This window comes from Coenobita brevimanus, chromosome 14 (genome assembly GCF_032717465.1).
Source record: "Coenobita brevimanus isolate Jiangsu-jjx chromosome 14, ASM3271746v2, whole genome shotgun sequence".
Classification (NCBI taxonomy): Eukaryota; Metazoa; Arthropoda; class Malacostraca; order Decapoda; family Coenobitidae; genus Coenobita; species Coenobita brevimanus.
The window spans coordinates 26,733,162-26,805,250 of NC_136967.1; positions in this window are offsets into that span (position 1 = coordinate 26,733,162).

Here is a 72,089-nt window from a genome sequence, read left to right on the forward strand (position 1 = left end):
TAGAATTTAACCACTGCTCTAACAAATCTTCTTTGATTTTTGCATACTCAACATGGGATTGCTTATCTTGCTTGTAAGTTGTCCTAAATTTGACTCTATAAGCTTCAGGAACAAGCTCATAGGCCTTAAGAATCAAGCTCTTAACTACATCATAATTATCAGATTGATCCTGAGGCAAAGATGCATAAGTTACTTGAGCTTTACCGGTGAGAACAGTTTGAAGGAGTACTGGCCAATACTCCTTAGGCCAATTAAAACCTGTAGCTACCCTCTCAAACAACTGAAAATACTTTGTTAAATCAGATTCATTAAAAGGAGGGACAAGTTTAACATTTTTAGCCACATCAAAATCATCAGAGCTAGATGATCCAGTTCCACCTTGTTTCATGCGATACTCATGGTCTGCCTGAATCCTAGCAATTTCAACTTGTGCCTCAGCCTCCTTAGCTTTTGCCTGAAATTCAGCCTCCTTAGCCTTAGCCTCCTGCAGGGCTAGCTGTAAATTAGCTAATTCAATCTGCGTTTGCTCATTTGGAGGAGTTACATTAAACAAGCTTTTATTAATCATGCCAACAATCTGATCTTTAGAATGATGAGAGTGAACTGCAATTCCCAATTGTTGAGCAACAAGCTTAAGTTCATTCTTTGTTCTGTTTTCTATATCACACACTGTTTGCACATTTGACAAAAAATCCCTGGCTTCATCAAGTGTAGAAATTGTAGCCATCATGAATATATCACAGTCACAAAATATCAAACAATATCCTTATGATAATATCCTGAATATCCTGATATGAGGTCGCCAAATTTATGTTACGGAACAGAGAAAGATAACGTAGGCTACACTTTAAGTGAGAATGCTAAAAATCACCACTGTCCCGTAAAGTTCCAGGTTCAAAACAAAAGAGTTAGGTAAAATTACAAGTTAAAGTTTAATGCTTAAATTAACAACAAAACATTCAGGACTCATAAGGATAATGTAATGGCAAAAACAGGTTAAATATATGGTTAACTGCAATAGCCTCTATTAACACGAAATTAGCAAGAGTAAATTTATCTAAGTCAGCCCTGATAAAATGAGATACCAGATAATACTCAGTGAATGCCAGATAAATAATTACAGATACAAACTATTATCAAAAATAACTGACACAACCCAACATTAATCAAAAACCTTACTAGGCCTAAGAATTAACCTTATGCTACACAGTACAAGAAAAAATGCAACAACAGTTATACTCAAATTACAAACAGCTGCTAGATGTTTGGAGATTTCTTGAGCACTCACAATAATAATAATTGTACAGGGGAGGACAGAGATGTGAACAAAATGAGGAGCAGATCTAAGTGGCCATGATGCAGAGACTGAGCTCATTATATAGGAGCCAGGAGAGCTTGATACAACTTGTAATAAGGACGCGCAAATGAAGCCATGGGGACATAGAGTTGACAATCCCGCTCTGGACAACAGAGAGAACGACTTACTCTACTATAACGGTAGAAGGGGGGGACTGAGGCAGAACACGCTCGTGATCAAACATGCAGCATACTGTGCGTTAAAATTACACAAAGGATGATGAAATCATAGGCTATGTAACAATATATATATAAGGTAGAGTCCCGGAGGATTTGAAGTCAGTTATAATTATTCCCCTGTACAAAGTAAAAGAGGAAAAAGAAGTGTGTGGTAATCACTGGGGCATTTGCCTTCTTAGCGTAATAGGAAAAGTATATGGTAGGATACTTATTGACGGAGTTAGGGAAATAACAGAGGAATTAGTTGGAGAAGAACAGGGAGGTTTTAGGAAAGGAAGAGTTTGTGTAGATCAGATCTTCATTCTTAGATCTTTAGTGAAGAAATTTCTGGAGAAGGGAAAGTTGTATGTGGCTTTCATGGATTTGGAGAAAGCATATTACAGGGTGGATAGACAAGGACTGTTGAAAGTGTGAAGAATGTATGGAGTAGATGGGAAGTTGTTGAAGGCCCTGAAGAGTGTGCATGAGGGTGCTAAGGCTGCAGTGCTTGTGGGTAATGAACTGAGTGAATTTTTCTATTTGAAGGTTGGACTGAAACAAGGATGTGTCATGTCTCCATGGTTGTTCAATCTGTATATGGATGGGGCTATAAAAGAGATACAAGGTAGGGCAGTGGATATTGGAGCAGCCCTAGTGAGTGAGGGCAGTGTTTGGAAACTTCCTGTACTGTTGTTTGCAGATGATACTGTGTTGTTAAGTGAAGACGAAGGGCAGCTGCAAGGCTTGGTGGATGAGTTTGGGAGAGTGTGTAAGAGATGGAATCTAAAGTTGAATGTAGAGAAAAGTAAGGTTATGGTCTTCGAGAGAAGTGAAGCCAGTGAATGTACAGTGAGGCTGGATGAGGAGGAAATGAATAATGTGGGTGCGTGTAAGTACTTGGGTAGCGTGATGAGTAAGGATGGAAGTTTAGAGGGTGAAGTGCTTGAAAGGGTACAACAGGGAAGAAAGGTTGCTGGTTCCTTGAAAGCAGTGATAAGAAACAGGGAAGTGAGCATGGAAGCGAAAAAACTACTACATGACAGTACGGCGATACCAACTCTAACGTATGGAAGTGAAGCTTGGACCTTGTTGGAAGGATACAAGTCAAGAGTGAGAGCAGTGGAAATGAGTTATTTGAGAGGAGCATGTGGAGTCACATGGAGAGACAGACAAATAAGGAAGTGAAGGAGCGTTGTGTTGTGGATATGGTAGTGATAGGAAGTGTTAGGAGAAACACACTGAGGTGGTTTGGACATGTGGAGAGGATGGAGAGTGAGAGACTGACGAGGAGAGTGTTTGTGAGTGAGGTGGAGGGGGGGAGAGGGAGGGGGAGGCCAAGGATGAAATGGAGGAATGGAGTGGAGAGGTATATGAGTGAGGGGGGTGTGAGCTGGGAGCAGGGCAATAAAATGGACGAGGACAGGCCGACGTGGAGGCGATTTGTTTGTGGCAACCTCTTACGGGATTGAGGTGTCTGGGAAAATATAGATCTATATATATATCTATATATATATATATCTATATATATATATATATATATATATGTCACGGGGTTTTTTAAATATCACTGGGTTTTTGAAATAAATGCTTAAATATTATTTAATTGATAATAACATTCAATAATATTAAAGAGCAGGGACAATGATTGTCTTGCTAAATCAAGCAACGATTCTCTAAGAACGAGAATTTATAAACTTTCTCGACAGTACACAGCAGAGACTAATCACTCAATTGCTATTTATTAGTACTGTAGCCTCTGGAGAAAGTTACTTCACCCCTGACAATAAATAACTAATACTAACAATAGTATCAGGTTCTTGCTGATGCTTAACTCCTAGGAGGCACAACGGATTTTAAGTTTAATACACAAGACTGGCCTAAGTACCAGTTATGAAAGGCAAACGTTTATGCAAGCTAGGAGCTATAAGAGAAAATAAGCTTAACTGCGAAGAAATTAAACAAGAGTTTACATTACATTAAGCTCAAGCAAAAGAACTGTTAAATTTATTGATTACAAAATAGATTTAACGTTACAATTCAAAATCAAATTAATGAGATCGCACTCACTCACTACTCGAGCTAAATTCTTACGCCTAGGAAAAACACCTTAATTAAACTCTTAAACCTAGGAAAATACAAAAAGGAAATACTGGTCGATGAATGCTGTGTATCACCAAGGGGTGGGAGTTTGGAGAAACTGTACTCAGTGGAGTCTGGGTGCTAGCGACCTCTTCTCTCGCACTTCTGGAGCACAGGACCTCTCTCCATCAGAGCAAACATTGGACTGACTAAGTCGTGGGAAACAAAAGCGGAGCACTAGGCCGCATTTTTCTAACGGTCGAGGCAAGCAGGGGCGAACAATAAAGAAACAATAGTATCGCTCAGTAGAGCACCTAGTGACGTGCATTAAATCAGTCACTTTTGAAACAGTGACGAATGTTTTGAAAAGTATACCACCGAAGTGGAGAGAGAAACGGTTAACTGATCGATACACAGTGAGTTTTCCACTAATAGTTCGTGTTTTTCACAAGAGGGAAATGTCGCGAATTTGATTCGTGACATTACGCCCCTACAAAATTAAATTTTTTCCTTATGGGAAAAAATTTGTGGAGCATATATATATATGTCAACATCCTAACTAAGTCACACAAGATTCACACTGTGGTGTGTGTGCTATCCTGCTACAGGAGAAAGTTGCAGTCGCCAGTGAGCGAAAAAAAACCTCGTATTTACGTTAATAGAAGCAAGCTTGAGGGAAAAACTCCGTGACGACGGTGAAAATCCTGTACTCAGGTCAAACTGAGCGAAAATTCGCTACATTTACACTGACAACTAACTGTTGTGTAGCGTGGTGTATGTAATACATGGTGTAGGTGTGACAGTTGTAGTGTAACTGTACCTACGTGTAAAATGACACAGTAAATAATAATATGGCGACGACGAAGGCAGAGAAGAAGAGGCGGCAGTGTGCAGCAGACGATCAGCTGGCCCGCACAGCAAAACTGCTACGCCCATTGCTGTACCTGCAAAATCAATTGAGGTGGAGCATCAAACGTGTCAATGAGACAAAATTCTTATTACGTTACAATTACTCTCTCTGCCTAGCAATCAGTACATGCTACGAAAAGTACGCTCTGGCTGAAAAATACAAGTGACAGCCTAAGCTTCGTACATTCGAGGTCGCCATTAATTATAGCACACAATTACGGTCGGCAAGTTGAGAATCCTTGTGCAAACTCGGGTCTTCCATAGCCTCGAACTGCACACGGGTCCTCAACCTGGGCCTTAACCTACAGTACTTATATTAATATTGGGGAGCTGAGAATCTTTGTGCAAACTCGGGTCTTCCATAGCCTCGAGTCGCCTCTGCGGAGTTCTCTCTCGAACTTCCCCCTTAACCTACAGTACTTATATTAGTATCGGGGAGCTGAGAATCCTTGTGCAAACTCGAGTCTTCCATAGCCTCAAGTCGCCTCTGCGGAGTTCTCTCTCGAACTTCCCCCTTAACCTACAGTACTTATATTAGTATCGAGAAGCTGAGAATCCTTGTGCAAACTCGGGTCTTCCATAGCCTCGAGTCGCCTCTGCGGAATTCCCTCTCAAACTTCCCCCTTAACCTACGGTACATAATATGTATGTACAGGCCCTGGACATAATGTGTCCTGCGGGGCCAATGGGCGAGACGTCAGGTCTGCACCCACTTCACCACTACCCTGTCTCTCAACTGACTCAGAGATTACAGGTGTGGTTATGAACGGCACAGGAAGGGCATGTCCCTGATTAGTGGTGTTACTATGACACACACTGCAGGAACGGACAAAACTATCTATGTCTCGTCCCATCCCTGGCCAGAAAAAGTCAGCTCGGATACGGCCCTGGGTCTTCCTTTTGCCCATGTGACCTCCTGAGGCTGAACAATGACCCCATTGTAACACTGCTAGGCGGTACTTGGCGGGAACAACAAACTGCAGTCGAACCTCGCCCTCGGGTGTTCGTGACTCACGGTAGAGCCGTCCTTGTTTGCGAAGGAACTTGGCTCGACAACCCCGTGAATACTTAATCACTCAACCCTTTTGTTTGTTCCGCACGGCAGCAAGTGTCGGGTCAGAATGATGTTCTTGTACAACAAATTGACTACACATCAGATCTTGCGGCGAATGATCACTGGGGTGACACAGTCTGGAGCCTCAACCATGGCTCGTGTTACCGCAGCAGCCGAAGTCTGAGTAGCGTCATCATCGGAGCAACTATCCTTGACTCCGTGAATGTTTCCTACTATGAGGTCAAATTAGGGTTCTGGCATGACAACTGCAAGTGTCGTACCAGTATAAAATGGAGATGCCACCTGGATACATGCCTCAGGGAACAATCTCACTGATCCATCAATAAGGTTTGCATGGATCTGTCGACCTGTGTACTCCTCAGGCCAAACTAGACTCTGCTTGACAGAGCAACCTGAGGAACCATTATCTCTCAGGACCTTCACAGGAATGTCTCCCACAAACCCTGGCTGAACAAGGAAGGTACTCTCACCTGTGGGAGGGCCTGTGGAGGAAGCAGCTAGCCACTCATGAGGCTGCTGAATTGATGCGGCAAACATTGTGCCTTGTGAATTAGACACTTGAGGAGTCATACTCAGTGCCTGAGGAGATGGAACACTGGCCATCTGTGGAGGGGGGTTCACTGTCACTGTGGGACTAGTGAAGTGTGGGGGAGTACCCATACTGGTAGGGACGTGACCACCATGCTGCTGCTGAGGAATGAAGGCTGCATTCGCTTCCTGCCTCTTTTGAGCTGGTGGTGAAAAAGTTTGTCCCGACGGTCGGTTGCGTGGCTGATACTGCTGCTGGTTAGGGTACTTGTTGTACCTCTTCCACTCAGGTTTCTGAGTGTTTTGCCCCTGGTCCTTCCACTGCGGTTTTGGACCTTGGCCATTATTCTGTGAATGGCCTTGTTGCTGGGGTTCAGTCTGAGACGATTTCCCAGATTTATCAGGTTTCCTGTTCCAGGTGTTTTGCTTACGAGTTTGATACCCGTATGCAGTAAAGAATGCGTCAGCCTTTTCTGCCATTTGGCTGGCATCTTTCACCTGGCAGATCTTAAGCTGTGCTATGAGCTCAGCAGGCCACGACCTCTCTAGCTGTGTACGCAGCATAAGATCAATTATCCCCTCACACGTGGAAGGAGTTTCATCTTTCTCCATCCACTCATTTAAGTAAGCTGTGAGACGATCAAGGAACTGAACAGCTGTCTCCTTGTCTTGGAGACGAGCTTGCATGAACTGAACTTTGGCGTCATCTACTGTGAGACTATATGCCTTAATGAGTGCAGCTTTCATCATCTCATATGTGAGATTGTCTCCACGAATTCTGTGGAGAATATTGAGGGCAGGGCCCTCAAATAGGCTAAGAAACTGAAGCCGCTTAGCTGCCTCATCCAGTTGATACATGTCTGCCATGTCCTCAAAACGAGCTATGTACGGCTCGATTCGCTCGCTTTCCTTGTATGAAGGAAGCTTGATGCGTGGGGTCGCCAGGACATGTGCAGGGGGAACGCTCGTGGAGCTTGGACCAACTGCACCAGACGTGTCTGAAGCCAAGGAATCTCGCTTGAGCTTCAGCACTTCAAGTTCATGTTTTTCGCGCCCTTCTCGCTTGGCACGTTCGTGTTCTCGTTCTCTGTCTCGTTGTTCACGCTCGTATTCGCGCTGTTCTCGCTCTTGTACTAGCTCGTGTTCGCGCTGTTGTCGCTCTTTTTCTAACTCGAGCTCGCGTTGTTTTTGCTCGTGTTCACGCTGTTCTCGCTCATATTCGCACTCCTTTTCGCGTTCCTCACGCTGTTCTCGCTCGTATTCGCGTTGTTCTCGCTCACGTTCACGAGCATCTTTCTCACGTTCTTGCTCATAATTAAGCCGTGAGAGAACGTAACTCTGTATTTTCTCTGGGTCTGTGAGACCCATATCTTTGGCTTCCTGTACATAAGCACTGGCTGCCATGATGCTAGCTCAATTTACTAAGCAAACCGAAACTGAGTACTGACTGCTTCGCAAACGAATGCTAATAACACAAATAAAGAATACAGACACAAGCTAGTGGTGACCAGTCTTATCTAGTTAACTGGCAAAGATTAAAGCAAAAATGCAAACAACTGAGAACTCAATAATTAACACAATGGGTACGGCGGCTACCCAGGAGCGAATAAAATCGTCTGGCGTTACCAAAAATAAAGTACTAAATAGAGTTAAGTACTCTATGGATTAATAAAGCAAAAATTCACTTGCTAAATTAACGGTAAACACCAGTAAACTTGTGCCTTTAAACTTTAATTATAAATACCTAAATATGAACGAGTGAGCTCTATCTCGTGAATAGCTTTAGAGCTAGGAGTTAGTATCCTGGCGAGGTCGCCAATTGTCACGGGGTTTTATAAATATCACTGGGTTTTTTAAATAAATGCTTAAATATTATTTAATTGATAATAACATTCAATAATATTAAAGAGCAGGGACAATGATTGTCTTGCTAAATCAAGCAACGATTCTCTAAGAACGAGAATTTATAAACTTTCTCGACAGTACACAGCAGAGACTAATCACTCAATTGCTATTTATTAGTACTGTAGCCTCTGGAGAAAGTTACTTCACCGCTGACAATAAATAACTAATACTAACAATAGTATCAGGTTCTTGCTGATCCTTAACTCCTAGGAGGCACAACGGATTTTAAGTTTAATACACAAGACTGGCCTAAGTACCAGTTATGAAAGGCAAACGTTTATGCAAGCTAGGAGCTATAAGAGAAAATAAGCTTAACTGCGAAGAAATGAAACAAGAGTTTACATTACATTAAGCTCAAGCAAAAGAACTGTTAAATTTATTGATTACAAAATAAATTTAACGTTACAATTCAAATTCAAATTAATGAGATCACACTCACTCACTCACTCGAGCTAAATTCTTACGCCTAGGAAAAACACCTTAATTAAACTCTTAAACCTAGGAAAATACAAAAAGGAAATACTGGTCGATGAATGCTGTGTATCACCAAGGGGTGGGAGTTTGGAGAAACTGTACTCAGTGGAGTCTGGGTGCTAGCGACCTCTTCTCTCGCACTTCTGGAGCACAGGACCTCTCTCCGTCAGAGCAAACACTGGACTGACTAAGTCGTGGGAAACAAAAGCAGAGCACTAGGCCGCATTTTTCTAACGGTCGAGGCAAGCAGGGGCGAACAATAAAGAAACAATAGTATCGCTCAGTAGAGCACCTAGTGACGTGCATTAAATCGGTCACTTTTGAAACAGTGACGAATGTTTTGAAAAGTATACCACCGAAGTGGAGAGAGAAACGGTTAACTGAGCGATACACAGTGAGTTTTCCACTAATAGTTCGTGTTTTTCACAAGAGGGAAATGTCGCGAATTTGATTCGTGCCATTATATATATATATATATATATATATATATATATATATATATATATATATATATATATATATATATATATTTATGTGTGTGTGTGTGTGTGTGTGTGTGTGTGCACGCGCCCGTAATTCCAAAAAGAGAGTCGATCAGAGAATGAGTGTGGACGAGTTTGCCCTCATGGGTGCGCGTCCATGTATGTCTGTACGTGTGTCAGTGTCTGGTCCCTATATGCCCATACCAATTAATTTTAACAATACTTTTTTAATAACTCTCCTTTAACCACTTTTTAACTCTATATATGTGTGTGTACTGCCAGGGCTGGTTTCAAATAGGCAATATATGGACGGGATTGCCTGTGTCCCAATGTTTGTCCAAGCCATATCAAGGCTTCAAAAAAGCTGCCGTCCAGGGGGTTTGGAAAAGTAAATATGAATGTGGAAAATAAATGGCGACAGGGAGAGAGAGAGAGAGAGAGAGAGAGAGAGAGAGTCGTGTGTGTGTGTGTGTGTGTGTGTGTGTGTGTGTGTGTGTGTGTGTGTGTGTGTGTGTGTGTGTGCTTTAGATAGTGACCTGAAACAAGTCAAATGCGATGTGATTAAACTAGGGTACAACTGAAAAAAAATGGAAAGCTCTCCCTTGCACACCACTCCCTCCAGCATATTATCCGACTGGAAAAAACAAAAATAAAACGCCATGACTGAGCTCCATTCAATAGATTCTGAATGAAAAACATTTATGGAATACAACTGCAGTTAATCTATATCTCTCAGTCGTTTGTATACGCATCAGTCAAACATAGTGCCGTTGATTTTTATAGTTCCAAAAGAGTTATCCTGTTATATAATATGCATGTATTGTCTCAGCACTACTATCTGTAAATAATAGCTTCTCCCACTGCTGTAGTAAGCAAAATTGTTATGATAATTTTCCCTAAGTATTGGGTAGATATTTTGCCTAAGTTTCATTTTTATATCTAGGAGTATATTTTCCTATGCCTGATCGGTTTAGAAATTTTATATAAGTAGATCTCTCTGTTTACATTTTATTAAGGGAAGGCTCGTTCAGTGTGCTTTACTCGTTCTTAGAAAGGTAAATGTCGGAGTGATAATACCAGTTCAGCCATTTGTCTTGTACTCGTTCATTATCATCATCGTCCATTGTTACCTTCAGGGACCAGAACTTGGCAATATGTTTTCGTTAATGCCTAAACCAGTGCCTCATAAAGACTGGAAATTGTATAGGGTGCTCTGTGACAAGATCATCGCACATACAACTAGCATCCAATTTGCATCATTACTCGCCGCTCTGCACAGTCTAGAATTCAGACACCTAAGTATAAAATTTGCTCTCTCTCTCTCTCTCTCTCTCTCTCTTTATGCCTCTCCAAAAAATGAATTCTCTGTTTTAAATGTGCAGCCCCTCACAACAAAATTTAACGATTTACAACACAATCTCCCCTTACCGCACTTTAGTTTCAACTTATACCTTTCTCTATCGTTCCATCACTTTTCCATACCACCCTGTCCATGAAATAAGAAATAACTACGGAGGCCTCTCACGTCCCTGATCCAACTTAATTTACACCTCATTCTCCTCGCCCTCCTCCCTTCCCACCCACGTACAGTACATATACTGTTCTCTGCACTTACGGTCCTTTCATCCCAGTGCCTCTGCAAACCCTGCCTTCAAAGTACTTCGTGTCTGTCACATCTATTATGCAGGCATTTAAAAGTCATGGATATGGCTGTTCTTTTATCTTTGTGAATATTAAATGGTGACAGGACAAATGGAAACAGACAGACAGAGACTCAGTGTGTGTGTGTGTGTGTGTGTGTGTGTGTGTGTGTGTGTGTGTGTGTGTGTGTGTGTGCGAGAGAGAGAGAGAGCCAACAGTTGAACGGGAAAATATATGGTGACAAGAGCAGCGAGCGTGAGAGAGAGAGAGAGAGAGAGAGAGAGAGAGAGAGAGAGAGAGAGAGAGAGAGAGAGAGACAGACAGACAGACAGACAGACAGACAGACAGACAGAGACAGACAGACAGACAGACAGACAGAGACAGACAGACAGACAGACAGACAGGCAGATACACGGACAGACAGACAGAACACGTAAAAGTACATAGGAAGTAGATAACAGAAGGCCTATTGCCCACAACGAGATTATCTGTCGGGGAAACAACTGCTGCTTCTAGAGTTCTTATGTGCGCGATGATATTTAGTGATATTTGGTGATATGTAGTGATGAACAGTACATCAGTTCTTTAATACTGTAATCATTGGTTATTATACCAGTTGTCTATATAATTATGATAATAATTATATAGACAACTGGTATAATACTGCAGAACAGTTACTAGAGTGCATAAAGCGACGAGTGGTCCGTTAGCATTCATCACTTATTATTAGAAGTCTGGGTGCATGTTTAATTTGAAACGCTGATCATTTAGTTATCAAAGAGATTGTTTCATCTGGCAAGTATTAAAGAGAGTGTACCGACTATACGATATATATAAAAAAAAAAAGGCGCAATTTTTGGAGCCGAATCCATAAGAAGACGAAGCTACCGACCGAAATCGCAATTATCGATGTTTCCAACAAAACTTGTCGCGGGCGTGTGCATACAATCTTCTCATTCCTGTAAATATTTAGCAGCGAGACGAATTCATGTCAGTATGATATATAGACATATATGCCTAAAAGTGTTATTTGATTAAAACTACAACAAATGACGACTGGGAATGTAAGTACTGTAATCGGTTTTAAGCTACGAAGAATACTTGTCCAGAAGTTTAAATAGTTAATTTTGTTAGTTTCGTGATATCCTTCAACTTTATCATAATGAACCTTCTTTTCCTCATTTTATTGAGTAGATATGTTAACCCCTTTGCTCCCCGTGTCCCCAGTATGGGACGGAACTGGGCATTTTCAAAATTTAATAAAGAAGGGAATCCCGGGGTAGGGACCTACGAGCTTCACGACTATGAGCCGACATCCGGAGGGCGGTACTCCTAGCATCCTTCCAGCAAAATCCCTCGCGCAGGGACTGTGGGAGCTAAGGGGTTAGTAAACACTGACAAATCTACCTGTTTCTTTAACCGCTTTGCTCCCCGTGTCCCCAGTATGGGACGGAACTGGGCATTTTAATAAAGAAAGGAATCCCAGGGTAGGAACCAATGAGCTTCGCGACTATGAGCCGCCAGGCGAAGAGCGGTACGCCTAGCACCCTTCCAGCAAAATCCCTCTCACAGAAACTCTGAGAGCTAAGGGATTAATACAAATTATACTTATGAACGAAGTGAAAAAGGAAACACTTACAAAACAGTAGTCTAGTCAATCGTATTTCTGTTGTTCAGATTTAGATATTAGGTGAAGACTGGCAACTTTTGGGAGTTTGTAAACGCTCCTGACAGGCGAGTTGGTGTTGGCTGGGGAAGACACAGAGCTGAGAGAGCACTGGGGAAGACATACGGCTGAGAGAGCAGCATAACTGGCAGTATGAAGGCAATGAAGGTGTACATCTACTGTATATTTCTTTAACGTAAAACAATACCACCAGCATTAACACCAATACAAGAATAGTTTCTTTTTTTTTTTTCTGCCACCAGACGATTTCCTACTGAGTCAGGAAATATAATAGAGGAAAAATTAATTAAGGCTGTATCTAACTCCTCCAGTTCAAAAAATATCAGTCATCACAATAATAATAATCATAATTTCATTCTTACATTCACCATCCAATCCAGTGTTGCCGCATGAGGAGCGTAGGAGCCCGCGGCTAGGCAAGTTGGTCCTGACATTTAAGATGAGAGTGACCAGCCTCACTCATCCCTGACTGGCATTACGTGACTAATAAACCTCAACCTTAGACGATTCCGGTGTTGTTCCTCCATCACTTCTCCTTGAATTCCTCATGGTGGACATAAAAATTTCTTCAGCTGATGTATTTTCTGTCATCACTGGCCTCAATACTAACAATATACATGAGCCTAATGGAGTCCCTCCTGTTGCCCTCAAGAGCTGTTCTTCTGTGCTTACACCCTGCCTAGGTAAACTCTTTCGCCTTTGTCTGTCAACTTGTACCTTTCCTTCTTGCTGGAAGTTTGCTCTCATTCAGCCAGTTCCAGAGAAGGGTGACCATTCTCAACCCTCTAACTATTGTTGAATTGCTTTAACATCCTTTGTCTCAAAAGTTTTCGAGTCAGTTCTTGACAGAAAAATTTTAAAGCATCTTTCCTATCACAACCTTCTTTTTGATCGTCAGTATGGGTTCCGTCAGGGACGCTCCACTGGCGATCTTTTCACCTACCTTTCAGACTCCTGGTCATCCTCCTTTCGAAACTTTGGCGAAAGCTTTGTCATTGCAATTGACATCTCAGAGGCTTTCGATCGAGCCTGGCATAAATCTTTAATTTCCAAACTGCTCTCTTACGGTTTCTGTCCTTCTATCAGTGCCTTCATCTATAGCGTCCTTTCTGGTCGTTTTATAGCCGCTGTTGTAGACAGCTATCGTTCTTCTCCTAGATCTGTCAACAGTGGTGTTCCCTAGGGCTCTGTCCTATCACCAACGCTCTTCCTTTTATTCACCAATGACCTTCAAGACTGTACATCTAACCTCATCCACTCGCACGCTGATGATTCAACCCTTCACCCTTCCATTCGGTTCCCGCAACGTCCATCTCAGCAGTTACTTCAACAAACAAGAGATGAGGCTATGGCACACCTAATGTCTGACTTGACTCTTAATTCTGACTGGGGTAAAAATAATCTATTTACTGCATCAAAGACTCAGTTTTTACACCTGTCAACCTGACAGTATCTTCCACAGGAGTACCCACTAGTGTTTAATAATATCCAGCTCAGTCCTTCATCATCCTTGAACATACCTGGGGTTTCATTCTCTCAGGACGTATCTTGGAAAGATCATATTACATAAAGCGTAAAATCTGCTTCCAAGAGATTAGGTGTACTAAGCTGACTCCGTAACTTCTTTACCCCTGAACTATTGTTGACTTTATACACGGGTTTTACTCGCCCCTGTGTAGAGTACAACTCTTATGTGTGGGGTGGCTCCCCGCATACAGCTCTTCTCAATAGGGTGGAATCAAAGGCTTTTCGTCTCATTAACTCTCCTTCTCTTACTGGGTCCCTTCAACCTCTGTCTCTTTGCCACACTGTTGCATCTTTATCTCTTTTCTATCAGCACTTCAATGGTCAGTGCTCCTTTAAACTGTCTGCTTGCATCCCTTCACCTCTACGACGGGCGCGTAGCACCCGTCTGGCAGCAAACTCTCATCCCTTTTCTGTTCAACTCTCTAATGCAAGAGTTAACCGTTACTCCCAGTCCTCCATTTACGCAACAGGTCAACTCTGGAACTGTCTCCCTCTGTCTGTATTTCCTACTTCTTATGATCTCCAGTCTTTCAAACGCAGTATGTCGAGGCATCTCGAAATGAGCAGATCTTGAATATGGCTCTCTTTTGTATTGATTTTGCTTGGAAGGAACGGTTTGCGAGCTCCTGGCCTTTGGTTCCTTCTTCTTTGCATAAAAAAAAGCACCCCTTGGATATAAACCTTCACCGACCCAATCCGATTCGAGCGCCGTAATTACCCACTAAACCAACAGGCGCCGTAATTTGGTTAAATGGTTACAACCCAGCGTATTAAATGATTTCCTGTTGTACAGGAAACCATTTGGCTTGTCAGTCAGTGTAGAGTTACCCATAGTCAGAAGAAAGAGGAAAGAAGGAAGGAAAGAAAGACAGAAGAGGAAGGAAGGAAAGAAGGAAGGACGAGAGGAAAGGGCAGGCATCCGGGAGCAGCACTACATCGACTGAGTAGATGGTAAGCACCCCTCCATTACCACTAATATAATAATGATAGGAGTAACCTTGGTGGAAAAAATGTAATATATACGAGTACTACATCTGACTGAAACATAAGGTCAGTTTTCGCCACTCTCATTTCCCTGTGGGTCTTGCAGGACTGATAAAACGGAGAGATAAAAAGAATAAGGATAGTAAGATGACCAGCAGACTGATAGGGGTGAGATAACGAGAAAGAAGAGGAGGCAGTGTTTGGGAAAGTAGTGCTCAAGAAAAAGAAGAGAATGGTTTTCGGCTTGGGCGTGCTGGAGAGAGAGAGAGAGAGAATGTGTGTGTGTGTGTGTGTGTGTGTGTGTGTGTGTGTGTGTGTGTGTGTGTGTGTGTGTGTGTGTGTGTGTATGTGTGTGTTTGTGTATGTGTGAAGGTGCGTGTATATATGGGTTAAACTGTTGAAATATCGCTTCGTTATTCGGAAACCTATGTAATGTAAAGGCATATGGATCACATCCTTATTCGTGAATATTATTTTAGGTGCCAGGGGATTCATCGTAGCAAATCCTCCTGGGCGATTAATTTTGCACAACACACCTAAACGGTCTCTTGTATACTACTTTTGTTTTAAAAGTCGAAATAATTTGCATCTGTAGTATACGAAGGGGATTTGCATCTGTAGTGAAGACAAAGAGGAGCTGCAAGGCTTGGTGGATGAGTCTGAGAGAGTGTGTAAGAAACGGAATCTAAAGGTGAATGTAGGGAAGAGTAAAGTGATGGTCTTTGAGAGAGAAGAAGTTAGTGAATGTACAGCGAGGTTGGATGGTGAGGAATTGGAAAATGTGAGTACGTTTAAGTACTTGGGTAGTGTGATGAGTAAGGATGGAGGTTTGGAGGGTGAAGTGCTTGAAAGGGTACAGCAGGGAAGAAAGGTTGCTGGTTCTTTGAAAGCAGTGATAAGAAACAGGGAAGTGAGCATGGAAGTGAAAAAGTTACTACATGACAGTATTGTGATACCAACTCTAACGTACGGAAGTGAAGCTTGGACATTGTTGGAAGGACACAAGTCAAGAGTGAGAGCAGTGGAAATGAGTTATTTAAGAGGAGCCTGTGGAGTCACGTGGAGAGACAGGCTGACGAATGAGGATATAAAGGAGCGTTGTGGTGTGGATGTGGATGTGATAGGAAATGTTATGAGGAACACACTGAGGTGGTTTGGCCATGTGGAGAGGATGGAGGGTGAAAGACTGACGAAGAGAGTGTATGTGAGTGAGGTGGAGGGGGGATGAGGGAGGGGGAGGCCGAGGATGAGATGGAGGGATGGGGTGGAGAGGTATATGAGAGAGGGGGGTGTGAGTTGGGAGCAGGGCAGTGAAATGGCGGGGGACAGGGCAACTTGGAGGCGATTTGTTTGTGGCCACCCCAAACGGGATTGAGGCGTCTGGCAATAGATAGATAGATAGATAGATAGTATACAAGAGGATGTTGAGCTGTAATCTGCAGAATAAATCGGTGAGGAAGAGGTGTTCAGGAGTCTCCATTGCAGCAGGCACTAGGAAGCTCAGTGTTATGTGGATCGTTTGGCCAGCGATGTGCAGCCCAGACATAGGAAGGCCTGAGTAATGAGCAAATAGATGGGTGGTCGTGTTAGTGGCCACTCGGATGGTTCTCCAGGCTTTTGGTTATCATGTCCCTGTTATCGATCCCTTCCATTCCATTGCTTAACAGGGCAAAGAATTATACTGATGATGATGACGATGATGATGATGATGATGATGATGATGATGATGATGATGATCGTGGTGGTGATGGTGGTGATGATGGTGATGATGATGATGATGATGATAATGATGATTTCCAGAGACAGAGCACGTATGACGAAAATCAAAAAGGAATTAAGAATGCAGAGAAAAGGGGGAATTTTTAAACAATATGAAGGGTCTTGCCTGGAATTGGAATATAAAAGACCCGAGAGAATATATGCAAGGTTGAATGGGAGAAATAGGGAGGCAGAGGAAAAACACGAGAGGACTGATAAGGCGAAAGGACAGATAAGAGAGGAGAGAAAATAGAGGACGAAAGATAAAAGGAAGACTGACGAGAGGTAGGAGTTAGGGACGCGCACACACACACATACACACACACGGAGGGAGAGAGAGAGAGAGAGAGAGACAGACAGACAGACAGACAGACACAGACAGAGACAAATGGACAGAAAGATAGATTTAAGAGGACGCAAAAAGTACAGTGAAGAGACGGAAAAAAAAAAAAGTCGACAAACGTAGGAAAACTGATAATGAAACCGAAAAACCTGGAGGAAACAAGGAGGAAAGAGAGAGAGAGAGAGGAGGAGGAGAGGGAAAGAAAGAGAGAAGGAGGAGAAGGAAAGAAAGAGAGAAGGAGGAGAGGGAAAGAGAGAAAGAGGAGAGAGAAAACAGAAGAGGGGAGAGGCAGACACACGCAAATCAGGGAGATGGGGGAGTAAGGAATCCGATTGAGGCGAGATATCTGGGAGGGAGGCAATCTGCTGCAGGGAGAGAGAGAGAGAGAGAGAGAGAGAGAGAGAGAGAGAGAGAGAGAGAGAGAGAGAGAGACGGACAGACAGACAGACAGACACAGACGAAAAAGACGGACAGACAAAAATCAGACAGACAGACAGACAAACAGACAGAGAACCGCAAAACCTCCGAGAGAAAGAGACAATAAGAGGAAATTCAGAATATATATTGTTAAAAAACAGAGGCAAGAAACTAGTATAGAAACAGACACACAAGGAAAACTGTGATAACAGAGAGACAGACAGAAAGGCAGGCAGACAGATTGATAAAAAACAGAAACAAACAGAAAGACAGACAGACAGACAGAGAACCGAGAAACCTCTGAGAGAAAGGGTGAGAATAAGAGAAATTTATCAGACTATATATATATTGTTAAAAGACAACCAAAGGCAAGAAACTGGTATGAAAATAGAAAAGTAAAATTAAGGGAAACGGAGAGAGAGAGAGGGGGGGGGAAGGGGGAGTTACTACATGAGAAGGAAAAAGAGTAAAGAGAAAAGTGGAAACAAGATTGAAGGAGGACAAGAAGGTAAAGAGGATGGGAGGGAGGGAAGGAAAGAGAATGGAATAAGATTTTGATCAAGTTAGGATGGTAAGTGGAGAGAGAGAGAGAGAGAGAGAGAGAGAGAGAGAGGTGAAAATAAAAGTTGAGAGAGGGCAAAATTTGCCACATTACAGCAAAAACCCGTGTAAGGACACACACACACACACACACACACACACACACACACACACACACACACACACACACACACACACACACACGTCGATAGACAGGTAGATAGATAGACAGACGGATCAATGAACAGAAAGACAGAATAAGGAGGAATGAGAAGAGATATCGATGACCCTTGACCAACCCTAACCCTCCTCTCTTTCACTCGACCCAAGACACTTCCTCTAATTGTCATCATCATCATCATCATCATCATCTTCATAGCTATACCACGTCTTCAGTATCATCATCATCATCTTCATAGCTATAGCACATCAGTATCATCACCACCTCTATCATCATCATCGTTTTATGTTATCATCATTATCATCATCACAACCTTCTTACATCCACCAAAAATCTAGTAGGACGGATAAAAGAAATACAAAATTGTTATCATGATGTCCAACAAAAATGGGCAGCACCTCAAATCATATCATTCAAGCCTTGTTGTATGGATGACTTTTTTTTTTTTTTTTTTGGGGGGGGGAATGGCTGCTGTGGGATGATTTTTTTCTGCTTAGTAAGGTTCTTTGGCACATAGTGAGATGAGAATAAACCCCTCCTAGTCCAGTCACTACAAAAGATGCCTTCCCTAAGCTGAGTAAAATCGCATGGTTGTAAAATTAAAATACTAAAAATAGAGACGTTATTGATGTGAAGGAGTTGAGGGGATGTGGCTCTCTCTCTCTCTCTCTCTCTCTCTCTCTCTCATAATGTTTCTTTCCTATCGCCACATGCCTTACTTAGACGATACAAAGAGAAGAAGAGAAACAAGTAAATTCTAACCACGTATAAGCTGGCATCAGAGGTGGACAGAGACGAGATGCATCCAATCAGCTCTCGGCATGCCCGTGGGAATCACAGGACTAGGTAGGCGCTTACCATCCAATCCACCCAGATGACGTTGTTTGTATATCATTCTTGCTACCTCCAGATTATTTCATTCATCTCACGACAGATATTTGGAACTGGAGGAGTTAGATAAAGCCCTCATTAACCCCTTCACTGTTATACGTCCTTCTTAACTTGAAGAAGATCATCCGGAAGTAGGCTACTGTATATAAAGTAAAAAAATACGTCCGAGGAATGATGACGTTAAAATCAGTATGTTCAGTACTGCATTTCTCCTGGGAAAGACGCTCATCGGTTACTTATTTATTTTATTTATTTATTTTTTTTTGTCTGTAACCGATTTTAGGTATATATTAGTCAGTCCGATTCCTAAGGTCCAATAGTCATGGCACACCAGTTGATGAAGTTATTGCGCACATCGTAAGATCGGAGAGTCTCATACAGTCATATATACTGACCACATCAAGGGTGTTTTAATGGCATGTCTGTAAACCTATGGAGGTGCACTGAAACAAGCAACAATAAACGGACTCCCAGTGTAATAATAACTTACCCTTGGACACTTGGATCTGAACTTGCCATATCAGAACTACGAGCTCGATAATAATTAAGATCACTTTGCCACACCTCCCACACTAATGAAAAGTGCCAGTGACCCTGCAGATCCCATGAGTATTTGGTTTAAGGGTTTGTTTTCCAAATACTTCATGTGTGTTTCTCCTAGTCAGCTGTATCAGAATAAAGCTAAGTACATCAATCCTAAGTTGATCATTAACCAAGGCAGCGTAAAATTGTTATCATCATCATCAGTCATGAGAGAGGATGAAGGTGTTATAGTGCACATTTGGCTTCAGATTTTTCGGTTCAGTATGTGCCTTTGTGTGTGTGTGTGTGTGTGTGTGTGTGTGTGTGTGTGTGTGTGTGTGTGTGTGTGTGTGTGTGTGTGTGTGTGTGTGTGTGTGTGTGTGTGTGAGAGAGAGAGAGAGAGAGAGAGGAGGGATTCAATAATTCATAGGCCTCTCACACTTGCATAGTCTCTTCATCCAGCTTTCACTCCACGTGCAGATATCACAGCAGTCAGGGGCGATATAGCCTTGCATGGTATTTTGTGTTGTTTCCGGTGAATTCTGATACTCTAAACATGGTAATAATAAGGCGGCCAGAATAATTAACAACAATATTAAATTTACGATAGCCAGAGCAAGAAAATTGCCGTAACCGTAACAACAACACAACAATAATGATTCTATTGATTGCTTCCATTATCGCTCTTTCCTAACTTTCTAATTCCTTTCCCAACTCCCCAGCTTCACTCTCAACTTGAGAACCCATCTTCCATTTTTCCCCTGTCTCCCTCTGCCAGCATGCCGGGCCTTCCTCGTATATCTTTCTCTTTATCCCTATCCACAAAGGATTCTTTGCTTTTCTCACATCTGTTCAGTGCCCGCCATACTTCCTCTCTGTTCCTCGTCTGTCACACGCCCATCTAGGTATGGGCATTCCACTTTCCCTTCCCTCTTGACCACGGTCGGCCTTTGAATAATGTTATCGGAAGGGATTTAGTTGTTGTCTCACTTGATATCCCCAAACAGGCCTCACTCTCCACTCCTGATCCTTCTTCATGCTCACGTTTGTACAAAATACAGAAGGAAGGTAGGATATTAGATACCTCCAATCTCTTCCTAAGAAAACAAGAACCACTTCCTAAACCTCTTCACGTCTACCCTTGGAACCATCCGTAATTGTTACGAATTAATGCTCTTTGACATTGTTAACAACATCTATGTCTGGCTGCAGCGCAAACTGTAGAGCAGAAAGTGCTGACCGTGTCGGCGTCTTGGCCACAAAAATTGTTTGTTAAGCATTGTAAAGCTGACAAGTGGGAAATGAGCTGTGGTATTCAATAACACAATTACGAAAATTTTCAGGATACTGAAGAGTCCACTAGAATGTAGGAAGGCATTCATTTGCACCAACTCGACCATAGGAGAATGTTGTTAATCAAGACCAAACTGATTCTGACGAAGCGTTTTCATAGTTACACGAATGAGCGAGTTGCAAAGCTGACAAATGAGACAGCACAACTGAGTGGGGATGTCCCAGCATCGTGTGGTGTGAAGGAAAATCCTAGGGAAAGCATCTGTTCCAAGTCTGAGAGGACCTGTGTGATTCCCGGCTTTGCTTGTCCCGCTGAGTGATATAGCACGGCTCTTCCCAGCTAGAGGAGGTCAAGATGGCCACTCCAGAAGATGGGAGCCTTGCGATCCATCTTCCCCTTTTCCTGTACATTAAAGTGAATCTTGTTTTACCTCTTCCCATTTTTAGGTCGCCTGACAAACATCGTCTATTTTACTGGACTTGCTTTGTACATTACGCCACTGAAAGTGCGCCATCAACTTGAGCCTGGGTAGATTTACTAAGCTGTCCTGTTTTACTGTATTTGTAATATATTTTCCATTCGCATACCCATCGTACTCACTTGTATACCTATTTCTTGTTGTCATTATCGGGAATACGTAAGAAATTCGAATCTGATGTTTGGTTAAAATGTCGAACTTGCGCTCCATACATGTTCCTTATTTAACTCATCAGAAGCAATTATAGCTAGTCTTGATCCACCGCGACACACCTCAGCGGTAATTAGTCTCATGTATAAGCAACTTTTTTCATATATCCGTGCCCTGCAGAGAAAATTGCGTTAGAATTCTACGTCAGTGTCCCCTGTGCACTGAAATATATGACACTACAGTGGGGGACGTGTTGAACTATAGAGGGAGGCAGGTGGCGCAAAAAGGGACATGACAGGCGCCGCTTGCATGCGTGTGTGTGTGTGTGTGTGTGTGTGTGTGTGTGTGTGTTTGCGAGGCTGTATGTGTGAGTGTGTGTGTGTTTGCGAGGCTGTATGTGTGAGTGTGTGTGTGTGTGTGTGTGTGTATGTAATACATTTTTTTCTTATATTGCTTTTCACTGTGCTATTTTTATCGCCCGCCATTAGCAGGCAGAACGATAATGTTTTTGCCTGTGTGTGTGTGTGTGTGTGTGTGTGTGTGTGTGTGTGTGTGTGTGTGTGTGTGTGTGTGTGTGTGTGTGTGTGTGTGTGTGTGTGTGTGTGTGTGTGTGTGTGTGTGTGTGTGTGATTCTTTCGTTATCCATTGACGTCATGGGATGTATCAGTTGCTATTTATCGCCCACCTTTTAGGCAACGCGGAGCGATAATGTTTTTGCCTGCCTCTATGTATGTGTGTGTGTGTGTGTGTGTGTGTGTGTAATTCACCAGGTCGGTCAGGATCACTTGATGGTCGTGATCGTCAGCTTTTACCCTCCCGGAAGGGAGCTGAGAGCTCATATAGTCCGATCTAAGGGCAAGGATGTGACCTTCACACACGCACACACCCGTCCCCTTGCTCAAGGGGGACAGTAACCACCCACTTCGTCAGTGAAACTTTTCGCAACCTGAGCGAGGCGCGAACTCCCGTCCACCAGTTGGCAAGCGGGAACGTTACCACTGCACCAGCGAGCGGTGGTGTGTGTGTGTGTGTGTGTGTGTGTGAGGCGGGGTGATTCATATCATTATAAAGCATACGACGTACTGTACATACGTTAGCTTCTCAAATATTTTAGTCTCTAGACCTACGAGAACAACTTGTTTATTTTACTCTGGCTAACGCCACGTGATTTTACTCTGCACTGGGAAGCTTCCCGAAAACTGAAGGTTCGCTGTTTACTTATATTCGTTGCTTACGTCTGTTGCCTGCCCATGTGTGGGTCATTACTTGTTACGAGCCTAAGCAGAGTTGAAAGTCAGATGGTGTGGGCATCCGTTGGAATCTAAACGATCCCACTGTTTCTTTTTCTTTTTTTTTTTTAATCACAGAGTGCAAGTTAGGACATAAACTTGTCAATTACCCTTAAAGTATTATGGACATTGTTAGCCTAGCACTGTATTCCTTTCTTTTGTTATCCATTGACGTCATTGGATGTCTCAGTTGTTAATTACCGCCCTCCTTTCAGCAAGGCGGAGCAATAATGGTTTTGCCTGCCTGTGTGTGTGTGTGTGTGTGTGTGTGTGTGTGTGTGTGTGTGTGTGTGTGTGTGTATCAGTTCCCATTATATCTCATGAACGGCTTGAGCTATCATCATGAAACCTACAAGGTATCAAGATATGGCCAAAATCTTGGACGAGTTCGAAAATGGGCACTCGGGGTCAAGGTCAAGGTCATTCAAATGGCTGCCAAAGGTCAACTATTTATCGCCAGCCTTTAGCACCATTATATCTCATGAACGGCGTGGTCTATCAACATGAAACCTTCAGGGTATCAAGATATGGCCAAAATCTTGGACGAGTTCAAAAATGAGCACTTGAGGTCAAGATCAAGGTAACCAAAATGGCTGCCAAGGGTCAACTAGTTTTTATCGCCCGCCTTTAACACCATTATATCTTATGAACGGCTTCAGCTATCGACACGAAACCTTCAGGGAATCAAGATATGGTCAAAGTCTTGGACGAGTTTGAAAATGCACACTCGGAGTCAAGGTCAAGGTCACCAAAATGGCTGCCAAAGTTCAGCTAATTATTATCGCCCTTCCTTAGCACCATGATATCTCTTGAACGGCTTGAGCTATCAACATGAAACCTTCAGGGTATCAATGTATGGCCAAAATCTTGGACTTGGCCAACAGCATATTCTGATGGGCGATTTGCATTCGGTTCCCGATTGCTTTTCTTTCATTTTGAAATGTTTCCCTTCAGCTTTACTGTTTGCTTTACAGTTCATATCTCTTTACTTTTCCTTTTGCTTTATCTCAGTGGCTGCAAAACAGCAGTAGACAGGTTAGCAACATTATCATATAAATGCATACAAGCAGGAAAGCGTGACGGATGACTGGAAGAAAGGTACAATTATTGTGATGCTTTAGAAAAGGAGGGACGGATAGCAGTGTGGTGCGTGTGGTAGGTAAGAAAAGTTTATAGCAAAACTGTGGTCGACAGGGTATATAATTACAGAGATTAAGTCCTTCACTCCCACGGAGTATTTTATATATTCTTGCCACCATTACAAAATTTTATTTGACTATGAACAGACCTCTAGCAGGGAAATGGTTAATGAAAGCCATATATAACTCTTTCAAATTGGAAATTCTCACCAAAGTTCTGGACGGTCGTCTGATGAGAGAAAAAATGGAATCTAGATACGTCATTGGAGAAAGAATAAGGGGGACTTTAATGAAGGGAGCTTGCGTAAATTAGTATCTGTTTCCTTTAAAAAATGACTAGGGGTTAATTAGTGAAAGACAGGGTGTGTCCAGCATTCTTGGGTCTGATAAACCTTATTACAAGTCAGACATTTTTGTAATAGACGGTGCCTTGAATATACGGACTAGATAGCTGGCTGTTAAAAGAGATATGAGTCTTCACAGTGTAGCATAAGCTGCACTAAAAGTGAAAGGACTGTTTCCAGAGGAATTTGACTTGCCGGTTGATTTGGTATAAGGAGGTGTAAAGCCGTCTTGGCTGTTAAGTAGTGTATGTAGATGAAATGTTTAGAGAGGGCAGAGGAAAAGGCAATGGGCAGGGAGCGTAACTTGAAACTGAAGGGAGATTATCTGTCCATATTATATCCAAGGCAGGACCCTCCTTCAGGAGAGTGATAGCCAGAAGTAACCCTTTCCCATGTCGGCGAAGTTCGAATGAGGAAGGTGTGAAAGGAGGAAAAATAGAAATCACTGAACTATGAACTTTGAAGGTTTTCTGTTTTTATGGATAGTAAGAGTGTACGTGAGGGACTGTGTATGTCGGCAAATATTTTAGAAAGGTTGATGGGATCGATAAGAAAATTTTGGGAGAGGATCCAGTAGGGTAGGAAAGTAACAGGTGGGCTGAGGAATTTAGTGGTAAAGAGATCGCTTGATGATAGTATTTTTTTTTTTCCATCTTTGACTTGTAAGGATAAATGTTAACGAAGCTTGAAGGTCAGAGGTCAGGACTAAGAGCTGTAAAGGTTAGTTATCAGACAAGTGCATGTGGAGTTCCCTGGAGAGGTATATGGGAAGTGAATGAGTGTGCAAGTAAAGTGGCGTGAAAGTGGACGTAATAGGCCACTTAGAAGGAATGAACTGAAATGGTTTGGATATAAGAAACGCACGGAGTATGAAAGCAAAATAAAGTGTTTAGAAGTAAAGTTAGTGAAAGAATGAGGAGTGGACGACAAAGAAAGAAACGTGAGGAGAAAGCAGTACTCAACAGAAGGTGGCTTGAGGTGACGGGAAGAAGTAGAGATGTGTGATAATAGACGCGCTTGGAGGATGAACTCTGGGATTAGGTGTCTGACAATAGATAGATAGATAGACATAATTAACAGGGCCATGAACTCCTCAGAAAATAGAACAGATCATTAGGAGGGCACTGCGTCGCTCTGAAGTTATACAAACGATTCCTGTAACTCGAGAAATAACAAGAGGAGGAAGAGAGAGGCCTGTTTTCATGAGAGGTAAGTAAAAATAATTACATACATATATACATGCGTAGACAGGAAGATAATTAAGCTAATATACACTTACATAGGGAAAGTATGCGTTTGTGCGTGTATAGATGGATGAATAGATAGACAGATGTGTGTATGTGTGTCTGCCTGTCTGTCTGTCTGTCTGTCAAATTGTCTATCTGTGTGTGTGTGTGTGTGTGTGTGTGTGTGTGTGTGTCTTTCTGTCTGTCTGTCTGTATCGGCGTATATATATGTGCGTCTAAATCCAACATACAGTACATGCATACATAACTGAACCTTCCCCCTACCCTACCCACACTCTCCCCATTGTTTTGTTCATCTCGGCAGCCTGTCCTAACCCAGCCAAACTCCTACAGTGTAAGTAAGTTGGCCGCAGTTTTGGAGACTTTGTGAACCGTAGTTCTAATGGTGAGTGGGAAATGGTGAGTGGGGGATGAAAGGGAAGTCGGTGGGTGGGAAATTTGGGAGTAGGAGGGGAGTGAGAGAGCAGTGGGAGGTGACTCAGTAAAGAATGGGAGTTAGGGAGTGGGAGGTGAGTATAACAATGAATGAGAAGTGGGTAGGTAGGGGGATAAGTGGGAAGTGGTGTGTGAAAGGTAGGAGGGGATAACTGGAGAGTGGGTAGGCTAGGGGTGTGGGAGGCGGGCGGTGCAGTAGGTGAGTGACTGAGTCAGTGAGTGGGAATTGAGAAGTGGGAAAGTGAGTCGAGGGAGTTAGAGGGGTAGGTGTTTTAGAAAGCGGGAAACGAATAGGTGATGAGCAGGTGGGGAGTGCGAAGTGAGGGGTTTGGTGCAGGGTGAAAATGAGTGAAATATGAGAGTTTGGGGGTGGGACGCGAATGAAGGGATTATTTATTTTAGGAAGGCTTATCAATGAAGAGATTAAACACCATCTCCGTTTTCTCTCTCAGTATACTGATTTTTTTTTAATGCCACCAAACGATTTCATTGATCATTTGAAGAACTCTTGAAAATAACCATCTGTTCATTCATTCATTGATCACTCTCATTATCTGTTCAGTATCGTCAGCTATCCGTCTTGCCTGCTGTCCATTCCCGTCTCACTCATCTACTACTATTCCATCTACCCTTTGCATACAATTCTTCTATCAGTTTTTTCTTCCGTTAGTACAGGATGGTCCAGATGTCTTGCACTGTAACGTACTATACATGTATACCTGTGACACTTTCGTTCAGTATTCCTTATAGTTAACTCTCCTCTTGTTAAAGTAAGTATCTACTGCACATCTGCAGCAAAGCGATTAATGATGTGGCTATGACAGTTTTCAGAAAGTGGCAGTTCAGGTTAGAGTTATCTCCTGACAAAATAATCATATAAGAGAGAACAAGGCTTACACTAACCGTATTATTCCATTTATATTCATTTGCGACAGAATGCACAGATATTTGTAAAAGCGTAATTCACGTGCAGCAGCGCAGCAGAAACCACGATATAAGCCAGAAGCTTTTAACCTGGTTTAAAATATAAAACTGTAAGCATGTTCCTTACTGGGCAGGAGGTCTCAACCACTCTGCATAATTTAGTTCATAACCCTTGGCTCGTAGTTCTCTTCTGTTTTTTGTTCTTTCAATTGTTTGAAAATAAATTTCAGACCTTTTTCTCCTGTCTTCTTTAATCCTTTTATACTTACTGTATTTTTCTTCACAGTAACAAATATTGATATAGGTAAATATGGCCTTTTTATCATCATATCTAAAAAGAAATATACACTTAGTATTTCAACAGCGAGCTACTTTTAATAGCTGAAAAATCATCAAAATTTTTTTGCCGGATTCTTCACGTAACAGTGTAAACTTTGTATCTATTGGATCTGATTCATGTACGCAGAATTCAGAATAAACACATCCTTTCATCCATATATCCATTATACATCCACCCTTCATTATATCTCCCAAGCAAACACATCCTCTCATCCATGTATCCATCCATACATCCACCTTTCTCTATATCTTCCAGGTAAACACATCCTCTCATCCATACATCCATCAATACTGTCACCCTTCACTATATCTTCCAAGCCTCATTATCCATCCACACGCCAGTCAAGTCTCCTCCACCCCCGTCCATCCATCCCACAGACCCTTCAATACACGCAGCTAAATAAACATGACTGGCGTAGACGACAGGGCTGTAGTGTCTCGTCTTCCTCATTAAAAGATATTCTCTCTCTCTCTCTCTCTCTCTCTCTCTCTCTCTCTCTCTCTCTCTCTCTCTCTCTCTCTCTCTCTCTCTCGGCTTCCCTTTTCTCATCTCTTTATTCAGTTTCCCATTACGTCTTTTCTCGTCTTCCCTTTCCTCTTTCCGCCTCTCCTTACAGCCTTCCACTCATCTTCCAACCTTGTTTTCATATGCTCTTCTCCTCTGCTTCATTTTACTCATCTTTCGCCTCTCGTCTTTTTTTTTTTTTTCCAAGCATCTCTTCTTCCTCTTATCCCTCCTTCTGTCTCATCTCATCGCCATAATAATAATAATAATAATAATAATAATAATAACTAGAATGGCACTCAGTAGAGCGCATATCGCCGCCATCAACATCCATGCAATAATCACTGAAAAATTTATGAAAATGTCGAAAAACACCCTATCTCGCAATTTTAAAGAAAGTGGGAAAAAAATCCTGGATCCGTACCTTTATCCAAATTCGCACCAAAATTTAGTGGAATCTATTCTGGGCCAAAGCCCATTCTTCTACCAAGTTTCGTGGAAATCCGTCCAGTAGTTTTTGTGTAATCTTGGTCACAACAACCAACCAACAAACAAACAAACGGACAGGGGTGAAAACATAACCTCCTTGGCGGAGATAATAATAACAATGATGATAAACAGAAATGATGATGATGGTTATGAATGTGATGATGATGATGGGGATGATGATCATAATAATAATAATAATAATAATAATAATAATAATAATAATAATAACAATAATAATAATTTATAGTTATCTTCACCGTTCTAACCTTATTTCTTACTGATATACTAGGGGTGGGTGCGATTCAAGAAAGGAAAGAAAAAAAACAGAAAATGAGAAAACTGTCAACAGATTGCTCACCAGAAGCACACATCTGCGTTCACTATCATTCAGGCGTTCAGATTTTTACTTGTCCCTCATTGCCGACCACTTTTATTCAGATTTTCTCATCTTTTCTTGTTTTCTCATATCTTTTTAATTCTCCTGGTCTTACCCTTCGTATTCCCAGCGTTTTTTTAATCTTCTTTGTTCTTTACTTATCGTTCATATATCTCTCTCCATCCTCTTTTTATTTTTCAGTCTTTCCCTATTTTTCTCCTCCTCCTCCTCCTCCTCCTCCTCCTCCTCTTTTATTCCTTTTTTATTCATCAACAGCAGTAGCAGCATCACAATCCTTTCTGAAATAACTTTTCTTCATAACTTCGATTGACTAATATTCTCTCTCTCTCTCTCTCTCTCTCTCTCTCTCTCTCTCTCTCTCTCTAATTCATCACAATAATCAATGTCCCCCTCTCTCTCTCTACCTGCCTATCAAAATTAATTGGCCCCACACAGTCAGTTCTGTCTATATTATCTGATGGTCAATATACTCCCCTGTCTCCATATTCCACACTAGCCTACTCCACATCCCTTGACTCCACTCTCTCACACTACACACTCTACACCCTCATACTCCACACTCTTTTACTCTACACGCTCATATTCCATACCCTCATATCCTACTCCCCCGTACTGCACACGCTTGTACTTCACACTCATATTCCTCACCCTCATACTTCACCCTCTCATGCTCACACGCTCAAGTTTTACGCCCTCATCTTCCACATGTTTACCCTCCACACACACACACACACACACACACACACACACACACACACACACACACACACACACACACACACACACACACACACACACACACACACACACACACACACACACACACACACACACACACACACACACACACACACACACACACACACACACACACACACACACATCCCAGCTACTAAACACACATCTCTCTCTTCACCTCTTGTCCTCTTTAGTGGTTAAATGTTAAGGATGTTTTTGTCACTTGAGGTATTTGCTTATGACGGTGTTGTCTTGACTTCTGGGGGGCGCTGGACCCCTTATCGTATACTTTTTCAGTTAAATATCCCCTTAATCGACCCCCGACACAGCACAAGATTGAGCTGGACCCACCAAGCGAGGATGCAGGGTCAGCAGTACTTTAAGTTCTGTAACAATAAAAACCCAGTGTATTACAGCTCACTTTGTGGTCACAGATTTCTGCTGCTATATTGACAGCAGGGAAAATATTTTGCTTTTTCTCAGTTACCTCTTATTTTTTATGTTGTTATTGGTGGTATTCTGGCCCTTCTTAACAACTCTCGTTGCTACGGCCTCGTGTCTTTATTTCTGGGTCGATTGGCCTAGAAATTACTGTGTATCTTGGTCTGGTATCTAGAGGTGACTTCCACAGGTTTTGGATTAAGGCATTTCAGACAATTTTATAGAGAAAAAAGTGTAAAAAGATGGACGAGCAGCCACCACAGGATCGGCACATCTCACCAGACACCAAAGCAGCCATCGGAATACAGGCACCATGTTCTGTGTGGCTTCGAACGCGGTTACGGTACGAAGCGAGTTCAATTTGAACGAATTCTCTAGCCTCTTGGCTCTGTGCATCGTTCTTTTCATATGAGTTGCAAGTATAAGCAAATTTATGCATTTGCATGTAAGAAGAAAACTTCGGGAAATGCCAAAGGATTTGATCGCATTTGTTGCCTTTCTAGTCGTTGTGGTTATTATTGTGGTGTCAGGCTCATCTGAACGTGAACCCAGTGCCTGAAGGAAACTAGCCACTTCAGTCGGACGCACACTTTTTTTTTCGTTTTTTTTTTTCTATATTGATGGATTGTCTGTTGTGAAAGTGAGGTGCGTGAGGTGAATAAGAGCACTTTAGTGTCTTCGGGAGTGGAACTTTAAGCCAACGGTACAACCCACCACCCTTCTTCCGGTGGATGGAGAGGGATTTGAAGGGCGTTTGTATATCCGGGTAGATTTGCCATACGAGTATATTGGTGCCACCGCGTGAAGGGATTCCCCTAACTTACCGAAAAAAAAAAATCAAGTTGTTACTGAATATTGAATGACCCTACCGTGAATAGTGAAACTTTCTTCCTCCTCTCCCATCTCATCCGTTGACATTATTAACTTTCCTCCTTTGTTCTTATTTAATTATGGATTCATTTATGACTTATGTGATACAAATCTTATCTTTAGAAAATGTCTTCTCACGTACACTTATGAAAAACATAGTGTACCCCATAGGGTACGTGTACCTCACTGTGGACGAAGCTGACGTGTGAAATGTACTGTACATAACTTTTTAATTGTCGGGAAAGAATGACAGACATGCATTAATAGCGCAAGCGCGCGAGCACACACACACACACACACACACACACACACACACACACACACACACACACACACACACACACACACACAGCACGTTATCGACATTTTTTTTCATTTTCCACTTGTCTAATATTTTAAGCATAAAAGAAAAGCGCAGCTTAAAAGAAGGAAAAGATAATCTCCCTCGTATATTTACTGAAGCTTTCGGTAAGAGCTTTTCAGCCCAGTTTTTTCTCCCAGTATCGATTTTTTCAGTGATAAATAGCCTCTGCTTGCAAGAAAAATGTATATAGTATTTTTGTGGGGTTCATTTTACTTGTGACACGTGTGGGTATAATGCCCATGTACTCTCGTAATACCGTTTTAATTTATATCGACAAAACAATTACTTTCTCTTAACCTTTTCACCATGATGACGCCTTTTTACGTTTGTTTTCGCTGTTCAAAAATGCAGATTCATTTTAAGAGAGATTTTTCCAGCTGGAGGGGTTAGATAAAGCCATAATTAACTCTTTCGGTACTACCGGCCGTGCCTGAATCAACGAAAATAATCTTCACGTAGCAAGAATTAACCAACAAAAGGCGTCTTCTTACTTGAAGCATTAAGTTTACCCCTTAACGTTGATGCCTTTTTAATTTTTGGAACGCTATTCATTTTCCGTTCAGTACAGCAACATATATATTTTAAGGCTGATGTCTAACGAATAGTTATTTCTATATTTTTTTTCTCCGAGTGGTCCTTCCATGCCATTGGTTCCCTTTACTCTGCATAAAAAATAGGAATAATAAAATTAAATAGTCAAATCGTCAGTGTAGCGAAGTGATTTATATTCCGATGTTTTAGCTTTATTTCACGCTGTCGAAAAAAAAAAAGATATATATATTGTCTCAGCGCTACCTGTTACTGCTATTGTTTCAGTTCCTTCCATGTCAAGTCCCTGTGTCTTGATCGACTGCTTAGATATGAATGTGGGTGTGTTGAAGAAGATGTGCTCTTAGGCGGAGAGAGAGAGAGAGAGAGAGAGAGAGAGAGAGAGAGAGAGAAAGGGAATATGTAGAGAGAGGGGGAGATGTGTAGAGAGAAAGGGAGGATGTGTGGAGAGGGGGATAAGTAGAGAAAGTGGATGGGGTGTGTAAAGAAATTAATGTATCTGTAGAGGAAGGAGATATACAGAGAAAGGGTAATGTGAAACTGCATAAAAGCATCTTGCGTTAGGTGGAATAAAGTACTTGAGTGGTACCAGTATTCACAATCTCGGGTTTATGTGACACTCTGAGCTAAAATAAATCATCTAACGCTAGCTGAAATATGCGTTAATACTACAGTTATCCACACCATGAAAGAGTTAATGATCTGGTAAAACAACTAACTCTAAGATAAACGGCCACCCCTTATGGGATTATGGCGTCTTGCTGTGTACTGAGAGATAGACTGCCACCTATGTACAACACTGCTGTACAGTTTCATTAATGCATGTATCTGCTCATTAAACTTTTCTCTGTCATCTATATTGTAGCCTAGAATTTCCATCCCTCCGTCTTTTAACACAAAGCTGTGAAAATAATGTAGAATTAGAATACGGTGTTTGTCACGAAGAAGTGCTATGGCAAGGCTCTAATGCTGTCATATCGTCTTCATCCTCCACTGAACTACGAGAAATAAGCTGCAAAATGACGAAAATCTCCGCCTGGTAAAGGTTGACGAATAGGCGTAGGTTTATCATATTCTGGAGGTCTTGTTTATATTATATGCATCATCGCTCAAGCGGACATTCATTATAATACATCAAAGAGAAGGGGGGAAGAGGGACGCTTGAAGGAGATAGGGGAGGGAGCGGGGGAAGTGTGTTGATGGAGAGGGGAATGATGGAGTGGAAAGGGTGAAGAATGAGGGAAGGCGTCAAGAACGGAAAGAAACGCGTGAAGAAAGGAGGAAAAGGTGTGAAAGACTGAAAGAAAATGGGAAGGAGTAAGAGAAATGTTGAAGGAGTCTATGATAGGATGCAAATGAGTGAACGAATGAAGAAAAGGAGCAGAGGAGTAAGAGACTGACTAAAACTAGGTAAGAATAATAATACAGAAGAAAGAGATTCAAGTGAACGATTAGGGGAAAAAGAAAGTTAAGTAAAGGGATGAAGAAAAGAAGCTGAATGAGAGTGAAGAAAAGAATGAAAGACAGAAACTAGAAGGGAAAGAGTGGAGAAAGAAAGACAGAAAGAAGGAAAAAGTGAAAAATCAAGAAAAGAGGGAAGACGAGTTAAAGAGAGAATAAAGAAAACAAAAAGAATGAAAACCTGAAAAAGGAGGGAAAGTGAAGGGAGTTCATTGAGAGGTCGGGAGAAATGTGCTAAGTGAGAGAGAAGATAATGAAAAATTGACGAGGGAGAAGGAGAAAAGAGTGGGTGGAAAAAGGAAGATGGAATTAGAATGAATGAAGAAGGAAGGAAGAAAAATGGAGGGAGTGCAAGGAATGGGTGGGGGAAGGTTTGGTGAGAGAGAAGATAATGATTGTGGGAAAAGGAAGAAGGAGAAAGGGGTGGATGGGGAAGGGAAGAAGGGAGAAGGAAGAGTAAAAAAAGAGAAAAGGGGGAGTGAAGTGAATGAAGAGAAAGGGAGGGGGAAATACGATTAGTGAGAAAGAATGCGATGGAGTGGTAAGAGAGACGCCCATGAGAGAAACTGCAGAATAAATTTGAGGGGAAGAGAATCTAGATATATATGCCAGAGTAAAAACGAACCTGGAAAATTAAGGACAAGGACGAGAATAGGCGAAAGAAAAGGTTAAATTTAACAGAAAGCAGGGTAAGGGAATAACGCAGACATTAGAAAAAAAAAATGGAATATGAATGGCAATATTGAAGGACTATTAGATATAAAAAAGAAGGAAGAAGAGTGTATGATAGGGAAAAAAAAATTGGAAAAATCGACAGAAAAGGCAATATGAAAATACATAGAAAATGAATAGTAGATAAAATAGTAAAAAGAGTGTCACTGGATATCAAAACTGAGAATGGGGACATAACCAGAGAGGAAACCGTGGGCAAAATGCAGAGGGGAGGCAAGCGAAGGGGAATAAATCGAGGGGAGAGGAGAGGAGGAGGATAATGAGGGAGGGGAGGGGAAACGGATAGGGGAAGGGAGAGGTGGATCATTGGTATGGGGACGAGAGAAAGGTCAGCCAGTGTGTAGGTGTGTGAAAGATAAGAACGGATAATAGGAGAGCTGAAAAATACAAGGGGAATTGAAGTGTGGGACGGGATCTTGTTCATTCGTCGAACTCAGGAAATAAAAACAGATAGACATAAAGACACAAAAAAGACAGGTAACCTACTTAGCTTAGGTTTTCTAGCCTCCTGCCAGTTCTAATGGCGAGTGTAATATTAAAGTGGGAGAGCACCTGCTAGATGCTTTTCACAAGGCTTTAAGTATTTCAGTGTCATTTAGCATATATTCACACAATATTGCCACAACACGTACAATTAATTGTACATTAGCCTTGTAGAAACGGTATTGTGAAATGCCATCTTAAATCTTTGTGTACCTCGTACGGTGAACACAATCACAAAATAATATAAATCCAGACATTGCTGCATATTTTATTCGGTTATTTAAAAAATGTAGCATCTCATTTTGCACAACAGATATTCTCACTAGAATGTATCGGGTTTCAGCTCTGGTGGTGCATATCAAGCATGCAAATCAATTATTGTTCGAGATATGCCTCGCGTCACTGCTATTCCCGTATCTGTGACACAGGTGAATGCTTACAACTGAAACTGGGTGCTCTCAGCGCCGCACCACCCCGACATTGATCTTCACCCTCGACTCAGCCTGTGATCGATCTACACCAAAATTGAATAATTTTGCACCAAACCCACATGCAGTGTACGTGCTAAGTTTGATCCAAATCGGTCAGATGTGCATGAGGTATTTTGATTTAGATACATACGGATTAGAATCACTATACGAGTAGCTGCGTCATTCCCATCGCTGATTGTAAGTAGGCTAATAATAGGATTCAGGCCAAGAGTTCACCAAACATTTTCAGTGTTTTCTTATTTGCTTTTACTAAAAAAATGTTCTCCCTGTTGATGTAGATGTATAGCTGATAATATGCTTTATTCACCTGCTTCTTCAAACTTCCAAAAGAGGGGTGTTGCGATAGACGGAGGAATAGGCTTGTTAACAAGGATTTTACATTATATGAGCCAAAACTCTGGCAGCCTAATGGAATTTTACTTCTGACGATTCAGAACCATTGCATCTAAATTATATACAGTAATCTCACAAGACCTGACACTCGTCCTGTCAGACGACAATAAAATGAGAGAGAGAGAGAGAGAGAGAGAGAGAGAGAGAGAGAGAGAGAATGTTCATTCCATGGGAAGCTAAACAACAGAACTCCCAAATCAAGATCTGTTCATTTCAAGGTGCCGTAACACATTGTGTTGAAAAACTTGGAGGGCATAAGCGTAGGAAAAAACAAACGGAAGAGGGCAGTTCCAGTATTGTCCATTTGAGTGCATGAAATACTGAGTATCGGCAACTTTTTGCATTAGAATGTTGAACAGAAGTGATGAGAGTGTGTTGTTAGGCTGGTCCAGCGTGCCAGCTTGTTTGGTCGGGATTCATTTATGTGTAACACACGACCTGAATCAGAGCCCGATAAGTGACAGTGGGAGGTGCACTGGGTTGTCAGGCCCAGGTACACTTTCTGTCTCCTGATGGGTCCGGGTTCACTTCTTGCCGACACGCAAGTCCGGGTTCACCTACTGTCGCTCCTGGGTCAAGGTTCACTTTCTGTCGCCTCATGGGTCTGGGTTCACTTTCCGTCGCTTCATGGGTCAAGGTTCACTTTCTGTCACCTCAAGGGTCAAGGTTCACTTTCTGTCGCCTCATGGGTTAAGGTTCACTTTCTGTCACCTCAAGGGTCAAGGTTCACTTTCTGTCACCTCAAGGGTCAAGGTTCACTTTCTGTCGCCTCATGGGTCTGGGTTCACTTTCTGTCGCCTCAAGGGTCAAGATTCACTTTCTGTCGCCTCAAGGGTCAAGGTTCACTTTCTATCGCCTCATGGGTCTGGGTTCACTTTCTGTCGCCTCATGGGTCAAGATTCACTTTCTGTCGCCTCAAGGGTCAAGATTCACTTTCTGTCCCCTCAAGGGTCAAGGTTCACTTTCTATCGCCTCATGGGTCTGGGTTCACTTTCTGTCACCTCAAGGGTCAAGATTCACTTTCTGTCGCCTCAAGGGTCAAGGTTCACTTTCTGTCGCCTCATGGGTCTGGGTTCACTTTCTGTCGCCTCATGGGTTAAGGTTCACTTTCTGTCGCCTCATGGGTCAAGGTTCACTTTCTGTCGCCTCATGGGTCAAGGTTCACTTTCTGTAGCCTCATGGGTCAAGGTTCATTTTCTGTCGCTTCATGGGTCAAGGTTCACTTTCTGTCGCCTCATGGGTCTGGGTTCACTTTCTGTCGCCTCATGGGTTCGGGTTCATTTGCTGCCACCTCATGGGTCCAAGTTCAGTTCCTGGAAAGCACAACCGAGGTATTTTCCACTCACTGCATTTTGCCATTTGAGTTAGCATGAGACAGTGTTACAGGGGGTGTTTGAAACGACTTCAAACATTGTAAGATGCTAATGCGTTCTGTTTGTAGCCCATGATTATTCTGGTGTAAGAAAAAATATTACTGCTGTCTACGACTTTCATACCCATGTTTCTCTGTTAACACTATGAACATATAATGTCTTTCAGTACAGTGAGTAATTTTCTGTACCACTGAAATGCCATACAGTTTTTTTAAGTATAGGAAGATCTCCTGTATTCAAGCTAGATACAAACAAACTCCACTGACTGATGTAGATGTGCAGTGTCTTGTCTTAAAAGCCGATTAAAATTGTATTCCTGACCGTGCGAACACGGAATATGTAAAAGAGTATGTGGAATTTTCTAACCAAAATTTCAAGCGACTGTATTTTGTTGGGGTCAAACGAGGAGGACGAAAGGCACAGACAAAAAGCAATGAGGTCGGAGAAATCCAAGCCATAATTAGATTTTGCATTTCTGTTGGCAAACCAGACATCATCACAATCTCTTCTGTAATTTGGACGGAATTTGTTAAATGCCACGAATGTCCGGATGCTCGTCAGCCTAGACATCTTTATAACACTTCTTCCCTAATTATTTTTTTTAATACTGCACTTTGCACTGTCTTGTATGTTATTTATGTTTTTTGTACCAATATAACCTGCATAAACAGCCTACAAGGTATTGCTTATGGACTGTATGCGAGAATATACTACATCCTTTTTACACTAACTTGGCCTAAAATTGCACACTTTCCATCCTGAATGCTGAGTTGTAACAATAAATAAACACCCGAATATGATACTAGCCATGAAGAAATGCAACGGAAAGGGTGTAGAACAATAACATCATCTTCGTCTGCCATTGACCTACGTGAAATAAGTTGCAAAAAGACGAAAATCTGGTCCACGTCGGGGTAAAAGTAGTAATGTAAGGAAAAGGTGCTGGGGAGCCTCTATAACTGATGACAATACGGGCCGGAACAATGACGTATGTGCTAAACCTTCTACGCACAATAGGGAACGTGGCCAGGAGTTTGTGATGCCACCCTGTTCACTTGGGTCCTTTCGTTTATTTTAATGACAAATGTAATGCAGGCAATAAATACACTGGATCTTGAGCAGCTTCAGGAGGGATCTGGAGGTTAATGAAGCGAAGCACCTTGACTGTTTAAAGTTCTCTTTGTTAATGTGTGCTTATATACAGTATATATATATATATATATATATATATATATATATATATATATATATATATATATATATATATATATATATATACCCTTATAAATTTTATTTATTTATTTATTATCATTATTATTATAGTTATTATTTTTATTATTATTATTATTATTATTATTATTACTTTACCAAATCTAAAATTCGACTAATAACAGTCTGTTTTACATCTGAGTCCCAAGTTAGTCATAGGGTAGGGAGAAAAGGGTCAGGGGAAAATAGCCTTTGTCCTTGAGTCTGACCTTCATCGAAGATAAACTTAGGATTTTCCATGTGCAAGCTGGACACGCCAACGCACACACCACCGCCTCCCCGATTTTTCACAGCATAAACAGATCGTGTTCTTTACAATACATATACAGTCTTCATTCAATTCTCCGGTAACAAAACAAACTATAGATTTTAGGGAAGCCAGTGTACAACGTCATTTCATAGATCAGAAATTTTATATATGGTACTCTTATAGGTATATTCAGCATGTCTCAGGAATTTTGATTTCGATGTAATTTCATGTGAGTTTAACTGCACCGTTTTATGGGCAGACTCTCTCTCTCTCTCTCTCTCTCTCTCTCTCTCTCTCTCTCTCTCTCTCACACACACACACACACACACACACAGGTCACAAACGAGGTGCCAAAAGTCTACTGTTGTTTACTTTCCATTGTTTTGCGCAGTCCTTGCAAGGGAAGAGACAAAAGAATTGTGAAGATAAAGTTAGACAGTACAGTATGTTGCAATATGACGGAGAGAGAGAGAGAGAGAGATTAAAAGGTAGTGCTGAAAGAGAGTAAGTGGCTTATAGATTGCTTATATAGATAGATAAATAATATTTTGTGTGTGTGTGTGTGTAATTCACCGGGTCGGTCAGGATCACTTGATGGTCGTGATCGTCAGCTTTTACCCTCCCGGAAGGGAGCTGGGAGCTCATATAGTCCGATCTAAGGGCAAGGCTGTGACCTCCACACACGCACACACCCGTCCCCTTGCTCCAGGGGGACAGTAACCACCCACTTCGTCAGTGAAACTTTTCGCAACCTGAGCGAGGCGCGAATTCCCGTCCACCAGTTGGCAAGCGAGAGCGTTACCACTGCACCAGCGAGCGGTGTGTGTCTGTGTCTGTGTGTGTGTGTGAATGTAGATGTGAGAGACATGAAGGTAAAAGAACGAACTTGTATGACGATGTTAAATGCATGGAGAAAATAAAAAGTTCAATTAAGCTGATAAGGTTCTATTACTATTACGGTTTAACGAAAAATACATCAGGAAAAGTGAGATATGGTAGAGGAAAAATGACAGATGAGAAAGACAAAGAAAACATGAGCAAGACTAATTAAGTATGAGAGAGAGAGAGAGAGAGAGAGAGAGAGAGAGAGAGAGAGAGAGAGAGAGAGAGAGAGAGAGAGACGTGGGGAGGGGGGAGGTGCAGGCTAAAATCTGCATTGAAACTATGAAAGGAGAGGAGGACGGGAGCGTGAAAGATTAGTGAAAACGAATGATTTGAAAGGAAGGTGAATGACCGAGAGAAGTGGGAAAGAGTAAAACACAGGTGAGACAGACAGAGAACGATATATATATATATATATATATATATATATATATATATATATATATATATATATATATATATATATATTGTTACGGAACAGAGAAAGATAATGTACACTTTAAGTGAGAATACTAAAAATCACTACTGTCCCGTAAAGTTCCAGGTTCAAAACAAAAGAGTTAGGTAAAATTACAAGTTAAAGTTTAATGCTCAAACTAACAACAAAACATTCAGGACTCATAAGGATAATGTAATGGCAAAAAACAGGTTAAATATATGGTTAACTGCAATAGCCTCTATTAACACGAAATTAGCAAGAGTAAATTTATCTAAGTCAGCCCTGATAAAATGAGAAAGCCGGATAATACTCAGTGAATGCAAGATATATTATTACAGATACAAAATATTATTAATGATGGCTGACAATAAGAACCTTACATGAATTACAAAAACTTTACTACGCCTACAAATCAACACCTTATGCTACACAGTACTAGAAAAAATGCAATAACACTTATACTCAATTTACACAGCTGCTAGATGGTTGGAGACTTCCTGAGCACTCACAATAACAACTGTACAGGGGAGGACAGAGATGTGAACAAAATGAGGAGTAGATCTAAGTGGCAATGATGCAGAGACTGAGCTCGTTATATAGGGGCCGGCAGAGCTTGATACAACTTGTAAGAAGGACGCGCAAAGGAAGCCATGGGGACAAAGAGTTGACAATCCCGCTCCGAACAACAGAAAGAACGACTTACTCTACTATAACGGTAGAAGGGGGGGACTGAGACAGAACACGCTCGTGATCAAACATGCAGCATACTGTGCGTTAAATTTACACAAAGGATGATGAAATCATAGGCTATGTAACAATATATATGTATATATATATATATAGATACATATATATATATATATATATATATATATATATATATATATATACACACACACACATATATATACATACAGAGAGGGAGAGAAAAAAAAAAAACACTAAAAGTAGACAAACGGACTGACCTTTCAACCATCCGAGCAACCAGCAGACCAACCGACCCACCAAGACAGACAGACAGATAGACAGACTGATGAGTGCAGAGACACGCACGCAGACAGATGTACAGAAAAACCAACTTATACACAGAGGGAGGGAGGAGGGTAAATCTTCCAGAAAGAGAATGGTTATATGCGTGAGAGAGAAAATTGGGAAGGGAGGTGATAGAGTAAAGAAAGACACGATAGAGATGTACCTGACATAGTTAAAGTAAGATGATCGAAAAGACAGACAGACAGACAGACAGGCAGACAGAAAAACAGACAGACAGACAGACACACAGATAGACGGAGAAAGCGTATAGTTTGTACAGTCCATGTCTTCAACATTCCATCCCCCTCAAGCCTGAATAATAATCAGTACTATTCTTACTTAAACAGGCTTCCTCTCCCGGCACTGAGGCTGAGAGTGAGCAGGAGCAAACCTAAGCTTTCTCTTAATGTTTTTACTGAGATGACGTACATTTTGTTTCGTTCTTGCTACCGGCGGACGCTGAGTATTCAGTTTAGTTCGTGCTATAAAAGTGGTATTGAAAGGTACATCTAATCCCTAACTCGTTTGAAAATTCTCGTTTAAATTGTTAAAACTTGACTCTGAATTATGTACTGCATTTTTTATTCTGCCTAATGTCAACTTACTCCAAGTCCACAGACCCCCAGGATAACTAAAAAGGTTGGCAAGTTATCTCAGTCCCTCCAGTATTTTGACGATTTTGCTTTATTGATGGTACCACTAAACATTTTTTATCTGGATTTAAAGAGGCTTCCTTCGTAGTGAATATAGGTTAATATTTTAGCCAAAAATTAAGGAAACTGTATTTCATCTGAGCTACATACAGACGATTGTATTAAAATTCATTCTAACCAACGGTACAGCATTTTATTTTGTTGGATTGATGTAAATACCAAACACCTTTTTTATATTCATCAGAGAAGAACCAACTTCATTATACAACAGCAGGTCTCGAGTAGTAAAGAATCTCTCTCTCTCTCTGTCTCTCTCTCTCTCTCTCTCTCATTTTCTTATGTTCTCTCGTCCCCCCTCAAAAAAGAAAAAAAAGAAAAACTTTTTCGACATCAACCTAAACTTACAAAAAATTTTGTAGCACCCCTCGGCTGATAAAACTAAATAATGTAAAAATGGAAGTCAGAGAAGAAGGTTACTTTTCAGATGCTTCTATTCTAGATGTGTGTGTGTGTGTGTGTGTGTGTGTGTGTGTGTGTGTTGTGAGAGAGAGAGAGAGAGAGAGAGAGAGAGAGAGAGAGAGAGAGAAACAAACAAACAGGCAGACGGAGAGAGAGAAAGAAAGAAAGGGGTCGTGCGCAATGACTATTTTGTTTAACTATTATTATTATTATTATTATTATTATTATTATTATTATCATTATTATTATTATCATTATTATTATTATCATTATTATTATTATTATCATTATTATAATTACTGTTGTAACTGTTATTCTATTGTTAATATTACTTAATTCCATTAGCATTACTGTTACTACAGTTACTATTATTGCATTTTGTTACAAGTTAATAATCTCACATACAAACACACCTATATAAACACTCATTAAGACAAAAATACCAGGCCATACCCATGAAAGTCAACTTGGTAATGATAACAACCATTCTTATTTATTATCACTCTAATTATTTCCATTTCGAGGTTTATTTTTATAATTCCATAGCCGGCCCTTTTTAGTGTTATTGTTAGTATTATTGCAATGCCATGTATATTTAAAGGGGCAGTGGAATAGAAAAGCTGCTGATATTGTAGCAGTTATGTTCAGTTGTGATGGTAGGCATGGATTTGATGATTTTTATGTAATGAGCTGTGAGTCGGCCATTAGAGTGCGGCTGACACACTTTGGTTCAGGAAATGTCATCAGTGTTATTATTGTCATCCGTATCAGTTATCATTATCATCATCATCATCATCATCACTATCTAGATCCTGCTCCTACTGCCATATATTGTGTGGTCAGAATAAAAAATTAGGACTAAAAACGCAAAATAGATTAGTTACCTCCGTCATCATCATCATCATCATCATCATCATCATCATCTTGCCCCAACTGTCTACCGAGAAAAGAGAGAGAGAGAGAGAGAGAGAGAGAGAGAGAGAGAGCATAAAAGTAAGAGAACTCTCGAATACCATGCCCGGTGAAAAGGTAATCCTAAAAATAAAATAAAAACGCAGACTAAAAACATCAGGCACGAAAATTTGTGTAGTGCAGTGGAGGAATATGTGAGGGGGGGAGTGTCATAGGAGGAGGGGTTGTTACTGTGTAGGGACAGGAATTTTTAGATCTAGTCTTTTGCTGAGGCCACCACTCACAGGATGGGGCGTCACACGAGAGATAAAATGCAGGAAAATACACATCTGATTATTAATAAGGAGTGAAAATGAAGAGGAAAAGAAAGACAAATGGTGAAGAAAATGATGTGGGGAGGAGAAAAAGGATGAGATACAAGGAAGAGGAGGAATGGAAAAGGAAGAAGACGAGGAAAAGTGGCAAAGCGTGAAGAAGAGGAAGGACAGAAAGGAACAGAATAAGGAGAGGGGGAAAGGGAAGAAGGAGAGGGGGAAGAGGAACAGGACGAAATAAACTAAGTATTTGAAGGAGAAGAAAATGAGAAAGAGGAAGATTAAGAAAAGCAGGAGGAGAGGAGAAAATGAAAAGGAAGATAGGCTACATGTTAAGAGGAGAAGGGGGAGAAAGAGGATAATAAAGATGAAAGCTAAGAGGAGAAAAAGGAAGAGAAAGAAGAAGGCTAAGAGGAGAAAGAGGAAGAGGAAGGTTAAGAGGAGAAAGAGGAAGAAAGATAAAGGGTAAAAGGGGAAAGAAGAAGAGAAAGAGGAAGGTTAAGAAGAGAAAGACGAAAAGAAAGATGAAGGTTAAGAGGAGAAGGAGGAAGAGAAATGGAAATTTGAAAAGAGAGAACGGAAGGCTAAAATGAGAAAGAGGAAGAGGAAGAGAAAGTTGAATATTAAGAGGAGAAAGAAGAAGAGAAAGATGAAGGTTGAGAGGAGAAAGAGGAAGGCTAAGAGGAGAAAGAGGAAGAGAAGGATGAAGATGAAGAGGAGAGGACATTAACGTCACCCCCAGCCTCCTCCACCCCTTCACCCATAAACACACCTGGAGCACCTGCCCACACGGGGTCACTCGCTCACTCGCTCACTCTCTCACTCGCTCACTTTCCCACTCCCATGCTTGCTCACTATCTTTCGTTCACTTTATTCCCACTCGTTCACTCTCTCACTTTCTTACCCCCATGGTCGCTCACTATCCGGTTCAGTTTCTTATTCCTCATTTTCTCACTTTCTCACTCGTTCATTTTCCCACTCCCTTGCCGGCTTACTATCATTCGCTCACTTTCTTGCAACCCCCTCGCTCACTTGTTTCTTCTCACATAACCACTCTTGCCCTCGCTCACTTTCTCACTGGATCACTTTCTCATTCCCACTTGTTTGCTCACTTTCTCACTCATTCACTTGCGCATTCTCTCACTTGCTCACTCACTCACTCACTCACTCGTTTACTCTCACTTGCTAACTTTCTTACTCTTGATCATTAACTTTCTTACTCTCACTCGCTCACTTGTTCTCACTGTCTTACACGGATATTCTCATCCTGTCACTCTCACTTGCTCTCTCACTCTGTCTGTCACACTCACTCACTAGCTTTCTCTCACTCTTGCTTAATAATTCCTCTCCAACTACTCTCACTCACTTTCACTCGCATACATTCTTACTCACTCACTTTCTTACTTTGACTTGCATATTATCTCACTTTTTGTTACCACCCCTTTCTCTCTCATACACTTACTGTTTCATACACTTACTCTCTTACTTCCATTTTTTACCTGTCTTGTTCATTCTCTCTCTCTCTCTCTCTCTCTCTCTCTCTCTCTCTCTCTCTCTCTCTCATGCCAGGACAAATGTATATATATATATATATATATATATATATATATATATATATATATATATATATGGAGCCTCTGTGGTACAATGGTAAAGTGTGCGTTTTCGTACACTGAAGAACGAGGGTTCGCGGCCCGCCAGGGTAATAAACTTTGGGAGCGTTCTTCTGGCCACGTATTGCATTGGCGGACACAATGGGTGCTGTGGTTGAACCAGTTTCGCATACTATAAAGTATGCTTGCACCCAGTCAGCTTGCGCGGGCCGTTTACACTTGGTTCACAGACTATACACACATCCAAAGCCACTCCAACACTACAATTACAAGCACTTATCACCCTACATACAATCTCTACCAGACAGCCTAAGCCACTTGGTAGAGATACATTGGCTGTATCGTCTCGACTTCGGTATGGTTAGGCCGGTCCTGCAGTGGACACTCAAACGGCTGATGATATATATATATATATATATATATATATATATATATATATATATATATATATATATATATATATATGTGTGTGTGTGTGTGTGTGTGTGTGTGTGTGTGTGTATACTTCATTTTCTTTAGCCCATTTTCTCTGTCTGTCTGTCTGTCTGTCTGTCTGTCTGTCTCTCTCTCTCTCTCTCTCTCTCTCTCTCTCTCTCTCTCTCTCTCTCTCTCTCTCCCTGTGAGTTTGTCCTCACTTACTGTAATATGTTCCAAGTCACGGACCCTCTCACACACACACACACACACACACACACACACACACACACACACACACACACACACACACACACACACTTTTATTTAATTCATTCTGCTAAGTGCATGGCAGCTGCCTTAAACATGTGCAGTAGGAGGCGGCTGTCAACATGAGGTAGACAGGCCACAGCCTCGATCAGGTATAGGAAGCAAGAGACGGAAAAGTGGAATTCCCGCTTCACCAGACATGAGGATTTTCTTAGTTGGCCATTTTCCTTTCCAGGCCCTGTTCTCTGGTTCTTTTGACCCTTTTTCTTTCCAGGTCCTTTTCTGTTGCTCATTAATCTCTCTCCCACCATTGATTTTCCTCTGCTGAATAGAATCGTGTGACATTAGTCAGAATCCAACATCTTTCCACTGCATAGGAGTGTTCACAATCCTTTTTCCTGACAGGAGTTTGCCTCTTCTCAATAATTCCGTTCTCAAATTTTCGCTTTACACCTTTATCAGCTTCGCGGGTTCTCGCCAGCCGATTTTATTCGACAAGGAGATATTCGTGGCAGAAAAGAGGCTCTTGATGATAATAAACAATGCTCTCCCAAGCAACTTCCATTGTTTATGTTCAACAAGCGTATGTATTACATACATACTTACACACGCATACCTATTACATGCACACATTCTCATACGTAGGCCTATATACATACATGATTTCATAGAATATATCACAGCAGTTGTTCGGAATTGTCCATAACGGGTTAAAACTAGAGCGCCTCACAGCCCCCTGGGAAACACCATAAGCAGCATTACCACTGGCCCCTGTGCTGGTAACGACCGTAGGATTTTTTTTTTTTTTTTTTTTGTTGTTGCCTGAATCAGTAACTAAGTTTCCCATTAGATTTTGCAACATTCCTTGGTCCGTATTCTCGTCGGTTAAGGTGTCTCTCAAGCTCCTATTCCTTAGCGATTTATTTTTTGGATATAGGTGGTTAATATCCTTTTGCCCGTTATCTATGCATAGTAGGGCAATATTACTTACTTATGTAACACGGGGAAGGATAGTAAAGTAAAAGAAGCAAAATAAGTTGCTTAGGAAAATGCTTTAAGGAGGTTTTTAACCGACGAGAATGTGGACCCTTGTTCCTCTGACTCTCTTTAAATATTAATGTCATTTCTTTTACTCTCCGTCTTAGCTTCTTTTTCTCACCTCGACCCCGCATCAGTGGGACTAGTGTTGGTAAACCCTTTTCTGCATTCTCTTATTTTCATTGTTTAAAGTACAGAGCCGGAAGTTGCTAGTTAACTATGAATCCACAACGACCTCGCAACCTGATATTTAAATCCTATACTTGAATCATTTGTATTCTATATACTTTGGCTATAGTTATCATATCTCTCTTACTGGAGGTATCTGTTGTTTACCTCTTTGTATGCTACTGAACATTCAAGTTATCATTTGACATCTTCGCATTCGGAATTTTAATGTACACAGCCAGCTTTAGTTCTTTCATTCACCCTTTTGATGAACAAGTCTACATGAATCCCAACGAACCCATAGCATTTCCTACAGCACTGTATGTGTCCAGTTGTCTGTCCTAAACAAAGTTCTGGCTCACTTACATTGCCAGTCTTTCTCAGCTGAGTTCCTCCGTCACAGTCCTGTCTAAGTAACCTGTCCATTCCATCCAGTATAGCCGTTGGACCCTTACAGGAAATGGCTTCTACAATACTATGTAGCAGCAGATTGGGAGGTCCTCCACAATACTTCTTTGACTTGCTATTTAGTCACTTATTTTCATAATCGAGTGCAATCTCACAGTACTTCTTCAAGTACTGAGATTATGCTTTTAAACATGGAATCGTACTTTCCCTCTTTCTATACCCTGACTAATGGCAAAAAAAAATAAAATAAAGATAAGATCACAGAATTCTAAAGCTGTTCATAACACGCAGCTGACTTCAGAAATGTACCACTGCCAACTTACCCACTCATCCCTCAAGCAGTTGCACATACTTTTTCAGCCCAGGGTTGCTAAGTCTTTTCAAAAGCAACTTCATCCATTTTTAGCACGATGAGCTTTCAACTGTAGTTCTTTCTCTATTATTCTGGTACTTGGCCATAAAACATCCCAGCAGTTTTATTTCTTATTCTTTTCCTCCCGCTTTTCAACTGCACAACACTATTGTAATCTCTTCCTCAAACATGTGCTTCAGACTGCACTCTTGACGTTTTATTCCTGTTACTCTATCATATTCCAATTTCAACTAACATTGCCTAAAGTAAAACCTTCTAAAGATGTACTTTCTGCGCCTTGAGGCCCAGTACTGATAAGACATGTACCTGTGTTGCCGTCCCTCCTATTTTTCTCAAGAATCGTGTTTTCGTACTGGTGCTGTACAGTCGAAGCAAATTATGATCATTTTGCCAACTTCTCATGTTGGAAATATTGGCCAACACTTAACCTGTCCAAAAGAAGGCCTATAATTTTAATTCATCTTTTTCCAACTGTTTTAGCCTCATATCTTCTCTAAGGACAGTATGTGAATACATCCTCAAAAGGAAGATTTAGTAGCCTGCACGTTTCTTCTCATAAGCTTTTCTACCATCAGTATGGTTACCATGTGATTCACTCCAGTGGGAATTTACATTCTTTTCATTCCCTAGTCATTCTCATTTTCTAATTCTAGTGAAAATTTTGCTGTTACACCAAAATGTGCAAGGCATTCTACCTTTCTGGTTCAAGTCTTAAATTTCCAAATTGCTCTTTAACGTGTCTGTCCTGAAGTTCTTCGTGTATAACTATCAGATTTTTTTTTCAGAGTTGCGTTCTTTCACCGAATCTCTTTCTACTGATCAACAATGAACTTCTTTGCACCTCATCCTGTCCATTCTGTAGCAGAGGCGTCATCACAGCAACACAAATGATGATGCTTTAGCACACCAGACGTCAGGATTTATTCATTATCTCTGACTGGGACAAAGACTATCTAATTGTTTGTAATACCTCAGATATTCAAATATCCTGTCGTCCTAATCTTATTTCGTTTAACACAAGGTTTGTATAATTATCTAAGCAGCTGAGTGTGCTGAGTCTAATCCATTCATTAATTAGCCGAGCACAGTTGTTCTCTCTGTTCAGTGATTTTTACCTGCCATTGTGTGATGCACACTTCGCTTGAGTGTGTTGGGGGGAGGTGAGAGGGAGAGGGGAGGTGAAGGAGGGGAATAGGTCACCTTTCGCCACTTGACTAAGCACACTGACGTCAAATGACTTTCAGCTAAACTCACATGCTGTCAGTGACTCCCTTCAGTCTCCGTCTCTACTCTGCAGAGTGACATAACTCTCTTTATTAATGCTAGTTCACTAGACACTGTTCTGCTGAATCAGCTCATTCACACACTATCATTATTATTTTTTTTTATTCAGCTTACTAACCATCTAATGCAGGAGTTAGCAGGCATTTTTAGTCCTTCATGTAAACAATTAATCACAGCAGCAATAGCATTTCTGATTTTCTTTATCACATATCTACAACCTTCAATCTTTAAAGCACTTTGTGTTAGAGGCTCTGAAAAGGAAGTTAGCTTGATTTTGGAACTTTTTTCTTTAAAATCTTTTGAAGGAATGTCTTATAATTCAGACATACGCATGCGGATACACTTCCTTCATCCATACTCCCAAACAAACACGTCGTACAATTTTCCCACCTCTACCCACACACACACACACACACACACACACACACACACACACACACACAAACTCCAACCCAGCACTATAATTACAACGCGCTTTATGTTCACGATAATGAAAATTTGCTACAAGATATTAAGTGCCAAAATTACCCGACCCTCTGAAATATCTACCATTAGCAGGGCGATTTCCACGTTACCTTAATTTTTTCTATATAATAATTTCCGGGTGAACGGGTTAGAGAGAGACTACGAGGGGGCGAATGGGGAAAGAGGAGGGGGAGGTGGAAGAGGGAGGAGGGGAAAGGGAGAAGGGGGTAGAGGGCGGGGAGGAAGAGGAGATGATAAAGGAGAAGGGAGGAAAGAGAGGTGAAAGGGGAAGAAGGAAACAGAGGAAGAGGTGGAGGGGGAAGTAAGAATGGAGGAGAGATAGGGGAAAAGGTGATATATGGAGATAGGAAGGGGAGGGAGAGGGGAGGATAAAGGAGGAGGGAGGAACGTGGGGTGAAAAGGGGAAGAGGGGTATGTGGAGAGGGAAAGGGTGGTATGAAAGAGAAGGTGGGATTGAGAATGGGTATTACAGAAGATGGGAGAAGGGATGAGGGGAATGGGAGGGTTTTGTAGGAAGGAGGTAGGGGGTAAGGAGGAGGGGGGGAAACGGGATGAGGTTAGGATGAATAAGGAAGAGGAGAAAAGAATGAGGAGATTTAAGAGAGATAAGGAGAGAATGCATATTTACGAGAGAGAGAGAGAGAGAGAGAGAGAGAGAGAGAGAGAGAGAGAGAGAGAGGGAGAGAGAGAGAAATGGTGTGAGGGAAGGAGGCTGGAAATAGGATGAGGGGGAAAGGCGGGGGGAGCGGAAGGGGGGAAGAAATAGCAGAGAGAGAGATGGCGGAGGATGCGGGTAAGGGGGAGTAGTTCATTTGGCCTCGTCTGTGTTTCCATATTGCCTCGCTCGGATGGTGTGTGTGTGTGTGTGTGTGTGTGTGTGTGTGTGTGTGTGTGTGTGTGTGTGTGTGTGTGTGTGTGTGTGTGTGTGTGTGTGTGTGTGTGTGTGTGTTAGGAGGTGGAATAATGAGACGCTAAAGATGACATATTCAGGGTCTGATAACAAGAGCGGTCACGGAGTTTAGAGATAATTTGCTTGTCTTCCTTAACTCCTTCAGCCACAGGACGTCATTTTCATTTTCTTTTTGCATTCATTTCGCACATTTTTTATTCAGCTTAGAGCAGACTTCGTGTAATGAAAGAAATATATAATTTCACCAATTAGGAAAACCTCTCACAAACTGAGCAAAACCGCCCCTTACCACCTTTATTATGCTTCCGCCCACCTATGGTGGAGTAGGAACTGACTGGTCGGTCCGTGCCTGCTTGCATGCGTAGGTCCGTGCGTCCGTAGCACTCTTATGGGTGCGATATCTCCTGAACCCATGGACGGATTTCCACCAAACCTTTGTCAGTGATGCAGTATGAGATGAACTGATTAGGTCACCTAGGTCAAGGAGTCAAATGTCAAGGTTTTATCGGGTCCACTTAGTTTATCATTGTGGGAACAATATCTTCCGAACCCCTGGACAGATTTAGACCAAACGTTTGTCAGTGACAGCATGAAGGGAAGATGGACTGGTTAGGTCAACAAGGGCAAGAGTTCAAAGGTCAAGGTCATTTGACTTAATTTATCCTTGTGGGTGCGAGATCTCCTGAACCCCTCGACGGATTTCGGCCGAACTTTTGTCAGTGATACAGTATATGAAGGGACGAACTGATTAGGTCAGCAAGGTCAAGAGGTCAAAGGTCAAGGTCATATGGGGTCGAGTTAGTTTATCTTTAGTCTCATTTCAACCCACAGTGAATCCTGTCATGGAGGTTGTATGGCGAATCCGTGTGCAAGGCTTGGTGGAGGCATACCGAGCGACGCTTTGTGTCGACACCTCGGGGCCCGAGTTCTTGGCGTTTCATTCCTTCTACTTTTAAACTGTTTTTTAAAGTATTGCAAAGACTTTGGAACTCTTGGATAAAGCTTTCTTTAACACCTTTACTACAGTACTGCAATAGGCCTTCATTCGGATGAGTAAAATCGTTTGGTGGCAGCAAGAATAAAAGACATATCCGTAGTGATGGATTTAAAGCCAGGAGAAGTTACCGATAATTTTCTGTCACAGTCTTCATTGCACTGTTAGTCGTTTCTGTCTCTCACCTGCCTATCATATTTATCCCTGCAATACGATGATGTATTTTTCCCACTATACAGCGTGAGCGAGATAAGGCTCACCATTTATCTAATGGAGAGGAGGAGGAGGAGGAGGAGGAGGAGGATAGAGGTCTCAAGAGAAAGCGTGTGTGTGTGTTAAGATTTTCCACCTGACAAAAACTGTCAGAGTGGAGCGGGCCTAGGGTGGAAGGCCCGCCAGTGAAAAAGCAGATGATCAGGTGTCGCTGTAGCTGTGCGATGTGGAGCTGTAGAATGTAGAATGGGCTATGATGCGGCTGGAGATGCGGTCGATGAAGTCTGAGTTCGTGAGTGTTAGCGCGAGTTTCTTGCCGAGTTCTTCGGGGCTCAAGTCGTCAGGCGGGCGTTCGACATCAGCAGGACTGCAGACAGGGGGAGGAGACACTGGGTGGTCAGTCTCCATGACCTCAGGTGGAGGAGGCCTGGTTTTCTTCCCCTTCTTGTTTTTCGTCTTTTTCCTCTGTGGTTCGCCGTCAGCAGCAGGTGGTGGAGTTAAGGGCGGGAGGTCCTCTTCTTCCCGGTCGATGGAAGGGACGGGAGAAGGAGCCCTTTCCTCAACTGTTGACGGCGAGAGGCGGGAACCTTCGGGAGCTGGCTGAGCAGGCTCGGTGGGCGGTGCAGTGGCGGTGATGGCGGTGGCAGCAGTTGCCCTGTTCATGGGAGCGTCGAGCTGCAGCCTTTTCCGCGGTGTTGTACGGGGTCTGGGAGGCTGCAGCTTAAGGGCGCAACACTCCTGACGAGGGGCAGCATGTGTATTACGGACAAAGCACTCAAAAAAAAAAAAAAATAGAAAGCGTTATCTAGCAACGGAGAGTACCCATTTACAGAAATCTGTTTTAGGGCTAACTGTGGTATTTATATTATGTAAATCTGTTTTGAGTTATATATGATGATAACTGCGTGTCACCTGCTGTGAAGTGTGGCTGCACAGTTTACTGTGCTTGGTTTGCTTTTAATTATTTCATCTAGACGACGTAGTTATTCTGCATTTCTGTCCTAGGAAGTCATCAATATTCTTAACACGCTGCTTCAAGATTAATACATTGAACAAAAATCTCCTAAAGGGATTTAATGAGGGCTATACTCGTACCTAACACCATAAGTTCGAAATGTCTGGCTGTACTCGTATCTAACACCACAAGTTCGAAATGTCTCTCAAGCTCAGTAAAATCACCTGAAAGCAGAAGAAAAGAAATCATAATTAGAAGCCAACATTGTGAAGTGGTTATGGTTATCTCATCCTTCCTCTCTCACAATTATGCCATTATTCCTGAGTTATCTCATAAACTGTTTTCCTCCAGTTATCGTTCCATTTACCGTTTTTCTCTCTCCCTTCATCCTGTCGTCATCCGCTTAATGGCCCATCTTTCTTTCACGCTTCACTCTACCCTCGTACTTCGTTTTTGTCTTACCATCATCATTTTAATTACTCATCTTTTTCTCATTTGCGTTTCACTCAATCTTTGTCTTACATTTTTCCCTTCCTTCCCTCCCTTTCTCCGTGTGTGATCTGTCAGTATATTATTATTATTATTATTGCTTTTGGTGTCTTTGTAATATTCTTGCTTTCCTATTCGTCTCTCTCTCTCTCTCTCTCTCTCTCTCTCTCTCTCTCTCTCTCTCTCTCTCTCTCTCTCTCTCTCTCTCTCTCTCTCTCAAAACCTCTTGCTGATCCTTCTCTCGCTTCATCATTTCTCATTTCTCTCACTCTCTCTCTCCTCCCCCCTTCTTCCCCCCCTCCTTCCCACTTTCTTCCCTCCCTCCTTCTCTCCCAGCTCCTTCTTGCAGATATGAGGGAGTAAATCACACCATTAACGTGGGAGAGTGAAGATGCATCTCCGTCTGCTTGCTTCTCTCTCTCTCTCTCTCTCGTGTTTTATGAGCAAATGACAGGTTCACTGCATTGTGTACGGATACTAACAATGTCTACATGGATCCCTTAGTCTGTGTATCGGTAAATAGTCCTACAGAAAGCACGGCATTCATTTAACCGCGCCTTATGATGAATACATAATCCATCCATCCATCCATTGCCAGACGCCATGTATCCCAAACGGGGTGGTCAAGGGCTTAGAGTTAATTGTTTTACAGGGAGGGGCACTAATCCTCCACCAACCCCACTTGACATGTACTCAACGTGGCATGGCCGTTGGCAATACATAATCACATCATCATAATCATCATCATCACCACCACCCTGTCTCTCTCTTCCACTTGTAGGTGTCCACAATGCAAGGAATGGGAAAGAGTATGATAGTGGGGGAGCTACTCATTAGTATGCCCAGTGAAATGGGCCACTCGCGCGTTCATTCAGCCCACGGAATCCTGGATCTACCTAGTTATGTACTGGACCAATGATGCGTGAATGATACGACAGAAATTTATGCACGAACTGTATTATTAACTTTACGGTCCTACTAATAAATCTGATAGCTATACAGTCTCCTAAGTCATATCCTTATTCGTGCTTCATTACTAGTGTACCTTCTCTTCTCAGTTACCTAATATCATGAAATGTTTATCTTTTTTACTTTAAAAGTAAAAAGATAAGCGAAAAAGATAAATAAATATATGAATATTCCCTGAGGCAAGATAATTAGAAGTGAAGATAAACTAGTCATGTCAAGCTAAATTGCATGACTGACGAAACTAACACTGAACCTTAGATCTAAAGTTAAATTAGCCAATTCAAAATAGCGCTTAGGAGTGCCTTCCTCCCCCCCCCCCGATGATATAGGTAGGTGTACATACAGGTGGCACAGCTGGAAAGGATGACAGAATTTATAGCCACAGAAATTAAGGCCTTGTTTGATGCGAAAGCCGAGGAATTAGTTGAGTCTGACAGAGTGAAGACAGTCAAAACACCTACACCAGAGCAGTTTACCCGTCATTAAATATCAGTGACAAAATAATAATAATTTGCCCACATGCTATCTAGCCCTGTATTGTGCTTCATAACTGGGAAACGACAAATTTCAAACCATTATATAATCCCTTGACTACGATGCAGTAATTTGATTGAAATACTGCTGCTTCCCGACGATTATGCTCAACTAACGCAAGGTTTGTCATTATGAATGGGTTAATGAAGGATGCATCCAATCCATTCAGTCTTTTTTAAGCTAAATGAAATCGTTGGTAAATATGAAGAATAAAGCAGAAAATACGTCATGGAACTAATATGCTCAAAGGGAATAAGAGATTGAGCAGAAATTCAGAGCCTCTTTTGTCATCCATCAGTTTTAGCAAAATTTCAAAGAAGGCATTTATACTGAATAAAACTGTACAGTATTTGCTGGACCTTGATGTATACTGTATCAGCAATCGCGGTAGCGATTATCATACAGTTAATATTACTTTCATAATATACTTAATGCATATTTAGTAGCTAGTTTCTGTAAAAAGATTATGGACTAGGAAACCAAAATTGTATTTAAAAATGACTTAAGATGTAAGGATGGAAAAAAAATGCAGAAACAAGAGGAGGAAGAAAAACACACATAGGCAAATGAGAGCATTTGGGATAGGAGATTCAGAGTTCTGTACCCTTTACTGCATCCCACCAGCTACAAACGTGTTGCGGGTATGGTGAGGAAGGTAGAAATGGGTATAGAACGCTGACTCTCCTCACATCTCAAGCGCTTTCTAGTTTCTGTGCTTTTTTCATCTCTTGTTTCGGATCTTTTTCCATCCCAACATCTTAATCATTTGGATTTTTTTTTTCATTTTGCCTGTGTGATAGATATCGCTTTGGCATACACTCTGTTAACGATCGAGCGACAGTGGTCTTTCACCTGCCTTAGATACTCAGCAAAAGGCCAAGCCAGTATCTGTTAGCCCTTTCACTGCCATTACTTTTTTCTCACTTTTGCCATGTGCAGACAATTTTATTCTTTTAGGGACAAAATTGTCGAACTGAATGATTTAGCCTTCATTAAACTCATGCATTTAGCTCCTTGAAACTAAAAAATAAAAATCACATGGAAAGAAACGAGAATGAATTTCATAATACGCTCCCTGATTCAATGGATTAGTAACTAGCATGTCACAGAGCGAATATTACCTAAATCAGCATTTTCGAGTTCATGCATCTGATACTGTTCCTCTGCAGTAACCACCTATTAGAAATTGGCATATCACATACTGGGCAGTGTACATCAACATAACTGAATCTATACAAGTGATATAACCCTTGCTAATTTCACTGGTTGGAATATTCTCCTCGTGCTCCTCATGCCTTTAACATTTGTACTCAGTGAACGTCATCTGTATTTCATTCGTTCTACCTCCAGGTGATTATTTTAAGCTTATGGAAGACTTTTTGAACTGAAAGAATAGATACGTCCTTGATTAAACCCTACCCTATCGGAGATCCTACTCAGTTCGATTAAATCATCTGGTGGTACCCTAATTTAATGAACAGGCAAAAGTTTATTAGATGCGGGATCATCAGGGCCCTCTCGTTAATGCACTTGGTGTGGTATGGAAGGGTGATATTATGCAATGTGGTGTAAGAGTGTAATATGGTGTGTTATGCTTTGTGGTGAGGTGTGGAAGGGTGATATTGTGTGGTGTGGTGTAAGAGGGTATTATGATGTGTTGTGTCGTGTGGTGTAATGTGGTGTGGAAGGGTGTTATTATGTGGTGCGGTGTTAGAGGGTAATATGGTGCATTGTGCTGTGAGTGTGGTATGGGAGGGCGATATTATGTGGTGTGGTGTAAGAGGGTAATATGATGTGTGTCGTGTGGTTTGGTGTAGTTAAAGTCTATGGGAATGAAGCACCTCACATCCAAATATGGTTTGTGAGAGGCAGACAGACACAGCCGCTCCTGGAGGTGCTCCCACATCTAAAAATTCGTCTTTGGAGGAAAGGGTTAAGTAACAATGCAAGAAAAACTTATCAATATTCATCTCTATTGAAGAGAAAGAAATGCATGTTATATATTATATTCAATTTTACTCTCGCTTTAGAATTCCGCAATTAGCAGTTTTCTTCTTAGCATTACTTTATGCCGTTCTTTAAAGCGTCTTTAAGGAATTTCAGTTCTTCAGCGTGTTACCCCTCCCACCTTCCCCGTGTTATGCACAGTCAGAGTGTTTTATGGGAGGACGAGAGCCATAAAGTATCGTGTGTTATGAATAATGTTGGGATGGTAAAGTCTCTCTCTCTCTCTCTCTCTCTCTCTCTCTCTCTCTCTCTCTTTCTGTGTGTGTATATATATATATATATATATATATATATATATATATATATATATATATATATATATATATATATATATATCTTCTTTCTTCTTTTTTTTCTCTCTGTTCTTCCTTTTCCCATGTCATTCTTCATTAAGATCAAAATCAACGCTGTCATCATCATAATCACGATCTTAATCATCATCACCACCGTCACCATTTTATCACTGTTATCATCATATTAGTCTATCCTCTCATTCCGAATCTTTCCACTCTGATCTGTTGGCTACTAACATATTCCATCCCTCTTTCGGCTATTTACAGATCTCATTCCCTGTTTGCCTCGTCCTCTCACTCCGTCTCTGGGGTGCCACTCGAATTTCTCCCTCTCTCTTTCTGCTTACTACTCCATCTGGGAAACAAAATAGGCCTCGAAAACGATTATCTTCCTGTTAGGCTGACAGAGCATATAACTTACAGCATCATCATCATCATCATCATCATCATCACCACCATCACCATCATCGTAACCCTACTTCCAACTTTTATTATTAGTTGTCTGTTGCGTCTTTTACTATATTTTTTTTCGAATAGTTTTGCTGTTTTATCTTTTTTTCTCTCGTTTTTATTCAGTCGTATATACTTTATTTTGTGCCATTGATTTTATTTCTTGTTCCATGTTTTCCAGCGTCTTCTGAGGGTACAAGGATTGGCCCACAGAGTTATTGACTTTCGTACCAGGACGGTTATTCGGTGCTTTGTTGGGAGAGCATCTGGGGCGGTGCAAAAGTAATTATTATTATTATTATTATTATTATTATTATTATTTTTACCACCACCACCACAACCACCACCACCACCACCACCACCACCACCACCACTACTACTACTACTACTACTACTACAATCATTTAATATTTTTATTATTTATGGTAATCATTATATTTTTACGAGATATGGATGTGATACCAAAGCTAAAGTAAGTGACGAGTTGATCATGTAAACTAGCGTCTCATATCGCTGGTACAACGTGAATAGTGTACAATAAACCCTGATTTTAAATACAAGACGCGTACCCATGACTCACCGAGACTGGGTCCTTACTCGTACTTCTTCATAAGCTGGTGGTCTGGTGGGTGAATTAGTGTGGCCTAGATATACCCTCGATGAATTGTTGATTTCTGTAATAACTCTGCTGCATGGGTGTTATCATGAGGTGTGTGTGTGTGTGTGTGTGTGTGTGTGTGTGTGTGTGTGTGTGTGTGTGTGTGTGTGTGTGTTGCAGTGTTGTGTGGAGCTTACACTGTTGTGTGAGTATACAGTGATTTTTAGTCTGTGTAGTGTGGTTATTATAGTATTTTGTGTTTTAGTGTTGTGTGGGTACTGCAGTGCTGTGTAATACAATACTGATTGGGTTACACTGCTGTGAGTTAGCCTACAGTGCTGTGCGGGTGTTGCAGTGTTAGGTGGTGGGTGCTACTGGTACAGTGATGAATGGGTGTTACAGATTCATGGAAGTGTTACCTTGTTGTGTGGGTTATACAGTGTTATGAGACTGTTACGGTATTGTGTACGCGTTATAATGTTATGTGATAGTTACAGTGTTGTGTGACTATTAGTGTTATGTAACTTATTGCTGAGTGGACGTTACAGTACTGTATGGGCGTTACACCACTCAAGTTTAGAAGAAGATAATACGGCGCCAGGACTCTTGTTGTCACAGTCGATGTCCATTGTCGCTACACAAACATTTGGAGCACAGTTAGCGCTGGTTATAAGCCCTGATTTTGATAGACATGTTTGTTATTTAAGCCCACAGTATGTTTTAGATAAATTGCCTGTGACACCAGGTTTCTCCTAAATTACGAAGTCTGCTGCATGGAAAAAAAAAAGTGATCTTTGGAAATAATCTCTTACTATTTATGAAGAAGGTTTATATTTATTACCATCCATCCATCCATCCAATGACAGACGTTCAAACTCCAATTCCACTACAGATGGCTGTTGATAGACCGCATCCAAACTAACCAATCACCATTCGTCTAATTCCCTCCACCGTGCTCATAATAGGACAATACAAACAAGAGATAAAATTACGAGGATTCTTGCATTACCTGTTATCTCACTACCTGCTTGCTTCCATTACGCATGGGTTACATCATGTCATTCGTAAACTGTTTCTCTCACGTTTTTCATAGTTCACCGAAGCGCTTAAATGATAAGGAATATCGATAGGAATATTGATATGTTTGCCATAATCTAGAAGGGATTAGATAATAAGGAAGTGAATATCAGAAGGAACAAGTATCGGGATTTGACCTAACATATTTTGTGCATAGGGGACAGTCACTGACATTCCAGGCATCACTGAGAAGGAAAGCACCCAATAGACATTTCCCCAGACGACGACATGCAACCGTTAGTTCACAAATCCAGGTCCCTGTTTCAGTTCTAAGTGCAAACAGGCTGGGCTAACTGAGAACCTACTGAAAGGTCTAGTGGGTAAACCAATAGGAACAGGGTAACATAATATAGAATGTTCCTGCATACATATGACATTTTTCTATGTAATATACAGCTCTAAAAGTTCTCCGTGTTATAGTACTGTGGGAGCATAATTGTGGAGGAGATAACTCGAGTCAGCAACATTCACTTTGGCTGTATCATATACTCTTTGGGTGGTGGGGGTCACCCTCGGCAGAAGAGAGCCGTCCAGCGTTAACTTTGGTAATATCCTTAAGTGGGGAAATAAAATTCAGATGACTAAGAGGCTTCTGCGCATGATAGGAAACAACAAAAGTCCATCACTGGAAAAGGTTGGTGCAGCTGTTTATAATAGGATTACTTTCCGATTTTTTTTTATTTAATCAGGTACCTTCGTTCAGTTCTCATTAATAAAACCTGGATGTTCGGGCAGAATGGAGTATGTGCTTATTTTCTGCTTTTGTTTACCATATAATTAGCATATTTTCTTAAATGGTACCAGTCTTGCTTGATTCATGGCATTCCCCTCACAGCACTTGAAGATGAGAAATAATTTTCTTGCCTAAACATATTCTCTTTGAGTAGATGCAAGGACTCAGTGTTTACAACTTGCAAAAATTCCTGTTATATTGTGTAACCAATAACCGAAGCTAGTTTAAAAGTGCTGAGGCAACATTTCGAAGCGTCGCTCGTATTTTGACCCTGAACCGATAGATTTGGATCAGAGCCGAATACTTATTTTCCTTGATCACATATTCGTCCAATGTATGTGCCAAGCCACATATCCCAGTCGGATCAGGCGTTCATCAAATAACGCATCTCACAACCTTGACCCGTCTGCTCCGGAATCTAATCACTTCTTCCCAGACCCAAACAGAAGCCCATACGGTATGTGACACTGTGATGTTACGCATTGCCGGATTTAGATTTCACGGATTCGCTTTTTCGAATTGTTGTATAGAGGAGGCATTAGGTTAGGTTAGGTTAGGTTAGGATTAAACTTCAAGTAGGCTTGCTTGTGAGTCCTAATTTCAAAATATAACACTACCGCTATACAACATTTCGCAAAATTTAATCTGTGAAATCTAAATCCGACAATCCAAAAAGACACCCGTAAAGTATGTGCAGTTTTGATCCAAATTGGATCAGGCCTTCATGAGATGTGTAACATACATACATACATACATGTATACATACATGCATAGAATGGAACTCCATAACAATAGCTACGCTTTCGGCATCGCTAATTAAGTAAATGTTTATACTGGTATTGTAAAACCTTCCCAGTAAAGCCTACCTTGTATGTTTGATTTGGCTTGTTCTAAAAGGGATATTGTTTTGGATATGTAATTATTGTCATGAGCTATCATGCTGCTGGCAATGGCTGGACCCTCATAGGAGCCGGCCCAGAAACCCCGTAGTCGCTGAGTTACTGTAGGTAATATTTTGAAAATAGCCCAATACAGCCCCTCTGCAGCCTCCAGGACAGTTGCAAGGGCTTTCCCAAGACCCCTCTAGACGAGCCTCAGTGGTACCCTCATTAAGGGTCCTTTATTTATTTATTTTTTTTGTTAGGTCATTTTTGGTCCTCTTTGGCCAAGATCTTTGAGGGTCCGACAGCAAACAGCCCCGCGATTGTAGTTTATTGACTGAGTTTCATAAACAGATATTTGTCTGGAAAGGCGAAATTCTATTGAAATTTCTTTTCTAGCAACATACACACTATTTTTCTTTATCTGTTTATCGATTTATTTTTTGCTGCAGTAGCTACAAGTCTTTATGATAACGTACCTAATCCTTTTTTGTTACTTAAAAAAGTATAACTTTGAAATCAGTTTTTAAAATGATTTTCTGCGGTAAATTGGTTTTCGTGTCCTTTTCTTTTTTAGATGTTCAGTTTAGACGCTTTGTTGCTTATTTATTTTTTTTTTTTTTTTTTTAAGGATTTTTTGTGCCCCAGCCAAGCAGACTCGTATTAACACCGATAGGTTCCTGTGTCTCACTCAGCGGAGGAGTAACATCGTCATGTGTCAAGTGGAAAAGAGTATTAGTTTTCCTGATCAGGAGAAGGTTAATTGTACACCAGTATCAAGGCCTACAGTTCATTGACGTAAATATATATATATATATATATATATATATATATATATATATATATATATATATATATATATATATTCGTGCCAACACTAGACGATATAAGTCAGTTTAGGAGATATTTTTCGAACTCAAGAGGCTAGATACAAGCATCGTTGACCACCTTGACAGCCAGAGACCCTCGAAATGCTATAATAGATTTGTCTGACGGTAGTAAGTGTAAATTAAGGATACGTGATAGGACTGAAGGGGTGAACACTCTTTGGTTCCTATAACTTGCTCTCAGTTGAATAAAATCGTGTGCCGTCAGCAGGAATAAGATACTAGAGTTGATCCAGCCATGAAAGGGTTAACCACACCATAATCAACCAGACCCAATGCAGCTTAATGTAACCCAACGCAGCTGCTCAAAATACCCCTCCCCAGAAAATGAAGTCATGACAAGAATAATGACAGTGCCGTACGTCCTTGGTTGGCTCCCTCCCCCTCTTATGAAAAATATCTTTATGAGAACTAAAAAAAGTTTTGTGGAGGAGGAAATGAACATGAGAGAAAGTGCGGCAGAGAAAGGGAGCAATTACGAGGAGGAAAGAGAGAGAAAATTGTGACAGAAAAAAGTAGGGAATGAGAGTTACTGAGATGATAAGCGGGGAAATGAGAGTTGGGAGAAGACGAGGAATGGGAATGGGGTAGCTTGCTAGACAGATGAAGGTGAATTTGTATATGAGCTAGATAGATAATAGATAGATAGATAAATGAGTTAATGAATAGATGGATGGATGGATGGATCGGGAGAGACAAAGATGCAGAGACAAGCAGATGGATAGCTATGATTGATAGATAGATAGACTGAAATGACTGGTAAACAGAAAGATAGATATCTGATTGAATAAATGAATGGATGGGACAGGATAGTGATAGAGAAAGTCAGACGGATAAACAGATTGATACATTGATACATAGATAACTGAATGGACAGATGGATTGACGCAGGAGACAGATAGACAGACGGAAGCAGCAGACAGACAGACAGATCGGTAGACACATTAACAGACAGACAGATGGAGGAGCGGTTAAATATACTGGAGGACTGAATATAGTTCAGTACAAAGGCTAAGATATATTTAGCACTTAATTAGGGAGAGAGAGAGAACGTGTGTGTGTGTGTGTGTGTGTGTGTGTGTGTGTGTGTGTGTGTGTGTGTGTGTGTGTGTGTGTGTGTGTGTGTGTGTGTGTGTGTGTGTGTGCGAGTTACATAGATACACAGACCACACAGATTTTATGATCCCAGCAAGGCGGTCTGGCCATAGTAGTAAATAGCAATAATTTTGACCAAGTCTAACGTGAGAGAAAATGACAGAATAACAGAAGGTTCTCACTCATGCTTTAAACCCTGCGGCAGTACATCGAATAGGAAGTAAACGAGAAAAAACGCCTGCAGGACTTAAAAGAAACTCAAAGGAAATTTTATAGGACAGATAGACAATAGAAATAAAATAAATAAATTGAATAGACTTTTGGTAAAATTAAAGGTTAAAATTAGACTTTACCTGTGTATACTTTTTTGAGCTGATTTTTTTTCCTTTTATCATGTTTACAGCATGAAGTTTAAGTATCATCATCTGAAAATCGTATGTGTATTAATTTTACTGTATGGTGCACTTTCGCAGACACAGTATATACCTTGCATATCTTTACATACACACAAAAAAGCACTAAAATACAGCAGACGATTAATCTACGATACATCAAGAATATCTCTCTCCAGCTAATTAAATCCATCGGCTACGTCATGTCTATCTATCTGTCTATCTATCTACCTATATACTTTGTCTAGATAGATAGATAGCTAGACATGACGCAGCCGATGGATTTAATTAGCTGGAGAGATATTGTTGATGTATCGTAGATTAATCGTCTGCGAGTAGCGTCGGTAGTATCAGTAGGGACGTATTTATGCAGTCATGTTGATAGATGAAAACCAGTGTCGATAGTGTCCTGTGGCGATGGCTAGCTAGTTGCCACTGATGTTAATAATGTTACCGTCGAAGCAGAGAGATCGTAGATGTATCGTAGTTTTACAGCTGCCCCTCTGTCGCCAGTGGAGAGTAACGTGGGCTGCTGCCAGTAAAATTGTGAGGCGTCGAGTAGAGTGAATAGGTTAGTCTCTCTGTCTTACTTTCCCTCTCTGTGTATTTCTTTTATCGTGAGGTGAGTTATAGTCTCTCTTGTGTTCGGAGTTTATTCCATTCATCCATCATCCAATCCTACGTTGCCCCATGAGGAGCGTAGGAGCCCGGGGCTAGGCAAGTTGGTCCTGACATTTAAGATGAGAGTGACCAGCCTCACTCGTTCCTGAGTGGCATTACGTGAGTAATAAACCCCAACTACCCCTTGGATATAAACTTTCACCGGCTAAGTCCGATTGGAGTACTGCAAATATCCACTAAACCACCAGGCACCATTATTTGGTTATATGGTTACCACTCAGCGTAGTAAATGGTTCCCTGGTGTACAGGAATCCATTCGGCTTGTCACTCAGTGTAGAGTCACCCATAAGCAGAAGGAACAGGAAAGAATGAAGGAAAGACAGACAAAAGAGGAAGTGTAAAGTCGCCCGTAAGCAGAAAGACGAGGAAACAATAAAGAAAGACAGAAGAGAAAGGAAGGAAAGAAGGACGGAGGAGAGGAAAGGGCAGACACCCGAGAGCAGCACTACATCGAGTGAGTGGATGGTGAACGGAGTTTATTGTACATAGTTATACCGAGATGTGATGAAAGAGAGTAACGTAACGTGACGGCAACCTTCCTAACTACTCTATGACTCCTACTTATGTGTTTTCTCAGGCTCTCTCCAACCTTGTCTCTCTTCCTTTAACTACCTCTCCGATTTCACAGCCTATATATACCGACCGGAGTGCATGTGTGTGTGTGTGTGTGTGTGTGTGTGTGTGTGTGTGTGTGTGTGTGTGTGTGTGTGTGTGTGTGAGTGTGTGTGTGTGTGTTGCAGTGTTGTGTGGAGCTTACACTGTTGTGTGAGTATACAGTGATTTTTAGTCTGTGTAGTGCGGGTATTATAGTGTTTTGTGTTTTAGTGTTGTGTGGGTACTGCAGTGCTGTGTAATATAATGCTGAGTGGGTGTTACACTGCTGTGAGTGGCCTACAGTGTTGTGCGGGTGTTGAAGTGTTAGGTGGTGGGTGCTACTGGTACAGTGATGAATGGGTGTTACAGATTCATGGAAGTGTTACCTTGTTGTGTGGGTTATACAGTGTTATGAGACTGTTACGGTATTGTGTACGCGTTATAATGTTATGTGATAGTTACAGTGTTGTGTGACTATTAGTGTTATGTAACTTATTGCTGAGTGGACGTTACAGTAGTGTATGGGCGTTACACCACTCAAATTTGGAAGATAATACGGCGCCAGGACCCTTGTTGTCACAGTCGATGTCCATTCCCGCTACACAAACATTTGGAGCACAGTTAGCGCTGGTTATAAGCCCTGATTTTGATAGACATGTTTGTTATTTAAGCCCACAGTATGTTTTAGATAAATTGCCTGTGGCACCAGGTTTCTCCTAAATTATGAAGTCTGCTGCATGGAAAAAAAAGTGATCTTTGGGAATAATCTCTTGCTATTTATAAAGAAGGTTTACATTTATTACCATTCATCCATCAATCAGTCCATCCATCCATCCATCCATCCATCCATCAGTCCATCCATCCATCCATCCATCCATCCATCCATCAGTCCATCCATCCATCCATCCATCCATCCATCCATCCATCCATCCATCAGTCCATCCATCCATCCATCCATTCATCCATCCATCCATCAGTCCATCCATCCATCCATCCATCCAATGACAGACGTTCAAACTCCAATTCCACTACAGATGGCTGTTGATAGACCGCATCCAAACTAACCAATCACCATTCGTCTAATTCCCTCCACCGCTCTCATAATAGGACAATACAAACAAGAGATGAAATTACGAGGATTCTTGCATTACCTGTTATCTCACTACCTGCTTGCTTCCATTACGCATGGGTTACATCATGTCATTCGTAAACTGTTTCTCTCACGTCTTTCTTAGTTCACCGAAGCGCTTAAATGATAAGGAATATTGATAGGAATATTGATATGCTTGCCATAATCTAATAGGGATTAGATAATAAGGAAGTGAATATCAGAAGGAACAAGTATCGGGATTTGACCTAACATATTTTGTGGATAGGGGACGATCACAGACATTCGAGGCATCACTGACAAGGAAAGCACCCAATAGACATTTCCCCAGACGACGACATGCAACCGTTAGTTCACAAATCCAGGTCCCTGTTTCAGTTCTAAGTGCAAACAGGCTGGGCTAACTGAGAACCTACTGAAAGGTCTAGTGGGTAAACCAATAGGAACAAGGTAACACAATATAGAATGTTCCTGCATACATATGACATTTTTCTACGTAATATACAGCTCTAAAAGTTCTCCGTGCTATAGTACAGTGGGAGCATAATTGTGGAGGAGATAACTCGAGTCAGCAACATTCACTTTGGCTGCATCATATACTCTTTGGGTGGTGGGGGTCACCCTCGGCAGAAGAGAGCCGTCCAGCGTTAACTTTGGTAATATCCTTAAGTGGGGAAATAAAAATCAGATGACTAAGAGGCTTCTGCGCATGATAGGAAACAAAAGTCCATCACTGGAAAAGGTTGGTGCAGCTGTTTATAATAGGATTACTTTCCGATTTTTTTTTATTGAATCAGGTACCTTCGTTCAGTTCTCATTAATAAAACCTGGATGTTCGGGCAGAATGGCGTATGTGCTTATTTTCTGCTTTTATTTACCATATGATTAGCTTATTTTCTTAAATGGTACCAGTCTTGCTTGATTCATGGCATTCCCCTCACAGCACTGAAGATGAGAAATAATTTTCTTGCCTAAACATATTCTCTTTGAGTAGATGCAAGGACTCAGTGTTTACAACTTGCAAAAATTCCTGTTATATTGTGTAACCAATAACCGAAGCTAGTTTAAAAGTGCTGAGGCAACATTTCGAAGCGTCGCTCGTATTTTGACCCTGAACCGATAGATTTGGATCAGAGCCGAATACTTATTTTCCTTGATCACATATTCGTCCAATGTATGTGCCAAGCCAGATCCCATTCGGATCAGGCGTTCATCAAATAACGCATCTCCCAACACTTTGACCTTGACCCGTCTGCTCCGGAATCTAATCACTTCTTCCCAGACCCAAACAAAAGCCCATACGGTATGTGACACTGTGATGTTACGCATTGCCGGATTTAGATTTCACGGATTCGCTTTTTCGAATTGTTGTATAGAGGAGGCATTAGGTTAGGTTAGGTTAGGTTAGGATTAAACTTCAAGTAGGCTTGCTTGTGAGTCCTAATTTCAAAATATAACACTACCGCTATACAACATTTCTTAAAATTTAATCTGTGAAATCTAAATCCGACAATCCAAAAAGACACCCGTAAAGTATGTGCAGTTTTGATCCATATTGGATCAGGCCTTCATGAGATGTGTAACATACATACATACATACATGTATACATACATGCATAGAATGGAGCTCCATAACAATAGCTACGCTTTCGGCATCGCTAATTAAGTAAATGTTTATACTGGTATTGTAAAACCTTCCCAGTAAAGCCTACCTTGTATGTTTGATTTGGCTTGTTCTGAAAGGGATATTGTTTTGGATATGTAATTATTGTCATGAGCTATCATGCTGCTGGCAATGGCTGGACCCTCATAGGAGCCGGCCCAGAAACCCCGTAGTCGCTGAGTTACTGTAGATAATATTTTGAAAATAGCCCAATGCAGCCCCTCTGCAGCCTCCAGGACAGTTGCAAGGGCTTTCCCAAGACCCCTCTAGACGAGCCTCAGTGGCATCCTCATTAAGGGTCCTTTATTTATCTATTTATTTATTTATTTTTAGGTCATTTTTGGTCCTCTTTGGCCAAGAGCTTTGAGGGTCCGACAGCAAACAGCCCCGCGATTGTACTTTATTGACTGAGTTTCATTTAACAGATATTTGTCTGGAAAGGCGAAATTCTATTGAAATTTCTTTTCTAGCAACATACACACTACTTTTCTTTATCTGTTTATCGATTTATTTTTTGCTGCAGTAGCTACAAGTCTTTATGATAACGTACCTAATCCTTTTTTGTTACTTAAAAAAAGTATAACTTTGAAATCAGTTTTTAAAATGATTTTCTGCGGTAAATTGGTTTTCGTGTCCTTTTCTTTTTTAGATGTTCAGTTTAGACGCTTTGTTGCTTATTTATTTCTTTTTTTTTTTAAGAATTTTTTGTGCCCCAGCCAAGCAGACTCGTATTAACACCGATAGGTTCCTGTGTCTCACTCAGCGGAGGAGTAACATCGTCATGTGTCAAGTGGAAAAGAGTATTAGTTTTCCTGATCAGGAGAAGGTTAATTGTACACCAGTATCAAGGCCTACAGTTCATTGACGTAAATATATATATATATATTCGTGCCAACACTAGACGATATAAGTCAGTTTAGGAGATATTTTTCGAACTCAAGAGGCTAGATACAAGCATCGTTGACCACCTTGACAGCCAGAGACCCTCGAAATGCTATAATAGATTTGTCTGACGGTAGTAAGTGTAAATTAAGGATACGTGATAGGACTGAAGGGGTGAACACTCTTTGGTTCCTATAACTTGCTCTCAGTTGAATAAAATCGTGTGCCGTCAGCAGGAATAAGATACTAGAGTTGATCCAGCCATGAAAGGGTTAACCACACCATAATCAACCAGACCCAATGCAGCTTAATGTAACCGAACGCAGCTGCTCAAAATACCCCTCCCCAGAAAATGAAGTCATGACAAGAATAATGACAGTGCCGTACGTCCTTGGTTGGCTTCCTCCCCCCCCTTATGAAAAATATCTTTATGAGAAATAAAAAAAGTTTTGTGGAGGAGGAAATGAACATGAGAGAAAGTGCGGCAGAGAAAGGGAGCAATTACGAGGAGGAAAGAGAGAGAAAATTGTGACAGAAAAAAGTAGGGAATGAGAGTTACTGAGATGATAACCGGGGAAATGAGAGTTGGGAGAAGACGAGGAATGGGAATGGGGTAGCTTGCTAGATAGATAAAGGTGAATTTGTATATGAGCTAGATAGATAATAGATAGATAGATAAATGAGTTAATGAATAGATGGATGGATGGATGGATGGATGGATCGGGAGAGACAAAGATGCAGAGACAAGCAGATGGATAGATATGATTGATAGATAGATAGACTGAAATGACTGGTAAACAGAAAGATAGATATCTGATTGAATAAATGAATGGATGGGACAGGATAGTGATACAGAAAGTCAGACGGATAAACAGATTGATACATTGATACATAGATAACTGAATGGACAGATGGATTGACGCAGGAGACAGATAGACAGACGGAAGCAGCAGACAGAGAGACAGATCGGTAGACACATTAACAGACAGACAGATGGAGGAGCGGTTAAATATACTGGAGGACTGAATATAGTTCAGTACAAAGGCTAAGATATATTTAGCACTTAATTAGGGAGAGAGAGAGAACGTGTGTGTGTGTGTGTGCGTGTGTGTGTGTGTGTGTGTGTGTGTGTGTGCGTGTGTGTGTGTGTGTGTGTGTGTGTGTGTGTGTGTGTGTGTGTGTGTGTGTGTGTGTGTGTGTGTGTGTGTGTGTGTGTGTGTGTGTGAGTGAGTTACATAGATACACAGACCACACAGATTTTATGATCCCAGCAAGGCGGTCTGGCCATAGTAGTAAATAGCAATATTTTTGACCAAGTCAGTAACGTGAGAGAAAATGACAGAATAACAGAAGGTTCTCACTCATGCTTTAAACCCTGCGGCAGTACATCGAATAGGAAGTAAACGAGAAAAAACGCCTGCAGGACTTAAAAGAAACCCAAAGGAAATTTTATAGGACAGATAGACAATAGAAATAAAATAAATAAATTGAATAGACTTTTCGTAAAATTAAAGGTTAAAATTAGACTTTACCTGTGTATACTTTTTTGAGCTGATTTTTTTCCTTTTATCGTGTTTACAGCATGATGTTTAAGTATCATCAGCTGAAAATCGTATGTATATTAATTTTCCTGTATGGTGCACTTTCGCAGACACAGTAGATACCTTGTATATCTTTACATACACACACGAAAGCACTAAAATACGGCAGACGATTAATCTACGATACATCAAGAATATCTCTCTCCAGCTAATTAAATCCATCGGCTATGTCATGTCTATCTATCTGTCTATCTATCTACCTATATACTTTATCTATATAGATAGATAGATAGGTAGATAGATAGATAGACATGACGCAGCCGATGGATTTAATTAGCTGGAGAGATATTGTTGATGTATCGTAGATTAATTGTCTGCGAGTAGCGTCGGTAGTATCAGTAGGGACGTATTTATGCAGTCATGTTGATAGATGAAAACCAGTGTCGACAGTGTCCTGTGGCGATGGCTAGCTAGTTGCCACTGATGTTAATAATGTTACCGTCGAAGCAGAGAGATCGTAGATGTATCGTAGTTTTACAGCTGCCCCTCTATCGCCAGTGGAGAGTAACGTGGGCTGCTGCCAGTAAAATTGTGAGGCGTCGAGTAGAGTGAATAGGTTAGTCTCTCTGTCTTACTTTCCCTCTCTGTGTATTTCTTTTATCGTGAGGTGAGTTAAAGTCTCTCTTGTGTTAGGAGTTTATTCCATTCATCCATCATCCAATCCTACGTTGCCCCATGAGGAGCGTAGGAGCCCGGGGCTAGGCAAGTTGGTCCTGACATTTAAGATGAGAGTGACCAGCCTCACTCGTTCCTGAGTGGCATTACGTGAGTAATAAACCCCAACTACCCCTTGGATATAAACTTTCACCGGTTAAGTCCGAATGGAGTACTGCAAATATCCACTAAACCACCAGGCACCATTATTTGGTTATATGGTTAGCACTCAGCGTAGTAAATGATTGCCTGGTGTACAGGAATCCATTCTGCTTGTCACTCAGTGTAGAGTCACCCATAAGCAGAAGGAACAGGAAAGAATGAAGGAAAGACAGACAAAAGAGGAAGTGTAAAGTCGCCCGTAAGCAGAAAGACGAGGAAACAATAAAAAAAAGACAGAAGAGAAAGAAAGGAAAGAAGGACGGAGGAGAGGAAAGGGCAGACACCCGAGAGCAGCACTACATCGAGTGAGTGGATGGTGAACGGAGTTTATTGTACATAGTTATATCGAGATGTGATGAAAGAGAGTAACGTAACGTGACGGCAGCCTTCCTAACTACTCCATGACTCCTACTTATGTGTTTTCTCAGGCACTCTCCAACCTCTTCTCTCCTCCTTTAACTACCTCTCCGATTTCACAGCCTATATATACCGACCGGAGTGCGTCTGTGTGTGTGTGTGTGTGTGTGTGTGTGTGTGTGTGTGTGTGTGTGTGTGTGTGTGTGTGTGTGTGTGTTGCAGTGTTGTGTGGGGCTTACACTGTTGTGTGAGTATACAGTGATTTTTATTCTGTGTAGTGTGGGTATTATAGTGTTTTGTGTTTTAGTGTTGTGTGGGTACTGCAGTGCTGTTTAATACAATACTGAGTGGGTGTTACACTGCTGTGAGTTAGCCTACAGTGCTGTGCGGGTGTTGAAGTGTTAGGTGGTGGGTGCTACTGGTACAGTGGTGAATGGGTGTTACAGATTCATGGAAGTGTTACCTGGTTGTGTGGGTTATACAGTGTTATGAGACTCTTACGGTATTGTGTACGCGTTATAATGTTATGTGATAGTTACAGTGTTGTGTGACTATTAGTGTTATGTAACTTATTGCTGAGTGGACGTTACGGTAGTGTATGGGCGTTACACCACTCAAGTTTGGAAGATAATACGGCGCCAGGACACTTGTTGTCACAGTCGATGTCCATTCCCGCTACACAAACATTTGGAGCACAGTTAGCGCTGGTTATAAGCCCTGATATTGATAGACATGTTTGTTATTTAAGCCCACAGTATGTTTTAGATAAATTGCCTGTGGCACCAGGTTTCTCCTAAATTACGAAGTCTGCTGCATGGAAAAAAAAGTGATCTTTGGGAATAATCTCATGCTATTTATGAAGAAGATTTATATTTATTACCATTCATCCATCCATCAGTCCATTCATCCATCCATCCATCCATCCATCAGTCCATCCATCCATCCATCCATCCATCCATCCATCAGTCCATCCATCCATCCATCCATCCATCCATCCATTCATCCATCCATCCATCAGTCCATCCATCCATCCATCCATCCATCCATCCAATGACAGACGTTCAAATTCCAATTCCACTACAGATGGCTGTTGATAGACCGCATCCAAACTAACCAATCACAATTTGTCTAATTCCCTCCACCGTGCTCATAATAGGACAATACAAACAAGAGATGAAATTACGAGGATTCTTGCATTACCTGTTATCTCACTACCTGCTTGCTTCCATTACGCATGGATTACATCATGTCATTCGTAAACTGTTTCTCTCACGTCTTTCTTAGTTCACCGAAGCGCTTAAATGATAAGGAATATTGATAGGAATATTGATATGCTTGCCATAATCTAGAAGGGATTAGATAACAAGGAAGTGAATATCAGAAGGAACAAGTATCGGGATTTGACCTAACATATTTTGTGGATAGGGGACGATCACAGACATTCGAGGCATCACTGAGAAGGAAAGCACCCAATAGACATTTCCCCAGACGACGACATGCAACCGTTAGTTCACAAATCCAGGTCCCAGTTTCAGTTCTAAGTGCAAACAGGCTGGGCTGACTGAGAACCTACTGAAAGGTCTAGTGGGTAAACCAATAGGAACAAGGTAACACAATATAGAATGTTCTTGCATACATATGACATTTTTCTACGTAATATACAGCTCTAAAAGTTCTCCGTTCTATAGTACTGTGGGAGCATAATTGTGGAGGAGATAACTCGAGTCAGCAACATTCACTTTGGCTGTATCATATACTCTTTGGGTGGTGGGGGTCACCCTCGGCAGAAGAGAGCCGTCCAGCGTTAACTTTGGTAATATCCTTAAGTGGGGAAATAAAAATCAGATGACTAAGAGGCTTCTGCGCATGATAGGAAACAAAAGTCCATCACTGGAAAAGGTTGGTGCAGCTGTTTATAATAGGATTACTTTCCGATTTTTTTTATTTAATCAGGTACCTTCGTTCAGTTCTCATTAATAAAACCTGGATGTTCGGGCAGAATGGCGTATGTGCTTATTTTCTGCTTTTATTTACCATATGATTAGCTTATTTTCTTAAATGGTACCAGTCTTGCTTGATTCATGGCATTCCCCTCACAGCACTTGAAGATGAGAAATAATTTTCTTGCCTAAACATATTCTCTTTGAGCAGATGCAAGGACTCAGTGTTTACAACTTGCAAAAATTCTTGTTATATTGTGTAACCAATAACCGAAGCTAGTTTAAAAGTGCTGAGGCAACATTTCGAAGCGTCGCTCGTATTT